The 72,089-nt window shown below is 33.9% G+C and overlaps 2 pseudogenes; both read right to left on the reverse strand.

Moving 5' to 3' along the window:
• Positions 1–2,155, reverse strand: part of LOC106797879 (uncharacterized) — a 2,339-nt pseudogene extending 184 nt beyond the window's left edge.
• A 10,907-nt stretch (positions 2,156–13,062) lies between these two features.
• Positions 13,063–25,057, reverse strand: LOC121174483 (uncharacterized; annotated as a pseudogene).
• Between the last annotated feature and the right edge of the window lie 47,032 nt (positions 25,058–72,089).

A 72,089-nucleotide genomic window follows, 5' to 3' on the forward strand; every position in this document is an offset into this window, starting at 1 on the left:
CTTTCCAATTTTTGTACCTAACACTCGATTTTCTTGTTAACCAAGGCCAAAAAGACCACCTAAATGAGACTTGTCAACCACTTGACAACCTAACCAAACATGCTTAGAATATAATTTTGCTCTTAGGAACTTACAATGTTATTACCTCGGTGAAATTTAGTTGCAATTGGCAATCCTAGTTACGTAATGGATATTCAAGTCTAACTTCTTAAGCTCTAAGATTACCTTCAAAAGTGATATGAAGATTTAAGTTTAAATTAGTCTAACCCATTCATTTTGGACACTACACTTTCCGTTTAGTGAAATTTAGCTGTACGTGTTGGCTTTTTATGAACTCCTATTCTATTGTCTCTGACCTCACATTTTCCCTTTGTACCTAAAGCAGTCTCAACTTACATTAACCTTATATTACTATTGGGACTGATCACTGATTCTCTGTTCTAAATAGATGAAAAGAATATTCTGCAAAGAGAGCTGAGAGCAGCACCGATAATTATATTTAAACTCATGTCATCTCGTTGCCTTGAAGAATGCACCCCAGATATGCACTTGGAACAAATAGTTGCCAAAATGCTGAGGATTGTGATATGCTGGAACAAAAAGAAACTCACCTTGAGGGAAAGAAAGCAAGTGACTTGCCACAAAAACCTTTAAGCAATATAATTTACTTTACTTGTGATATGCTGGAACAAACAGAACATTGAATACAAACCAACAATAGCAGGGGAAGATATAATTTACTTTACTTGTTTGGTGAACAATATATAAAATTTGGTCAGGTGAGACAGCAATATAAATACTAAGTACCAACTAATACAATATCTATGCCTTTTTATATAGCTTTGCATTAAAAAGTAATAGAAAATAATATGTATATATACTAGGAGTATATTTTATTATTATTATTAAATCATAAATTATGATAAATATTAATTTTTTAATTTTAATAATAGATATTTTTAATAGGAAATAATAAATATTTAAAAGCTATATAAAAAGGGATTTTTAATGAATTGACAACTTAAAAAGAAGTGTAGGTTAAATTTATATATGCATTGATTTATCCTCCTCCATGATGTAAATGAAGTTCAATGAAACAATGCAACTATTTGTAATACTATTAATTAACAAATAATATTAAAATAAAAAATAAATATTTTTTATCAAAAAGTTACTTTGGGGTAGATTTAGAGGGGTAGGGTAGGCTTTCCAACTTTATAATATCACACATGTACATCTATTAAAGCTGGAATGCATGGGCCATCCCAACCGTTTCAATGTTGGAATGCAAAGATGATGAAGCTTCACTTTAAAATTTTACTCGGGACCAACATTTTATATTTTGATGCATAAATTCACCCTTATAAAAGTATTCACTCTTGAACAAGAGAATATTAGGAACTACTCACTCTCTTTCATGATAAGCTACATAACTTCTCCTATCTCAAGTATGTCACACTAATTTATTTTTAAGTTTTTTATTTCTCCCTATTGTTTAAATTTAGTCTATCTCAATTTAAATTTGAATTTTGAATTTTAAAATTTGATACATTATATCAATTTGATAGACATACAGATCATATGTATTTGTTTAAATAATTTGTTGACAATGTGGTCATAGCTAAAAAATTGCAGAGCGAAAAACATCTAACTAAATGCTTAGGTGTAACATAAATTGGAAAATCAAAATATGGATACTTACTAGGTATAGTTCAAAATCAGCAGCTGGCCCAATGTTCAGAGCCTCAGCTTTTGCCAGGTCATACTATTTAACACTTGTCAAGAACTCATTGATGCTCTCTCTTGTTTGAACAGAGGCAGCAATGTCAACCAAATAATCATAAACCTGCTAGATATACAGAACATTCATCTACCAATAAAACTTACAAATATTCCCATTTATTAGAAAAATCAAATCTAACCTTGTATTCAGACTGCGCTACTTTGGAAATAACTCTTGTTGGATCCTTTGAAGCTCCTTTAGCTCGTAAGAAATCAAGGACCTCAAAATTTGTGAGTGCACTAGCATTGCCCTCTAAGCTGTGACAAAGCTATTAAACATCAATCATATCCCAATATAAAAGAGAAAGGTTCAATTGAAATTAGTGTATTAATTTTGAAAACAAAGAAAAATGGTAGAAACAAACATTTTCATCTATAAGACACCAGAGTGAGAGAAAAGGCAGTTACAAAACAAGAGTGTCTCCTTTGCTTCTACAATAAAGCCAGCCCAGTACACAAACAGACAATTACAGAATGAAATTCCCAGTTTTCACAAAATATAACAAATCACACTGCTAATACAGCTTAAACACACATAATTGGGTTGGGGTGGACATCAAAAGCAAAAAAAATTGAGTTGGGTGTGTTTTCCCCTACAAAGAAAAATAGCAATGTTAAAAAATTAGAACAATACATTTAATTTGAGCAACCAAACAAGAATAAAATAGTGAAGACAAAAACTAGTTGTGAAGCTTGTGGCGGTTTGAATTGTGGGTCCAAAGAATCTTCTGGTTTAGCCTTGGAAAAACTGGAATCAACAATAGGCTTTGCATTGTTAGGCTGAGTTAATCCAGCCACTGCCTTCATTCATGTGATTATCAATGTTTACTCCTACTGCACTCACTTCCTAACCTTCTGGTTTGTGATTCTTGACATCAAGAAAAATTAAATGCTTGATTACAATCAGCATCCCTATAATTTAAGTGTGAAATAACTACTATCTTCCATTCATTTCCATAAATTATCATGAAATTCATCTCTCTCTATTCCTTTTAATACATGTTAAAATCAAAAGATAAAGACTAAACCAGCCTATAAGATTTAAAAGCTTAATTCACTAGAAATTACCCTTACCTTTCGTTAAGTTATCATGTATTAGTCATGAGAGTGAACACTAAATAAAAACGATTGCAATATAAATATATACATGAAGAGTTGGGTTATTAAAAAAAAGTACCTCCATTGAGCCATAAGAGAACGAGTTTTTGTTCTGGTTTGTGAGTGGCCTCGAAAAACCAATAGAACAGTGTTGTTCCTTGAGTTTCATTGGCAGTGATATAACCACCATATTGTTGAACTTCACCAAAGGCTGCGCAGGTAATCCATGCACTCTATCAGCTTCTTCCTCTGCCAGTATCTCCTGGCTAAGGTAACTAGCTACTGAAGGCTTTGCCACACCTAACGCTTCTATGGTCAAACAAACAAAAAGCAGAAGATGAAGATTAAGAAAAACTGAACACAAAGCCATAACTGATATATATCTCCGGTGTAGGTGTGTTTGTGTAGGTGTGCGATATATATCCACGCATTGAATTGGCTAACGGCCAAACCAAATACGCCAAATACAGTGATTCAAAAAGCATTCAAATGCCTAAGCTGCGCCGCATTTCAGTAAGTTGCAGATGTGATCATTACAATGCAGCAGCATTAATATAGAGTTGCATGCTAAAAGAATCAAAATGAAAATCTGGTATATATTGGCTTAGAAATATTTCTAGCCTTGTAGGAGAATTTGTAGAAGATAGGAATGAGAAAACCCTAAGGTTTATACTGTAATTAATAACACAAGAGTCTCAAGATAGAGAATGAAGCTTCATTGTAAGAACTGTGGAAAGCACCTGTAGCAGATGATGAGAGTCATGAGCAAAATGACGGCGACAGCAACGAAGTCTATTTCGTTGAAGCCTTTGGGAAGAGACGGCACCGTAAGGCGCCATTTGGTGGAGGAGATTCCGATTGTGGTGCCTAGGTACGTCGTCAAGCCTCTGGCGACGGTGACATTGGAAAGCACAGACCAAAGGTGACGTGGAGGTAGCTGAAGGCGCCGTCGGCAACAGGCATGTCGACGACAAACTCAGTGTAGCAGAAAGCGGAGAGGAGGGTGCAGAAGCCGGTAGTGGCAATTAAAATAAGAGTAAACACCAAATTCAAATTAAATACTAATAGTATCTTAAAATTTCATTAATTTATCTACACTATCCATCCATTTGTAAGTAAAAATCTTTTTTATTTTACCTACAATTTAGCTGTAGGGATAAGTTTTTATAAGGTTTTACCTACACTACATAGTTATAGGTAATTTTTTTTTATATTTTTCCAAGATTTACCTATACTAAAAACTGTAAGTATAAGTCGTTGAATTTAACCTACATTAAACAATGGTAGGTAATAAAGTATTTTTAAAGTTTACCTACACTAATTCATGTTTGTAGGTAAAGGTGTTTGTAGGTATAAGGCATTTTTCTTGTAGTGCCTATGGTGGTTCAAGGAATGTGTGCAACACTTTTTTCACTAAATATTTATTATTTATATTGAAATTCGGGTGAGACACTATAGATAAGTGTTTGTTTGAGTATGTATTACATTGTTTCAAACATGGATCAATAATTTTTAACCAAATTTAGGCCATTATTTGGAACCTATGGTTGTGTTTAGGGTCTTATTGGAAAACTGTATTTATTAAAAAAGACAAATATACTTTAAGCATAACATGCTACCAAGTTGACTCATCTTCCAAAAGTAAAGAACACAGTATAAGAAGATTTTTTATTCTTCTACCAAATTAAAAATTTATTTCTTATGTTATCAAAAATTACATTTCCTTCCTTTTTTTTCCTTCCAAGCGTTTACCTTAAACTCAAAAAATTAAAGTAGGATATTTTTCTTAATTATTATATTTATTATCCTTTAGGCACAAAATATAAAGTGATGTCTCTTTTATTGAATTTGTACCTATTTGGGTAAAATTTGTAGCTTTCACCTTGACATGGCAGAGGTTTGAGCAATTAAAGAATCCTAGGAAAAAGAGTGTGCCACATACTAGTAATTCAATGATTAACACTGAAGATCTTTTAACCATATACATATACTTTACTAATTAATAGTCTCAATTGTGATTTTGTTACTATCTGACTTTTCTAGGTATATTTATTAGCCGATTTACTCCAATAAATAGTCGGAAAATTGAAATCCAAGTTGTCGATCACCTCGGAAAAATTGAAGCAAAAGGCGTCTTTTCTTTTTGTTTTTCTTCTCTTGAATAAATGTGATGAGGACATGACCAAGAGCAAGGGCAAGGATCCACTTGAAGGACTTGGAGGACCTATGACAAGGCTAGAGCAAGGAAAGCCAAGGAAGCTCTTCAACAAGTGCTGTCCATACTGTTTGAATACAAGCCCAAGTTTCAAGGAGAAAAGTCCAAGGTTGTGAGTTGTATCATGGCCCAAATGGAGGAGGACTAAATGACACCACTTTGTCTCAATTTTTAGAGTGTTTAGTTTGTCTAAATAATGGCCCAATCCTTGTAAAGTTGGCTGACCAAAAATATGTTTTGGGTTAATCAATTAAAAGGGCTTTAGTTAGGTTTAGTTCAAGTTGTAATAAGGGCCCAATTGGCAACCTAGGCATCAGCCTTTTGGGAGACCAAATGGTGGCTGACTTGTTGGCTGTTGGGGGTGACTTTTGGTTGCCACAATTTCAGTTACACTCAGCCATTAAGTTTTTTTTAATTCCCTAGGTTAATGGCATTAAGTTATTTTAATTCTAGGTTAGTGGGTCATTACTAAAATCTGCTGTAAAGCTTCTATATAAGCTGAACCATTTTATCAATAAAGACAAGTTGAGTTTTATTCAGAAAATTAGAGTTTATCTCTTTTATCTTAGTGAGAGTGATTCTCCTAAATTCTTAAGTGATTCAAGAACACCCTGGCTGTATCAAAGGACTTTCACAACCTTTGTGTGTTGCCCTCGCTGGAAAGAGTGATTCTTTCCTTCCTATCATCTCCACCCTTGTTCTTTCAAACCACAATTCCAGAAAATCCACCTCTGCCCAAAATTATCTCGTGACCATAACTCCCATTTTACACACTCAAATTAAGTGATTCTTGAGCCTAAATTGAATTTCAAAACGAGACCTTTCACCTCGTTTTGGAATCACCTCATTTGGAGCCCTGTAGCTTCCGTTATTGCCATTTCTATATTTCTGTCCAGCCACCACTTAACCTACGTTTTACCATCCCATTCATCCATTTTATGCCAGAAACCACCTTATTAAGACCCACGAAATTAACCACCTTATTTTCCATCCTTTCCTTAATCAATTTCCGCATTTTCCATCAAGGTTTAATCCTAGACGATCCTAAGTCAGCCCTTGTGCCATGAGGGTTCATATCAAAATGGTTGGAAGACAAGTTGAGAAACAAAAAAAGGCTCAGTAAGCAAAACATAGGATTGAAACAATTTTCTCTTCAAAATCAATCCAATCCAATTGATGTGTGAATCTCATAAATGTTGATTAAAATGAAACTGTGTTTAAGTCTGTCTGGAAGAGCAGCTCTCTGAAAAAAGTCTTGTCTTTTTCATGGAAACTTTTACATGACCGTTTGGCAACTAAAAAAAACCATGATTATGAAGGGCCAAGACATTTATAGTAGCCAAGATGAGGTTACTACTTCACCTTCCTCTAGTGAAAGTGAAGAAGCAAAAGGGGAAGAATCTAGTGAGGAAATTGACTCCCAAGAAGAAAGGAACCTTTTAATGGTCAAAAGGCTTCTAGGAGGCCGATCTTGTGACTTGGTAAATTGGATTGATGCTATTAAACATCACTTGTAATGTTGCTCTATTTTTTTTCTTCATCCCTGTTTTTGTGTGCTTTCGCATTCCTTTATAGTCGCATACAACTATTCAAAAAAATTTCCCCATTTCTATTTATAAGCGAATGAACATAGGAATGATATTGAATCATATTTCTGAGTTCGACCTAAGTTAATCCCGTGCTGCGGAATTTCCAAGTTTTACTTACTTTTGAACGATTCGAAAGTCATTTTCAATTATTTTTTTATCGACATCAATCGAGACTATTTTTGATCGGATGTCAGTTGGGGCAATTTTTTGGCAAACGCCGACTTGGACTTTCTTGGACGACATAGGCTGGTGATATTTTTTTGCTTGACATCGGTTAAAAAGTAGCACCTACTAATGTTGATGAGAAAAAGCTTGGCCTACGTCAGTTGAACAAACCCTCAGCTGCCATCAACAAAAAACAAACTTAGCTGATGTCAACATAAAAATAACAATGACTAACATTGACCGAAAACCTAGCCTATTTGAACAAAAAAATATCCATAAAATGGCTTTGGCAAAAACCCTTGCTTGATGTCGACCAAAAAACCAAGCATATGTCAGCTAAAAAATGGCCTTGGCATCGACCAAAAATAGCCTTGACCATTGTCGACCGAAAAACATCATCAACTGATAAGTTCTATCCTATTTTATTGTGTACTTTTTTACTCTTAATGTTTATTGTGCCCAGTCCAACCATTTGAATGATGTGAGAATAGACTGTGATTGGAAAGTCATGATTTTATTTGGAATTGAAATTGGATGGTTGATGTGTTATGACCTAGGATTTGTTTTAATATATTAATTTTATAAGAGGCTTGCTTTATATGTATCAAGATTTTATGATTTATCTTTCTAAGGATATGTGGTAAGTTGTAAAATTCAGAATATTTTTTCCAAGAAATTGGGGACAAGAAGAAATGATGTCTCCTTAACCATGAACTATGAAATTGGGATAGAACACCTCTTTTATTATATGAGATTGATGTTTTGGGTATTTCATGAGTCATAATGGTTTAAATAATATAAATTTTCTCAAACTCTATTTGAATCATATTTAATGAAAAATATAACTTTTTTATTTTTAGAGATTGTTTAATCTAGTCGATAAAAAATCAAGTTTTAATTTCAAATCAATCAAATGAAATTTTGTTCATTTAAATAGTGGATAAATTGAAAGTTCTAGGCATTGAGACAAGTTGTTGTGGTAACGATACTCTACATAGATTTTTAACTATTTGTATAGGTACACTTGCCTAGTGGTCAACTCCAACTTGTTCAAACTCATTCAAACCCATGAACCAAACCCATAGACCCATGGATGTGACATGTCTTTAAAATTACTATTGTTGTTTATATGTTTACATATTTTTTATATTTAAAAGTTCAAATACTGGTGATAACACATTCACTAACTTGTTCAGACTTCAAAGTCTTTCATGAGTTACTAAGTTCCCATTCTCTCTCTCACTCTCTACACTTTGCATCAGATTAAGGTTTCCAATTCTTTCTATTTCCCTCCACACATTGACTATAGGACATCCCCTCCATAACGTATTTCGATTTCTTCGAATGTCATTGTTGACTTATTGAGATTAAGTACTTAATTGTTAAGCAATATCACCATAACACTTTCATGATGCGCCAGCTAAGTGACTAGCTTCAAGGTGATTTTTCATAATTTGTAGTTTGTGCTTATTTAAAACCTCAGTTTTAAAAAGTTTAAAACAAATTTAGATGTTCAGAACCAATTCACTTAATCAAAATCAACTTGTTTGTGACCAAGATGTTTAGGGTTAGGTTTCATAAAAAAGTAACATGAATCCAACCTACCTTCTAAAGGAGGAAGCTACAGGATTGAGCCAGATATATAGGTACAAATTCAATAAAAGGGACAACATTTTTTTTTGTGTGTGTGCGTATGTGAAGGGTAAAAAAATTTGGCCAAATCTATGTTATCTTTTTTAGTTTTAAGTAAAGGTTTCATAGATAAAAAATTGAAGGTAAAGAAATTTTGAATTCCATCATAACTAATGTTTTATTTGGTATAGATAAAAGATCTTCTTATACTATTTACTATTTAATTTTGGATGATGAGTCGATTTGGTAGTAGGTTTCATAAATTAGAAATTGAAGTAAAGGTTTTAAGAGTGATTTGATTTAGGCTTAGCCCTCCAAATGTCAAAAACAGTCAACCAAAGTCAAAGTAAGGAGTTGTAAGTCGACCAATTTATGACAATTTTGTAAAAAGATACAAGTTTAGTCAAAACCTTATAAATTAGAGTTTTGAACACCAAATTAACTAATTAATTAGTGTAGGCCTAATATAATTAATTTAAATAGACAAAGACCTAATATAATTAATGTTTCTAATTATTAATTAGTTAACTAGAATTTAATTAACCTTAATTGTCTTAATTACAGCTAACTAATAATAGATTACTCCCTCCGTCTCGAAACAAGCTAAACAGGTATTTTATTTTCAAGATCCTTGTGATGAAAGATGGTTAGTGGTTCTACATGGAAAAACAATTAACGTTAATTTAGCCTAAAAAGATTAAATTTGTACTTCTGAGTTCGAGGATAGTGGGAAGCGTTTTGAAACTTTGAAAAAGGGGAACGAGAGGTCAACATTGTGTTAAGCATAGAGGTGGGTCTATGTCTTCGGTGGTGCATACAGGATATTTGGAAGGGAGGCAGATTCATGAAGGTGTACCATGGGTGAGGCACTTCTTGTGTCTATTGCCCATCCAATTATTAATATATTTGATCTTTTTTCTAAAAGCATTGAGGTGAGACACAACAAGGTTCTAGGATTCAAAAAACTCATCTTTAATTGATTTAGGTGAGTTTTAACTATTAGAAATTGTAATTTAGTTTATAAATATAGATTGGTGATTTCACAAATCCCATGAAATTATATTTTAAAATTTCTAATAGACACGTTATCACTTAACTAACGATAGGAATCTAGAATAATTTTTTAATATATCAGGAAACTAGAGGTCATCATTAATTCATTTATTGATTTTTTTTTGTTCACCATTAATATTTTAAGAATATAAGTAAAAAAAGTTGATTAATGTTACATTAAAAAGCTAAAATGACAATTATTTTGATTTTTTTTTCTCTTACATTACAATTATAATAGAATGGGAAGGAGTAGAATATAATGAAAGATAGAAGATTAAAGTCTCTTGCAAGATGAATAATGAAACTTTAATTAATCCAAATGAAACAAATTTGGACCCAAAATCCTAATGGGCCAATGGGGCTCGGCCCAAAACCCCAAGATGTAGGGTTACAATACAAGAAATGTAAACACTCTCCCTTGGTCTTCATTCATGCACGGCCACTTCTAGAGTTTTAGGAGAGATAAGAGAGCTTTTATCTCTTGCGTGGTGTTCTCTCTCTAACTTCATGGTCATCCTAGGTCACGTTCTCACCTTTACAACTCAAATCTTGTCCCTTGGACATCAAATTCAAGGAGGAAGCTCTAGCAGACAAGGGTTTTTCATCAATCCATTTTGTTTTGCATTTTCTTGAACTCTAGAAGACTTCAAATCTCTCAAGGTATTGAGAGGTTCTATTTTCTTTAATGTCTATTTTGGTTTGGGAGGTTATCCTCCATGAGTATGGGCTCTTAGATTTGGTTTGGGGGGATTAGATTGAATTTTAAAATGAAATCCAAAATCTGATTTTATTCAAAACAGATGGGTTTATTAAATTTTAATATGTTCGACTTTTGGTTTATTTGATTTTCAGTTTTTTGCTTGATTTATTCTTAAAGTTATATTATAAAATCAGTTTATGAACATTCCTAAGAAAACCGATAAAGTAAAGACATCAAATGTACAATTAAGTCTATTAACTAGTAAAGTACGTTTTTGTTGACAAATCTACAGTGTTAAACATTCATAGATTAATATGTATAGTACATTCTTTTGCCAATGATTCTTTAATGGACATTCTCTCCTACTTAATTTTTTCAGTTTAATGTAAAAGTTTATTTAGAAGGAAAATTAATTTTGAGTTGCATAAAAAATTCCTTGTTGCTTTTGGTAGGGATAAAAGATCTTCATATATTGTGCTATTTACTTTTGAATGATGAGTAGATATGGTTGCACATTATACATAAATTAGGTTAGTCCTTTTTAATGAATTTAATTACTTATATCGATATCTATATTATATTTATTAGGTTAGAGATATGTAGACACAAAATAACATAACACCATGACATAAACTTTTGCAGTTTCCAATTGAAATAACATAACACCAGAGAGAGTATTAATCTTTGATGTATATATATATATATATATATATATATATATATATATATACATCAAAGATTAATACTCTCTCTGGTCTCATATATACGCAAAAATAATTACTTCCCATAAATTAAGAAAGTTAGTTGAAATCATTTAATTTTGCTAATCTCAAGTAGAAAGTAAGGTTATTCTTAAAATGTCCTCCATTCAAACCTGATACTTTGTACACTATATTCCATCCAATATCTACATATATTGTTAGGGATGAGTCGAGCCTAATGGTTAGTGTTTTATATGCATACCTTGGAAAATTGCACTTTTCTTAATTTGGTTTTTGTTCTTTCTTGCAATATCATCACACTCAATTTATCAGGTATTTCTTTATTTTTGAAGTGGCGTCTACATATATTGTTAGGGATGAGTCACCAGATTCTTTGTACACTAAAAATAAAGGAGTCACCAGATTCTTTGTACACTATATTCCATCCAATATCTACATATATTGTTAGGGATGAGTCGAGCCTAATGGTTAGTGTTTTATATGCATACCATGGAAAATTGCACTTTTCTTAATTTGGTTTTTGTTCTTTCTTGCATTATCATCACACTCAATTTAACAGGTATTTCTTTATTTTTGAAGTGGTGTCTCCAATCATCACACCTTGAAAAAGGTATGTATGTCTTCAACACCCCAATCCCAACCAATAGGGAAGATGAGATCATTGCTAAAGCCCGTTAGAAGACAAGTATGATGGTTATATTTGAATGGGACACATCTTAAAAGATACGTGTGTGACACTTTTTTTTAAACTACGTGATGGGAACAAATAAGAAATTTCTTGTCAATTACTTTTATAATTATCGGATGATTGATAGTAGGCCTTTTATGAAACAAGTGCATAAATTGAATGTATGCTTAATATCTACGAACAAACACAATATGGATGTAGATGAAAGTTAATGATTCTATCTTGAATCATTGACAAAGTTCCTTCCTTATGGAATGACTTTAAAAAGTTTGAAACATCTAAAAGATCAAACCGATTTCTCTTGAACAATCGAGGTAGTAAAATGATACCAAAGGTACATATGTTCAACAAATGGTGTGAGTAATGGAGGAAGGTACATTGAAAAAGTTCTCTAAGAGTAGGAAGTGGGATTTTGTTATTCATGTAGTTTCACGTGCAGCCATAGTAAAAATGCATTTACGACTTCATTAAATATTGGATTGAGTTGGAATTTTGTGAGCCAATTCAGGATACATAATTCTTAAATCTAAATCTTTGGTTTGTTTATTGGTTGCTTGTGGTGAGAGATATTTAGTTTGTACTATCAACAATTTTTTATACTTTCATCTTCTTGATTCTCTATTTGTATGTTTGTTGTTGTTTTAGTTGTTTAACCAATACTCACTTTTATCTAAAACCATGTGATTTTCAGAATCATGGGATTTGGTTGTTTTGTTAAAAAAGGTGAGAGATATTTTGTTCATTAAGTTGTATGATTAATTGATGAACGTGATTTGTGCACTAACTTGAGTATGTTTAATCTAAAACCATTTGGTTCATATATATTTTTAAAATGGTGGGTGATTATGTGAAATTTTCAAAATTATTTAAAGATTGTATCATTTCATGAGATTTTGTGTTCACTTATATGAAGTGAAAGTATGAATAGATGCACAACAAACATGAGATGTGACTCTTCACCAAGAGTCATGACATGTGACTCTTACCAAGGCCTTGAATGCAGAAAATCACCGGATTCTTTGTAACCATGCCCCTTCCATTCTTCCCTTATGCACATAGAGAAATAAGGAAACTATCATCGCTAGTTGTTTTCTTTGGTTTTCCTTAACTTTTGTTGAGTCATCACCTCCAATTTCAACTAACATAATAGATAAATTTTGCTCGTGCATGTGTGCACGCATACCATGTCGAAGCATAGGTTGATGTCGTAAGATATTATAAAAATACATACCTTTCATACACAAACAAACATATTGCTAAATCCTACAAGATCATATTGTAGTTTGATTTTGTGAACATTCATGTCATTTAATTATGCTAGTATCAGAAATAAGTAAAACATATTAACAAATGGTAAAGATTTGGTTTATAAGCTAATAATTTGTTCAACAATGACAAAATTTTGTTATATTTAATTTCTAAGTCAATGTATCTAGTCTATTGATTCTCTTTTCAAGATCCAATACTCCTCCAATAAACTGCCTTGATTCATTTATCTCATTTCCATCTTTATAATCTTCCTCCAAAGCCTCCATCAGTGGTTCAACGGTGTCTTGGGAAGGATTTCCAAATAAAATAGATTTCAAAGGAGAAAATTCAGGTGGAAACACCAGCATCATTGCGTAGACTGCTCTTTCACCGAGTAATATTCTTTGCAAAATCACGATGATGATACAGTATTGACTGCTTCCACCATCCTGCATAACGCGTGGTGACATCTCCCTCAAAAAATCCAAACAGGAAAATAGAAATTCCCGTTAGATATGGGTATGTAGTAATTTTTCCATGCAATGCCTTTGGTTCCAAAGAATGTAGCCACACAATCTAAAACTTCTTGATGCATTCTAAATTGCATTGCCACTCTTTATGTGATAGGTACTTTTGCGTAATACATTTGTGTGACAACTAGCATTGAAACTCTCATGCATATAGCAAAAAAAAAAACTATTTTTATGTTGGCTTAAAATATTGGTCGCAAAGCTGATTATCTACATCAAGGAAAGCAAACTTGCTCACCAAGCCATTGGGAGAGAAATCAATCTCTGCCAACCAAGTTGCATGGAATGTTTCATGCTCCATTTCATTCCCATTATCGATGAATATCAACCCTTGCTAATGTATAAACCCCATCCTTTTTATGCCTTGTAGTTTGTTTTCCTATTGTATGTATCAATTTCTTCTCCACATTTATCATTTCATGGCTTCAAAATGGGGTGAAGACGGGATCATGAACTATTGGAAAATTCTCCAACACCATCACATCCTCCAAGGTGTTTTTTTTTCTTACCTTAGGGTAACAAAAAGGTATTTGTCTCAGGACACCACTTCTCAACAACCCCAAAAAACATGTTTTCATTTTTTACTATGAAGCACTTGGGTTGAAAACATGTGTTTTGGGTTGTTGAGAAGTTGTGTCCTTAGACAAATACCTTTTTGTGCTCCTAGGGTGAGAAAAATGTCACCTTGGAGGATGTGATGGTGTTGGAGGGTTTTGCAACTGTTGGTGATCCTGTCTTGACCCCATTTCAAAGCTAGGAAATGATGAAAATGGAGAAGAAATTGATACATAGAACAGGACAACAGCAATCTCCAAGGAGTAAAAAGAGTAGGGACAACAACAATCTCCAAGGAGTAAAAAGAGTGGGGTTTATATAAACATTAGCATGGATGGATTTTTGTCAATAGTGGGAGTGAAATTGAGCATGAAACATCCCTTGCAACTTGCTTGGCGATGATTGGCTTCTCTCCTAGTGGCTTGGTGAGAAAGTTTGTTTTCTTTATTGTTGTTCATCTTGCTGGTGAGAATCAGCTTTGTGACCAACAGTTTTATCCAACATATAAAATGATTTTGGTATATCGAAGAAAACAATAGTTTATTTGACTGGTAATGAAAAATTGGAATTGTAGTTAACTCTTTGGTCACCCTTTTACTACTTGATCCAAACTTGGGTGTGTGAGAGATTAACAAATTAGCAACCATAGCCTAGGCTGATTACCAATGAAGAATCTATGCTATTGAGGTGGAACAAGCTTAATCAATTGAAAATTGACGGTGTGAGATTTTCCCTGGACTCTACTAGGGGCAATTTTCCTTGGCATCCTTAATCATGTTCAAATTGTTGGTAAGTTTAGGTCTTTTAATCCAAAAAAGGAAACTTGGTTACCATGTGAGAGTAATTTGGATAAATGAAAATAGTTTTGGTTGTTATATGCATGAGTATTTCGATGCTTGTTTGCAACAATGTATTATAAAAAAGTACCTACCACATAGAGAGTGGCTATGCAATTTGGAATGCATCAAGAAGTTTCAGATTGTGTGATTGCATTCTCTGACACCAAAGCTATTGCATTGAAAAATAACTGCATACCCAAAACTACTTTAAAAAATTGCAAACAATATTACTTGGCAAAAAAGCATTCTAAAGCTACTTTGCCATCATGGACCTCATGTATCAAAAGCAAGTACAAATGGTAATGATGCTGATATTGCACCTGAATTTTCTCCTTTGAAAACTGTTCAATTTAGAAATCCTTCTCAAGACACTGTTGACCCAAGAGACGGAGGCTTTGGAGGAAGACTATGGAGATGGAAATGGGAAAAATGAATCAAGGCAATTTATTGAGGGGTTAATGGATTTTGAATAAAGAATCAATAGACTGGAGACAGTGACTAAGAAATTATAAAGATAGCAAAATTTGGTCACTATTGAACAAATTATTCTTATAAAGCCTAAAAATAAAATATGACACGATCTTGTAATTTTTAATGCCTTGGGTACATTAATGCCTTGGTTTCACATTTGTTATTTGTTATTTTGCCTTACTAAAAGAAAAATGACCTATACCTACGGACAAAAACTATCACTATAAATAAAAAAATCCGTAGGTAAATGTATGATAGACTTTGTCCTACGGACGTTTCTTCCGTCAACTTTGAGGAGGCGTATAATGACGACTAATTGTCTGTCACTATAGGTTTTAACTACTATGTATAGTGTGTAAGTAAAAGTATTTAACTTTTACTTACATCTCCTAACTTTAGGTAAATGTCTTTAATATGTACCTATCTTCTTCAACTGTAGGTAAATATGTTTAACATGAACACCTCTAATAAGAAGACAATTCTAGGGTGCCAATTTGAGAGCCTAACTAGAAAGGCTATGACCTGTTTGGTAACTAGGGATGCACCTTGGCATTGGAAACAGAGAAACAGAGAAAATCCTAGCTAATGAACACCATAATAAACTTTACTACCAGTCGCACTCTTCTCATAGTTATCATTAAAAGTATTTACATGGCCTCGCATGTAAGCCTTACCGTCACAAGCACATAAACACATTACTCCATTAATGCATCACACGGTACTCTATTTGAAAATGGATCTTTTACTCTGTGCCTACAAGGACTGCTGACCCTTCCACCTGATAGTTCATCACATCTAATAGACAAAATATATCATAAGATATAAGTCTCAAAGTTCATAAATGGGGAGAGTCACACGGTCAAAATAAGCAAACTAACCATGAATGCAGAAACAAATATTCAAATAAATAATACCACTATTATGTGTAGTGGAGCTTTCCAATTTTTGTACCTAACACTCGATTTTCTTGTTAACCAAGGCCAAAAAGACCACCTAAACAAGACTTGTCAACCACTTGAGAGCCTAACCGAACTTGCTTAGATTATAATTTTGCTCTTAGGAACTTACAATGTTATTACCTCGGTGAAATTTAGTTGCAACTGGCAATCCTAGTTACGTAATGGATATTCAACTCTAACTTCTTAAGCTCTAAGATTACCTTCAAAAGTGATATGAAGATTTAAGTTTAAATTAGTCTAACCCATTCATTTTGGACACTACATTTTCCGTTTAGTGAAATTTAGCTGTATGTGTTGGCTTTTTGTGAACTCCTATTCTATTGTCTTTGACCTCACATTTTCCCTTTGTACTTGATGCAGTCTCAATTGACATTAACCTTATATTACTATTGGGACTGATCACTGATTCTCTGTTCTAAACAGATGAAAAGAATATTCTACAAAGAGAACTGAGAGCAGCACCGATAATTATATTTAAACTCATGTCATCTTGTTACCTTGAAGAATGCACCCCAGATTTGCTCTTCCTTGGCAGGTACTGCAGTAATCTTATTCTTTGGATTCTCATAGCATCTCAATCATCCAACTGCTGTAGAGTAGAAACATCCAGTCCAATTTACAAAATAACAATGTCAATAGTGACGGGATACTTACAATCATGGGAGCAAAAAGAAAAAGAACATAGACAACGTCAATGTAAAAATCCTCATATTATGAATTATCATCATCTTGAAGGGCAGGGAGGAAATGATCCAATCTGGGATCACATGGAACAAATAGTTTCCAAAATGCTGAGGATTGTGATATGCAGGAACAAAAATAAACTCACCTCGAGGGAAAGAAGCAAGTGACTTGCCACAAAAACCTTTAAGCAATATAGTTTACTTTATACTTGTGATATGTTGGAACAAATAGAACATTGAATACAAACCAACAATAGCATGGGAAGATATAATTTACTTTACTTGTTTGGTGAACAATATATAAAATTTGGTCAAGTGAGACAACAATATAAATACTAAGTACCAACTAATACAATATCTATGCCTTTTTATATAGCTTTGCATTAAAAAAAAGTAATAGAAAATAATATGTATATGATGGAAGCTTGCTTGTGGGGCTTCTATGGAGGCTGGATCTTTGAGCTTCAATGAGGTCCTTTAATAGTGATTTTCCATCATGGAGATGCAGCAGAAGACAAAGGAGAAGAGGTGAGAGGAGGCGCCATCCACTAGGGAGTAAGCCATGGAAGAAGGAGCTTCACCACCAAGATGAGCCTTGGATAAGAAGCTTGGAAGGATGCTTCAATGGAGGAAAAGAAAGAGGAAGAGAAAGAGAGAGGGGGGAGCACGAAATTGAAGGAATAAAAGAGGGAGAGAAGTGGAACTTTGAATATGTCTCACAAGACTCTCATTCATCAAAGTTACAACAAGTGTTACACATGCTTCTATTTATAGACTAGGTAGCTTCCTTGAGAAGCTTTCTTGAGAAAACTTCCTTGAGAAGCTTCTTTGAGAAAACTTCCTTGAGAAGCTAGAGCTTAGCTACACACACCCCTGTCATAACTAAGCTCACCTCCTTGAGAAGCTTCCTTAAGAAGATTCCTAAAGATGCTTAAGCTTAGCTACACATACCTCTCTAATAGCTAAGCTCACCTCCTTGAGATGAGAAGCTAGAGCTTAGCTACACACTCCCTATAATAGCTAAGCTCACCCCTATGACAAAAAATATGAAAATACAAAAAAAAAGTCCTTACTACAAAGACTACTCAAAATGCCCGAAATACAAGGCTAAAACCCTATACTACTAGAATGGCCAAAATACAAGGCCTACGAAGGAAATACCTATTCTAATATTTGCAAAGATAAGCGGGCTCATACTTAGCCCATGGGCTCGAAATCTACCGTAAGGCTCATGAGAACCCTAGGGCCTTCCCTTGGATCTCTAGCCCAATCTACTTGGAGTTTTCTACCCAATGCCCTTGCGGGGTAGGATTGCATCATTCCCTCCACCTTGGAAAGGATTTGACCTCAAATCCCGAGGTTCTTCATACTCTGGGCTTCTTCCCTCAACACCTGTAAAAAGAACAAAAATATATGTATTAGTGGTGTTTGGTATGTTGAAGGTAAGGTCTGAAAACCCATTTCCTAGGCATCTTCCATAAAAGAACATGGTTTCTCACCAACTCAATGAGTGGTGCTACAAGTATAGAAAAATATGGGACAAACCTTTTGTAAAAGTTTGTTAAGTCATGGAAGCCCCAAATTTTTCTTATACTTGGTGGAGTGGGCCACTCAGGAATGACCTATATTCTCTTAGGGTTCATGGGAACCCCTTGATCACTATTTGAAAAATTAAGAAAAGTAACGCAATAAAACATACCTTTTTCTGTATTTTCATATTGATTATTCCTACCAAAAAGTATGACAAACCTAAGGTGTCCCATATGAGTACCTAAGTTTGTATTGAAACTAAAAATAAGAACAAACCTACCTAATGGGTCCCTATGTACACAAATCATGAAGATGTTGGGTGCATGAGTGATTTTACAAAAGAGTGTTGCACCACTCAAAACATTCATCATACCACCTATTTTAGGGACTTGGTGCCTATTAATACCTATTTTAGGCACCAACAAAGAACAAGGATTTAAGCTCTTGCGAACCAAACCCTCATCCAACAACTTCTTTACTTGAGGAATAAACTCAAGCCCAAGAGGTGTGGCAATGCTAGCAAGTGCCTTTTTACAAAAGAGAAAATGTGGAGGTTGTCTAAGAGGGAAAGTTTCTTTAATGTTTGTCTTTATTGTAAAATGAGTTTCCTTCTTAGCTAAACTCTTGGAGGAGACACTTACCTCCTTACACTTCTCTTTAACCACTAATGGTTGTCCTTCTTCTTGGGGGTAGATTTCTTCACTAGATTCTTCCCCTTTTGCTTTTTCACTTTCACTAGAGGAAGGTGAAGTAGTAGCCTCATCTTGGCTTCTATAAATGTCTTGGCCCCTCATAATCATGGTTTTTGTGGTGGGGCATTGAGAAGTAATGTGTACTCTTCCAAGACATTTAAAGCACTTTATAGAGCTAGGTTTCTCTTGCATACTAGCCTTAGGGGCTTGCTTTTCTATTGTCTTCCCCTTATCATCTTTGGGCTTAGAAGGTGTCACCCCTAAGATGCCTTGACCTTGGTCTTTCTTTGGATAAGAGTCAGAGCTATAAGATTTTGAAGTAGACTTGTTTTTAAGTTGTTGCTCTACCCTTATTTCCCAATCTAAGTTAGCCTCTACATTGTCCTTCCCATGGAAGTATGAGAGGTTAATGTTAGCCTCTTGAGGCTTTCTTTCCTTTTCTCTTCTATGGGAGTGAGGTCTAAGATGTGAGCTATGCCTTCCTTCGTAATAGTCACAAAGTTCTTCACTTAGGCTCTTGCAAGAGTTATGACTACTATAGGAGGCATGTTTTTCTCTTTTCATTTCTTTTATTATTTTTCTTCTTTCTTCTTCTCTTATTTTCTTTCTTTCATCTTGACTTATTTCTTCCACTCTTTTTTTTTCCTTTTTCTTTTCTCTCTTGTTTTTCTTTCCATAGCTTAAGGGAACTCAACTCATCTAAGATTCTAGATAAAGGGTCTTTATGACTAGTACCCTCGTCATTAACACTAGATGAATGATGACTCATGTTGGTTCCTAAGTTGTGGTTCTTTCTTGTTGGAGGTTTGAAAACAAAAAGGTAAAAGAAACTATGGTTGAAACTAGCCAAAATAAACACTAAAAGAGGTGTGAAAGATAAGGTAAAAAAAAACTAATTGGTAAAAGGAAAGCTATCTAGGTGGTTTGACAATGGAAGGTAAAGGATATGAGCTATGAAAGTAAGCAAGAAATGTAAACTAGGCGAATCCTAAGAGTGTTTGGATGACCACATTCAAGGTTCCCAACAAAACACTCACTATCCTAAGGAAAAATTGCCTAAAATTATTACACACAAATGGAAGTTTGGTAACCTATTGGAGGCTCCCAACACACTTCCAATGAAAGGCCTTTTTGTTACAAAACTTGAAAGCAATGAAAGTAAGTAAATTGCAAATTACAAAATTACAAAACGGTCCTCAATTTTGGTGGTTGTTCTCTCTTTGGTGATTCACTCAATTTGGAGTGCTTCTTAGTCCAATAGCTCTTAAGGTGGTTGGTGTTGGACCTTGTGGCCTCAATAATCTTAAGAGGGATAGGCTTAGAATACAGAAGAAACAACAACAATCAATTTAACAATGTTCTTTAAACATGCAAGACACAATTGATTGCAACAAAATAAATAAGATAAGGGAAGAGAGAATGCAAACACAGTTTTATACTGGTTCGGCCACAACCCGTGCCTACGTCCAGTACTCAAGCAACCCACTTGAGATTTTCACTATCTTTGTAAAATCCTTTACAAAGTCTGAACCACACAGGGACAACCCATCCCTTGTGTTCAGATGCTTTACAACAAGAGACTCACAGTCTCTTAACCAATCTCATTGAATAAGAAGAATGAAAGAAGAATTCTCTCTTCAAGAGAAGAATATTACAATGAAGATCATGTAAGAATCCTTATAGATTTTGCAAGTGTTTGATCAAGGATTTCTTGAGAGAGCATTTGACAATGAAGTTCTTTTGGAATCTCTCTCATTGTCTTTTGAGAGGATAAGACATTTTTGGACCAAAAATACTCTCTGTCTAAAATTCGTGCCCAAGTCACCTATTTATAGGCCTTTGATGACCATTCACAAATCTAATGAAAAGATGTGACTGTTGGCAGATTTTCTGAAAACTTTCCACTGGTAATCGATTACAATGTTTGTGTAATCGATTACACAGTTATAATTTGAAGGGTTATGACTTTTGAATTTGAATTTCCAAAGTTTCGTTGCTGGTAATCGATTACAGACATATGGTAATCGATTACATGTTGAAAATTCAAATTCAAAACCTTTTTCAACAGCTATTTCTCAACCCTGTCTTCTGGTAATCGATTACACTTCCTGGTAATCGATTACCAGAGCCTTGCATGTCTTGAAAGCACTTTGTTTTAAGGCAAGGCTTGGTCTTTAGTGAATCTTGAAACAAGGCTTTGTTTGTTGAAGCAATCTTGAATTATTCTTGAAGCAAATGCTTATCATTTGAAGCAGCCTTGTTAGATTCTTCTTTGACATCATCAAAATCATGTATACATGCATTCACAGTTGGCACCTTTCTTCTTGACTCAAATTCTTCAAGGATGGCACCAATCCTCCTTCCAATTCCCTATATGGCAACCCACAAACAAGGAAACAAAGAGACAAGCAATAACCAAAGAAAAAAAAAATGAAATGAAAGCTAAACCAATGGATTTTTAACAAGACAATTTTTCAAGGATTATTCAACAATTAAAGCAATGAAAAGGACATAGAAGCAAGCTAGGACTCAAAGAGAAACTTAGAATGGCTCTAGAGTAGAGTAAAAAAAACTAAAAAAAAAAACTCAAAAAACCTTTAGCTTTGGCACTTGTCTTCACACTAATTTTCAATTGAAATTTTGGAACTAAGATTGGTATAACATAGGCACCAATTATAGAATAAATTTTGAGCCAAAACAACAAGCACACTTCTCTTTCATTTTTTTTTCCTGGATACTGATTTTCCTGCCAACTTATGTGATTTTTCGTATTTTTTTCCTTTTATCCAAATCACTTGGTTCTTTTTTTATAACTTTTTTCCATATGTTTAGCAAATTCAGTAAAAATTTCAGCTCAAAATTCGAAGTAACCAATTCTCAGTAATTTTTACAAGTTTGTATGTCCAAGCTGCCAGCACCAGTGATTTTTTTAAGCATGGTATATTGATTGCCTTGGGCTTGCTTTCAGCCTTCCTATGTATGTTGAACTCACTAGGATTTTTTAACACAGTTTTAGGAGTTCAATATTCACTTAGGATCAACATTTCAGCCAGCAATTCAATCACCAAAACTCAAATTCACAATAGACACAATCATAAGGAAACCTAAAAGTTCAAGAAAAGGTTCACAATCAAAGACTCTCTAAGAATTTTGCATGAACATGTTAAGGACTAATTAACATGAAAGATTTTACTCAAATCAAATAATAGGCTAAAGAATTTCATACACTCATGAACAAATCAGTTAGACAAAGAAACAAGAAAATAAAATTCAGCACAACATAAGAAATCTTATGTGACAAGTTTCATGACTAGACATGACTTCTATGACAAAACTACAATAGGTGAACAAGTCACTCTAGATTTTTGAGGTTTTCTTCTACTTTAATATTTTTGTAAGAATTTTATGGTTTAGGTTTCAGCCACAAAAAATAACAAGACAAAACTCAAAGGAACCCAAACTCAACACAATTCATGGTTCAAGAACAAGAACAAGAAATTTGAAGCATAGAAAATCAAATCTAGCTTCTATAGCAAGTTTAATCGGTGGAAACTCTAAAGAATCATGTTTAAAACATTTATCACAAGACATGTGAGGAGATACATGGAGAAAAAAATGAAGAAACAACAATGGAAGAGAAGGTAAAGCAAAAAAATTAATGGAGGTTTAAAGAGCACCTACTTGAAGCTCTTGTGCTCTGATACCACTTGATGGAAGCTTGCTTGTGGGGCTTCTATGGAGGCTGGATCTGTGAGCTTCAATGAGGTCCTTTAATGGTGATTTTCCACCATGGAGATGCAGCAGAAGACAAAGGAGAAGAGGTGAGAGGAGGCGTCATCCACTAGGGAGTAAGCCATGGAAGAAGGAGTTTCACCACCAAGATGAGCCTTGGATAAGAAGCTTGGAAGGATGCTTCAATGGAGGAAAAGAAAGAGGAAGAGAAAGAGAGAGGGGGGGAGTACGAAATTGAAGGAATAAAAGAGGGAGAGAAGTGGAACTTTGAAGTATGTCTCACAAGACTCTCATTCATCAAAGTTACAACAAGTGTTACACATGCTTCTATTTATAGACTAGGTAGCTTCCTTGAGAACTTTCTTGAGAAAACTTCCTTGAGAAGCTTCTTTGAGAAAACTTCCTTGAGAAGCTAGAGCTTAGCTACACACACCCCTGTCATAACTAAGCTCACCTCCTTGAGAAGCTTCCTTAAGAAGATTCCTAAAGATGCTTGAGCTTAGCTACACATACCTCTCTAATAGCTAAGCTCACCTCCTTGAGATGAGAAGCCAGAGCTTAGCTACACACCCCCTATAATAGCTAAGCTCACCCCTATGACAAAAAACATGAAAATACAAAAAAAAGTCCTTACTACAAAGACTACTCAAAATGCCCCGAAATACATGGCTAAAACCCTATACTACTAGAATGGCCAAAATACAAGGCCTACGAAGGAAATACCTATTCTAATATTTGCAAAGATAAGCGGGCTCATACTTAGCCCATGGGCTCGAAATCTACCCTAAGGCTCATGAGAACCCTAGGGCCTTCCCTTGGATCTCTAGCCCAATCTACTTGGAGTTTTGTACCCAATGCCCTTGCGGGGTAGGATTGCATCAGTATATATACTGGGAGTATATTTTATTATTATTATTAAATCATAAATTATGATACATATTAATTTTTTAATTTTAATAATAGATATTTTTAATAGGAAATAATAAATATTTTAGAAGCAATATAAAAAGGAATTTTTAATTAATTGACAACTTAAAAAGAAGTGTAGGTTAAATTTATATATCCATTGCTTTTATCCTCCTCCATGATGTAAATCAAGTTCAATGAAACAATGCAACTATTGGTAATACTATTAATTAACAAATGATATTAAAATAAAAAATAAATATTTTTATTAAAGAGTTACTTTGGGGTAGATTTAGAGGGTAGTGTAGGCTTTCCAACTTTATAATATCATACATGTACATCTATTAAAGTTGGAATGCATGGGCCAGCCCAACCGTTTCAATGTTGGAATGCAAAGATGATGAAGCTTCACTTTAAAATTTTATTCGGGACCAACATGTTATATTTTGATGCATAAATTCACCCTTATAAAAGTATTCACTCTTGAACAAGAGAATATTAGGAACTACTCACTCTCTTTCATGATAAGCTATATAACTTCTCCTGTATCAAGTATGTCACACTAATTTATTTTTAAGTTTTTTATTTCTCCCTATTGTTTAAATTTAGTCTATCTCAATTTAAATTTGAATTTTGAATTTTAAAATTTGATACATTATATCAATTTGATAGACATACGGATCACATGTATTTATTTAAATAATTTGTTCACAATGTGGTCATAGCTAAAAAATTGCAGAGCTAAAAACTTCTAACTAAATGCTTAGGTGTAACATAAATTGGAAAATCAAAATATTGATACTTACTGGGTATAGTTCAAAATCAGTAGCTGACCCAATGTTTAATATGTTCAGAGCCTCAGCTTTTGCCAGGTCGTACTATTTAACACTTGTTAAGAACTCATTGATGCTCTCTCTTGTTTGAACAGAGGTAGCAGTGTCAACCAAATAATCATAAACCTGCTAGATATACAGAACATTCATCTACCAATAAAACTTACAAGTATTCCCATTTATTAGAAAAATCAAATCTAACCTTGTATTCAGACTGCGCTACTTTGGCAATAACTCTTGTTGGATCCTTTGAAGCTCCTTTAGCTCGTAAGAAATCAAGGACCTCAAAATTTGTCAGTTCACCAGCATTGCCCTCTAAGCTGTGACAAAGCTATTAAACATCAATGATATCCCAATATAAAAGAGAAAGGTTCAATTGAAATTGGTGTATTAATTTTGAAAACAAACAAAAATGGTAGAAACATACATTTTCATCTGTAAGACACCAGAGTGAGAGAAAAGGCCATTACAAAACAAGAGAGTGTCTCCTTTGCTTCTGCAATAAAGCAAGCCCAGTACACAAACAGACAATTACAGAATGAAATTCCCAGTTTTCACAAAATATAACAAATCACACTGCTAATACAGCTTAAACACACATAATTGGGTTGGGGTGGACATCAAAAGCAAAAAAAGTTGAGTTGGGTGTGTTTTCCCCTACAAAGAAAAATAGCAATGTTAAAAAATTAGATCAATACATTTAATTTGAGCAACCAAACATGAATAAAATAGTGAAGACAAAAACAAGTTGTGAAGCTTCTGGCGGTTTGAATTGAGAGTCCAAAGAATCTTCTGGTTTAGCCTTGGAAAAACTGGAATCAGCAATAGGCTTTGCATTGTTAGGCTGAGTTAATCCAGCCACTGCCTTCATTCATGTGATTATGAATGTTTACTCCTGCTGCACTCACTTCCTGACCTTCTGGTTTGTGATTCTTGACATCAAGAAAAATTAAATGCTTGACTTTAATCAGCATCCCTATCTTCCATTTATTTCCATAAATTATCAAGAAATTCATCTCTCTCTATTCCTTTTAATACATGTTAAAATCAAAAGATAAAGACTAAACTAGCCCATAAGATTTAAAAGCTAAATTCACTAGAAATTACCCTTACCTTTCGTTAAGTTATCATGTATTAGTCATGAGAGTGAACACTAAAGAAAAACGATTGCAATATAAATCTATACATGAAGAGCTGGGTTATTAAAAAAAAGTACCTCCATTGAGCCATAAGAGAACGGGTTTTTGTTCTGGTTTGTGAGTGGCCTCGAAAAACCAATAGAGCAGTGCTCTTCCTTGAGTTTCATAGACAGTGATATAACCACCATATTGTGGAACTTGACCGGAGGCTGCGCAGGTAATCTATGCACTCTATCAGCTTTTTGCTCTGCTAGTATCTCCTGGCTAAGGTAACTAGCTACTGAAGGCTTTGCCACACCTAATGCTTCTATGGTCAAACAAACAAAAAGCAGAAGATGAAGATTGAGAAAAACTGAACACAAAGCCATAACTGATATATATCTCCGGTGTAGGTGTTTTTGTGTAGGTGTGCGATATATATCCATGCATTGAATTTGCTAACGGCCAAACCAAATATGTGACACCCTCTACCCCTCACATATATATTAATAAAGGAATAAAAATTCAAATATTAATTAAAAGTATTTTTAAAACATTTTTAAATACAAGCTTTTCAAATGGGTAAAAGGCTCACATTCACTTTCTTCTACATCATATTCAAACTTGTCCAAATAAATAATAAAGTCATCTCGACTCAAAGAAAGTCATATAAGTCTCATACAATTAATATAGAACCTATATCCTAATGTCACATCCTATCAGAGCGTGGTGTTCCCGTGTCCTCTAGCATGAGGTTCTTCATAGTCATCCACCTATTCATCTGCTCCCCGAACACAAAGTTCAAGATCATCACAGGATCCAAACACAAACAGCAAACCGGGAGTGAGTTATCACATTGCTAACTACTAGAGAGAAACAACACAACATATAGTAGCCAAATACAATTTACTTAGCATATCTCACATTATTTCATCACTTTGTCATTCATCAATCACATCTTTCAATCATCAATTATTATACACAGGAATCACACACTCCGATCAAGACATAATAACACATCAATTTCATAATAAACAATTAGCAAGCGTATGCGACAGTTATGCTAAGACTCAAGCCTATATGCAATGTGGTACCATGTCAGTGAAAAACCACCCTGGGACGCTTAGGAGTACATAACAAGACACACCACACAAGGGGTTTGTCAGGTCACTCTCACTAAGTAAGATCATAGGGAGACCAGTCAGGGTCACGATGTTTTGCGAGAATGCTCCAACCATATGAGATCAGCATAGGCTTAAAGGAGCACTCAAACCCGATGACCCCCAAGGCCTACACTCCGAAGAGTCCGTCAGGGCTTCTCCCTCTTGATTCAGGTGCAACCCCTAAAATAATTTTTTTTTTGCATGCAGACACTGCTCATGAATTATACAATACCCACGACCTTACACTCGTGTTTTAAACACGTTCAACACAATTGCGCTACGATTTAACATTGGTTCCTAAATAGGAAACCTACATTTTCTCTTTAACACTGCGCATCAACGCTTTTCTCAAGATAACACTGGTCGGGTTATTGTACAATTCATAGCTTACAACACAAGTAATTTCACATCAAGTGTTAAATACACACTTATCCACAACTAAAACTCATTCACAATTTCACATCTCATAGTGTCACAATCCACCATCACATGTTTACACGTATCTCACAAATTAACACATGTTCAACTTTACACTTATACTCAATCTCAATAACAATATTATAATCTCAAAGCAACATGTTATTCCACAATTCATCACATACTCACAATTTGAATCATCATTTCATATCCTCAATATAACAATTTATACAAAAGACTATCACAACATGAGGACTAAAACCCCTCAAATAATATTACACAATTATATCAAAATCATAGGTCGAAATATACAAATATCAAGAGCATAATTTATCAAGCAATTTTCATTAGGACATCAATATTTTATTTATAATCATAAAGGAAAAATTGAAATTTAATAAACATCCCAAAATAAAACCCAAATTTAGTTCTCTAAGGATCCCTACACATGTTCATTCTAACCCCCAATTGCGATAAACTCATCCCTTACCTCTGAGCGGACTCACGTGTCTTCAGCAGCGATAGTAACATCTCTAACGGTTCCCTGAGATTCCTTCAGTTATTCTTCCGACTGCTCCGATAGAGTTCCCAAACGTCAGAGAGACGGAGAAGGGATTGAAAACCTCCACTTGTACTGTCTTCATGCGATTCATTTTTCTCCCTCCAAGAATATTATCTCCAAAATCCCAACGGTGGAAGTGTGCACAATTGAATTTTGAACAGCATATCCAAATTTCATGAAAATCCAACGGTTAACGAAACCGAGATCGTAGTTTTACCGAGACAGTTTTGGGTTTCTGCGGGAAATTAAAATGCTACAATGCGAAGGGTTTTCCTCTACGCTCAGATATGATTTTGAAATTCCCAACGGTGAGAGTGTTCGGCATTTGGTTGCGAACGTGGTACTCAAATTTCACGACGATCCAACGGTGAACGAGTCCGAGATCGTCATTTTTCTGAGACAGATTTGGTGGGCTGCGGAAAAAAGAAAGGGTTTTGAGAGGAGAAGAGGAAAAACGGAAATGAGGTAAAAAAGAAGCACCTGACTTAACATAACTATTTATACCTAGGGACTCAGCCTATTATTTGCTCTATATTTATTTATTTATTTATTTTATAAAAACAAACTCTATTTTATTTTCTATCAAACAAATAAATGAAATACCCTTTTTATTTTCTCTCAAATCATTATTTTAATTAATAATTATATCTCCTTATTTATTTATTTATAAAATCTCATCATTTTTCTAAAACTTTATTTATTTATAAATAACAATCCTTTTTAATCTAGATTACAAAAATTGGGATGTTACAAAATACGCCAAATACAGTGATTCAAAAAGCATTCAAATGCCTAAGCTGCGCCGCATTTCAGTAAGTTGCAGATGTGATCATTACAATGCAGCAGCATTAATATAGAGTTGCATGCTAAAAGAATCAAAATCAAAATCTGGTATATATTTGCTCAGAAAAATTTCTAGCCTTGTAGGAGAATTTGTAGAAGATAGGAATGAGAAATCCCTAAGGTTTATACTGTAATTAATAACACAAGAGTCTCAAGATAGAGAATGAAGCTTCATTGTAAGAACTATGGAAAGCACCTGTAGCAGATGACGAGAGTGATGAGCGAAATGACGGCGACAATGACGAAGTCTATTTCGTTGAAGCCTTTGGGAAGACACGGCACCGTGAGGCGCCATTTGGTGGAGGAGATTCCGATTGTGGTGCCTAGGTACGCCGTCAAGCCTCTGGCGACGGTGACATTGGAAAGCATGGACCAAAGGTGACGCGGAGGTAGCTGAAGGCGCCGCCGGCGACGGGCATGTTGACGACAAACTCAGTGTAGTAGAAGGCGGAGAGGAGGGTGCAAAAGCCGACAATGGCAATTAAAATAAGAGTAAACACCAAATTCAAATTAAACACTAATAGTATCTTAAAATTTCATTAATTTATCCACACTATCCATCCATTTGTAAGTAAAAATCTTTTTTATTTTACGTACAATTTAGCAGTAGGAATAAGTTTTTATAAGGTTTTACCTACACTACATAGTTATAGGTAAAAAAAAATTTATATATTTTTTCCAAGATTTACCTATACTAAAAACTGTAAGTATAAGTCTTTGAATTTAACCTACATTAAACAATGGTAGGTAATAAAGTATTTTTAAAGTTTACCTACACTAATTCATGTTTATAGGTAAAGGTGTTTGTAGGTATAAGGCATTTTTCTTGTAGTGCCTATGGTGGTTCAAGGAATGTGTGCAACACTTTTTTCGCTAACTATCACTACTAAAAAAAAGGCTTTCTACATCGCCCTATTAACATTGGTTAACGAAAGCGCGGTGGCATTTTTGTAATTAAATGGAGTTACTTAACATCGATTATAGCAAAACCGATGTTAACTACTTGATGTTAACATCGGTTATTTAAAAAACCGATGTTAACATGATGGTTAGATGAATATGGTAACATCGGTTTGTTAAAAAACCGATGTAATGTATTTGATGTTAACATCGGTTTTTACAAAATCGATGTTAACTATATTCAGTTAACATCGGTTATCCATAAAAAACCGATGTTGTTATGTTTATAAGTTAAAAATTGGGATTTCACAAGCCGCGCGCGCTCGAAAACCTTGCCCTGCCTCTTCTCTTTGTCACCGTGAAATCACTCTTCTCTTTCTCCTCCCGCCTGAAAACTGCCGGAAACCGCTCCCTCGACAACCACATTGTCCTTGCTCAAACCCACAAAACCCCTACACTGCCGGAAAACCCACATTCTCCTCGCTTGAACCCACAGAACCCCCTACACTGTTCTTGGAAGTCTGGCTCAAAGAAAACCCAACATACACTGTTGCTACTAGGGTGCTGAAACAGTCGTGGGTGCTCAAAGCTCAAAGCTTTCTCCGCGAGGTACGTAGGTCAACTTCGTCTATGCTAAGTTTCCATGGGTGTTCATGTTTTATTTATGATAATAATAATAATAATACGTCTTTAGTTGCAGTATTGCTGATTGAGGTACGAGGAAAGCTTAAAGTTTAATGTCATTTTGTTAGATCTCACTGCCATTGTCACTATTAGGGTTCGAGGTAAGCTTGATCTCTTTTTCATTTGTAGTTTACTTAGGAAACATGTTGAAGTTTGTCTCTGTTAAATCTATAGACTGCTTGGAGCACCAATAGAGATTACTAGTGATAAATCTTTAGGGAAATTTGTAACATAGAATCAATTATATGTAGGACTAGGGTCAGATATAGTCATAAACAAATTGTCTTTTGGTTCTTTGGTAGTAGATCACTGCTTTTGGAATGTTTTTTTTTTTGTCAGCAAAAATAATATATATTGATATATGAGGGAGTACCAGAGGTACCATAAATGCAAGAGTATGTAAGTAAGGCTGGTAAATCCTCATATCAGGCTGAATACAAACTGATAGGAGCTTACTAGCCTACTAAAAAGTGGCAAAAATTACAAAAACCACAGCTGGTGTTACCCTAGTTTACAAAAAACCAGCTGGTAGATTGCTAGACCAATAGTTGAAATGCATTGTAAAATTTTTCTCCATTGTTCTGAACCATGTCCATGCCAAAAACAGTGCATCTTCCAGCAAGTTACTGCCATTGAATGGAGCATTCGTGAAAATAATCTTATTTCTATGCTGCCAAATAGACCAATTTAGAGCTACCCACCAACACTTCCACCTATTGTATTTCTTCCCACCTTTCATCCCATTGTTGTGCTGCAGAAAATGGAGCCTTGGATTTATAGGATAGGCCCCCGAGGTGCCTATCCATGATAGGGATTCCCACCAAAATGTTGTGTTTTGCTGCAGTCAAAGAAAAGATGAGATGCAGTTTCCTCCTTAATACTGCAGAAAGGACACAGGCTGTCATTTATATCAATTTGCCTTTTTCGCATATTAGACTTAGTCGGTAATCTATCTCTAATTAACCTCCCAGCAAAAATTGATGCTTTAGCTGGGATCTTTAGCTTCCATAAGTCCTTGAATATATCATCCATGTTTCCCTCCTCTGAGTTCTCTTGCAGCAGAATGTAGGCACTCCTAGAAGAATAGTATCCATTGGATTCAGGTTTCCATACCCAGCTGTCTGCTGCATGTTGTTGGAGTGCAGTGTGAGATATATCTTCCAAAAAACCTACAGTCGAGGCTACCTCATTGTCAAATAGGGGCCTTCTCCAAGAAAGGTTCCATTCCCATGCTGAATCTGTGAAGCTCCCCATTTGCAGAATTAATTTTTGTTGCTGGCGGGATATCTGAAATAGCCTAGGGTATTTCTGCATTAGTGGTTGACCAATTCCAGTCCATTAATCCTCCCAGAAATGAATTTTATCCCCACAGCCCACCCTCCATACTGTTCACTGTTGAAGTACATTATTGAATTGTTGGTCATGGGTCACCGCCATCAAATCCTGCCACCACACTGACTCATTGTTGACCCTTTTAGCATCCACCAGTGATCTCACCCACCATACTTAGAAGCCAATATTCTGGCCCACAGCTCCTTGCTTTGGTGAAACAAATCCCATCTCCACTTCTCGAGAAGAACTTTGTTGAAGGTCCTTATGTCTTTTATACCCAGGCCCCCTTTTTGTTTTGGGAGGTAGATAGTTTCCCATTTGGTCCACGCTATTTTCCTTTGCTCTGACCCTCCTCCCCATAAAAAGCTGCGCTGGATTCCAATGAGATTATCTGCTACTTTTCTGGGCAACCTGAAAAAAGATAGAAAATAAATGGGGATCAATGATAGGGTGGACTGAATAAGGGTCACTCTCCCCCAAAGGATAAATGGTGTTGTTTCCATCTAGCTAGCTTCCTCTCCCCCCAAAGGATAAACTGCTTTTGGAATGCATTTGGTTTCTTTGCTTGTGCAAGCATTTCAACCACTTCCCTGATGGTTGGTCTCTCCACACTTTGCTCCTGAACACATAGCATGGCCACAAAGTATATCTGCTTTGCTTCATCTAAGGGAATGTGACATAGCCTCTCATCAAATGATACAAAATTAATTTTAATTAACTTTGAAGAAACATAAAAGAAAAAAGTTAAATAATTTAGTTGAGCCAGTTCAAGAGCCCATGATCAGAGTATGAGTATGCTCAAATTCAACTTTGCCAGCCAAACATTCAAGTTCGAATTCAATAGAATTGATCTTTGAATTAAGCCAAGCTAAGTTAGTGAGTTTTCACTAAGGCAAGCAAAGCCATATTGTCAATGGTATTGTTTCCCAACCCTTCTTGCTTGCTACTTCAGATAATAAAATATAAGTTGATACTGCAGACACATATTTGCTAACTACTAGAAATAGAAAAAAAAAACAATAATTTCAGTTAACATCTTATAAAAGACTCTAAAACATTTAAATCTGAAACTCACACCATAATTTGGCGACATCCAGTGTCACATCACAGAATTTACCAGATAACTAAACTAAAAAACTTTTAAGAAATGCTCAGAGAAATCTATCCTTCTCTTTTAAAAGTTCAGAAGTTTCCTTGTTGCCATTGATATTAGGTAATGGAAAAGAATAGGAACCAACACTAACTTGCTCTTGAAGAGTTGAATAAATATCCAAGATCGTGTCTAGAAGAAATTTATCAGGAACAAATAATTTAAAAGCCTATATATGTAAGTCAAAATATCAGAACAATTAATAAATATTTAGAGAAGAAAAATATTTACCTCTGAACCTAAAGGATATCAAATTACCTGACAACATCTAGATACACTAGCAATGCTCGATAATGCAAATGTTCTATCATGGAACTCTAAGGAAAAACCTTTCTTTGTATTAAGCTTTAGTTGATTGCCTGCTATGGTAGGAATAACAAGTATTCCATCATCCTGTGGGACAATTAAAACCAGGAGATAATAGGGTGGTATTGAAGCATACAGTGGACTTGCCAAAATAAATTATTTTAGCCACTTTCATTATAAGAATCAGTGTACATTGTTACACCAGACTAATTGCTTATCTATTTTCCAGTCTTCCAATAATCTAATCTAATTTCTAACAACGTTCATTGACTTAAAATAACCTATATATGAAACAAGAGTAAGAACAGACTAATACCTTTAATAGACTATGCAAAAAAAAAAAATTCAAAACAAGTATATTGCTCATTATGTAGAGGAGTCTATTTTAAGCAAAGGACACACGTTATTACAATATAAATGTAACACCACCTTATGGCACCTGAACAATTTCTTTCTCATTAGTGGATGACGAAATCTAAGGATATTTATGAACCTCAGCCATCCAATACAAATGCATGAAACTCTTGAGCATTTTATAGAATTGAAAATTAGCTTTTGCTTTGTAGTTACCATCAGTTGCAGATTTTTCACAGCTAGTTGCCACGGTTATTAAACACACATTTGGTTTATGCTTATCCAACATAAATTTCCATGTGTTTAGTTTATAACTTTTTTTGGAGTACTCCAGTTATTGATACCCAGATTGGTATTATTATGTTTTTTTTTTTATTTTTAATTCATTTACAGAACCGCCAATCCTTACTCATACGACTTCATTCTCTTTCATAATAAATTTTTAATAGAAAAGCTTGCAGAGCAAGGTAATATATTATAATAAATGAAATGATAAAAAGTTTGAAAAGAATACCCTTGTAATGAAAGCATAACTGAAGAAAGAGTTTTCAATATAGATGTTTCATTTTGTTGGTGGGTTGATTGCTGATGAAGCCTTAGACTGGGCGCCCTAGAGTCAATATACTGACAAAGATTCAAATGCTTTGGAGCCTGATCTGCAAAACCAAAATGACTAAAACACTTCATAATTTACCCAAATTTTCTCCTCTTTTGGTGATTCAGTCGAGAGATCAACTTTTTCTTATGGAAAACTAGTATCTACTAAATCTGAAGACTGGCTTGATGAGCTTGAACACATTGTTATTATGTTGAACTTAGTTCATATATGCAACCAATTTTAGATATGTTGATAAGGTAGTTCTATCAATGCAATTGACATATTTTACACAACCAAAACAACTCCTAGATTGCCCTTGCGGCTATGAGAAGTGATAACTAATGATGCATCTTTCTAAGTAGAAGAATGGAGAAAGCTTTCCCTTCTCAACCTGGTTTCTCTTGCCCCTAAACTTCTTATGTTCAGTGTCACTGAAGATTAGTTTATTGTTGAAGATTGATTCATGCTTGCTGAAATCAATTTCTTACACTGAGAATGCTTTAAGAAATAGTTTCCTCAATCCTGTGCCAATTGCCAATAGCTTTGAGCTCCTCATAATTAGATTTAGTGTTGTTCACGGTAGCTCCTTTGATGTAAATAGAATTTAGAACACACACAGAGCTAGAATTAGCTCCTGCCCTCTGAAATAATCTTTAAACTTAGACATGTTTGTTTTGACTAATGCACTTGATAAGAAAAATCAGGATTAGATAAAAATACTACTCAAGTAGATTAGTTGGGCTATACGCATTTCATATCCATTGTTTGTTAAATAGCAGCCATGGTGCTATAGCATAGTGGGTTTCCCGCTAAACACCATTTTATGGCTATGACTTTTTTATTTTCTGATGGCATCTAGTTTTTTTTTTTTTTTTGCACAGCAAAAATCTGGTCCAGTTCCTGTACCCACTGATGAGGTTTCCTTAGTGGGGCAGACACTTCACACCTTCCTTTCTTGGCTGACACATCTGGTCAAGTCTTTATCACAGCAGGTACTTATTGTCCTTACTATATGTTTCTTCTTTTTAAATTAATTCATTAAGCGTGCCTCAAATTAGGCTATTTAACTTTGTTTCATGAACAGGTAGTTGTGTCTCCTGCAAAACCACCTCCAAAGCTCGATGATCCGCTTTATCTGATGACATTGACCATCCCAGAGCTTTTCTCGAGGCCTTATCAGGTTAGATGGGATGCCACTGTGTTCGGGGTCTTTAATCCAGATTTCCCCCTCTACATAAAGCACGAAGACCTCTCCGAAATCGCACACGGTGGTCAATGTCTCAGCATATCAGTGTTACAGTTGTGGATTTTGTAAGTCATTTTATATTACTTTTAATTACCTAAGTTATTGCTTTCAATTCATAAATATTTAACTTTGACTTAACATAAAACAGGCATCTCACTGAAACATGTATGCGAGCGGGGAATTCTGATATCTATGGATTCCTCGAGCCACAGTCCATTTAGAGGTCTGGGCAATCGCAGTTTGAGTCTGAAAGTTACATAAAGACATGGATGCAGAGTTCAAAACGCGATGTCTATCTTGGAGCCTACCTAAATGGGTAAGTCACAAAATAACTGAATTTAATTAATGTTTACTAATGTACTAACCCATATTAGTCTCCACTGCAGCAGACACTGGCAGATGGTGGTAATCCTGCCCAAGGAACACCTAGTTGTCTGGTTTTGTTCATTACATAATAGGCCATACAACTACCTTAAGGGGATTATTAATAGGTTAGTGTTCTTTTAAATACATTTGCATTGAAATACCTCAACGTACAACACCAGTTTTTAATTGTTACTCATCTGGAACAGTGCTTTAAAAGGTCTTGATGATGCTCCACAGCCTAAATCAAAGGCTCCTGCTAGGTGGATTGTCGTCAAGGTACGTCATTTACATAAAACTTCCACTTATATATATTTCTTTATGTGTTTGTACACTAGTTGTTTAATTAATATCCAAATTTCATTATGTATTTAGTGTAATAGACAAAAAGGAAGTACTGAGTGCAGCTACTATGTGATGCACTGGATGTCCATCATCATTTTAGGAACTTTTAGGAATAATTGGGAAGCGGTAAGTTTATTTCAAACAAAATCGATTTATTTATAATTTGTATTACATTATTAACTTATTATGATTTATTTCATCATGCAGTATTTTAACGATCCTAGACCATTGGAGCCAGAGAGATTAAAGGCATTGCGGATCCAGTGGGCACAGTTTTATCTCCGAGTTAGAGATCAGGCCTAGGATTTAGGGACATTATCTTTAGCTTAGTTCACTTTGGTTTAACATTTTTGACATTTTCTATGTAATATGAACATTGAATTCATTTGATGATTGTTCTTTATGATAAATCAATTATTTGATGTTTATTATCATTAAAACTGCTTGAAAGCATAATAAAATGTTTATTTGCTGTGAATTGGGCTTGAAATTGCATTTGACAGGTACAACTTTGAGTTTACTGTAAAAACAGAAAGTATATATATAAAAAATACTTGAAAACAACATCTGTTATTAACAAAAACCGATGTTAATATGGTAAGCAACATCGGTTATTTACAAAAACCGATGTCGACATGAACCTTAACATCAGTCATACACAAAACTGATGTTAACTTTTGTACATTAACATCGGTTATTCATACATAACCGATGTTACCGTTTCTATATTAACATCGGTTATTTATACATAACCGATGTAAATGTACATAAGTTAACATCGGCTATCTATGAATAACCGATGTTAATGTACAAATGTTAACATCGGTTATCTATAAATAACTTATGTTAAAGTTGTACACTAACATCGGTTTTCTATGAATAGCCGATGTTATATACAAAGACGTACAACAAATAAGTATATGCATCATCAATGTTGACATCGGTTTTCTACTGAAACCGATGTTAATATATGACATTAACATCGGTTCTTCTAGAGAACCGATGTTAATATATAACATTAACATCGGTTTTACTACAAAACCGATGTCAACTTTCGTCATGCATACACTTTTTTTGTTGTAGTTCTTTGTGTTTAACATCTGTTATTTAGAAAACTAATGTTATCATATTTATGTTAACATTGGTTTTTGAAAACCGATGTTAACGATGATACATTCAACATCGTCACTTTCAACATCGGTTTTAGAGCTGATGTAGAATGCCCTAAATAACCGATGTTGAAAGTGTAATTTCTAATAGTGTATTTATTATTTATATTGAAATTCGGCTGAGACACTATATATAAGTGTTTGTTTGAGTATGCATTACATTGTTTCAAACATGGATCAATAATTTTTAACCAAATTTAGGCCATTATTTGGAACCTATGGTTGTGTTTAGGGTCTTATTGGAAAACTGTATTTATTAAAGAACCTATGGTTGTGTTTAGGGTCTTATTGGGAAACTGTATTTATTAAAGAAGACAAATATACTTTAAGTATAACATGATACCAAGTTGACTCATCTTCCAAAAGTAAATAACACAGTATAAGAAGATTTTTTATTCTTCTACCAAATTAAAAAATTTATTTCTTATGTTATCGAAAATTACATTTCCTTCCTTTTTTTCCTTCCAAACGTTTACCTTAAACTCAAAAAAATTAAAGTAGGAGATTTTTCTTAATTATTATATTTATTATCCTTTATGCACAAAATATAAAGTGATGTCTCTTTTATTGAATTTGTACCTATTTGGCTAAAATTTGTAGCTTTCACCTTGACATGGCAGAGGTTTGAGCAACTAAAGAATCCTAGGAAAAAGAGTGAGCAACATACTAGTAATTCAATGATTAACAATGAAGATCTTTTAACCATATACATATACTTTACTAATTAATAGTCTCAATTGTGATTTCTTTACTACCTGAATTTTTCTCGGTATATTTATAAGCCGATTTACTCCAATAAATAGTCAGAAAAATTGAAATCCAAGTTGTCGATCACCTCGGAAAAATTGAAGCAAAAGGAGTCTTTTCTTTTTCTTTTTCTTCTCTTGAATAAATGGTTGGAAGACAAGTTGAGAAACAAAAAAAAAGGCTCAATAAGCAAAACATAGGATTGAAACAATTTTGTCTTCAAAATCAATCCAATCCAATTGATGTACACCTTTAAATTTTGTGAATTTCATCGATTCATCACTTTTTTCTATAATTTAATTCCCACTATTTAAATGTACAATTTTTATCACATAAAAATTTAACATCAAAATGCTCATTTTGGATATGATATGGTCATGAGGAAAAGGATTTTTTATTTTTCATAACATGGTATACATATATATTTACAAAATGTTGGCTTTTTCTTTTGGAAGATGCACTATTAGAACAGTTGAGGCAAAGGTTGTTGTTAGTTCAATTAGACAGAGAAAAGTGTGCTTTCTCAAGTGTTTACTGTAGCATATATAATTGTCAAGTATTTTTTGTAGCCTCAGCCTATCATATTAGAACTAGTGTGAATCTCATAAATGTTGATTAAAATGAAACTGTGTTTAAGTTTGTTTGGAAGAGCAGCTCTCCGAATAAAGTCTTGGCTTTTTCATGAAATCTTTTACATGACCGTTTGGCAACTAAAGAAAACCATGATTATGAAGGGCCAAGACATTTATAGTAGCCAAGATGAAGTTACTACTTCACCTTCCTCTAGTGAAAGTGAAGAAGCAAAAGGGGAAGAATCTAGTGAAGAAATTGACTCCCAAGAAGAAAGGGACCTTTTAATGGTCAGAAGGCTTCTAGGAGGCCAATCTTGTGACTTGGTAAATTGGATTGATGCTATTAAGCTTCACTTGTATTGTTGCTCTATTTTTATTTTCTTCATCCCTGTTTTTGTGTGTTTTCGCATTCCTTTATAGTCGCATACAAACTATTCAAAAAAATTTCCCCATTTCTTTTTTTTGGGAAAAATGTAAATTATATTAAACCCAAAATGATACAACAATAAACGGGGCATACCCCGTAGCTAGAGAAAATCAAAAGTCTCCCTAATGCAAGAAGGCCTATATCAAGATGCTAAAAAAAATGCAACAGGTGCGCTTGTCTATACATAAGAAACTTAATCTTGCTAATAATCTCTATTACAGAAAATTGATAATCTTCAAAAATCAGCTTGTTCCTAGACAGCCAGATGTAGTAGACTGTAATTGCTATAGCCAAACAACGTAATTTTCCTTGAACACCTGATTTGGATCTGCCCCTAATTAAAGAGTCAGTAATGCACTGTAAAGAAGTGAAACGCCTACGGAAAAGAGCCAAATCACGAATGTGAGCCCAAACTTGGAGAGATTTCCTGCTAGAAAAGAACAAATGAGCATTTGACTCAGCCTCATTTGAACATAAAGGGCAGAGGGAACCCTTGTTCAAAAAAACAACTTTGTCAAAAGTAAGCAGCCAGTTCCTTTAAGCAAGCCACAGAATGAAAGACATCTTAGGGGGATTGCTGAGTTCCATATAACAGAACACCAACTAACAGTAGGCTTGACACCTCTAATGTATTCATAGGCTTTGCCAACAAGCAATTGTTCATTGGTGCTCCAAGATTGAATCCTTTTGTTGGCCTCTTCCGTACTTAGCTCTTTGGAGATAATAAAGTCCCTTATTTGAATGATTTTCTTTATCAAAACTGAATCCGATGAAGAAGTATTGTAATTCCACACATCAGGTGCTGCGGAAAGAACATAGGAATGATATTGAATCATATTTCTGAGTTCGACCAAAGTTAATCTTGTGCTGTGGAATTTCCAAGTTTTACTTGCTTTTGAATGATTCGAAAGTCATTTTCCATTAATTTTTTTTATCAACATCAATCGAGACTATTTTTTATCAGATGTCAGTTGGGGCAATTTTTTGGCAAACGTCGGCTTGGACTTTTTTCGATGACATAGGCTGGTGATATTTTTTGCTTGACGTCGGTTAAAAACCTAGCATATGTTAGCCAAAAAATGGCCTTGGCATCGACCAAAAATAGCCTTGACCATTGTCGACCGAAAAGCATCATCAACTGATAAGTTCTATCCTATTTTATTGTGTCCTTTTTACTCTTAATGTTTTTTTGTGGCCATTCCAACCATTTGAATGATGTGAGAATAGACTGTGATTGGAAAGTCATGATTTTATTTGGAATTGAAATTGGATGGTTGATGTGTTTTGACCTAGGGATTTTTTTTAATATATTAATTTTGTAAGAGGCTTGCTTTATATGTATCAAGATTTTATGATTTATCTTTCTATGGATATGTGGTAAGTTGTAAAATTCAGAATATTTTTTTCCAACAAATTGGGGACAAGAAGAAATGGTGTCTCCTTAACCATGAACTATGAAATTGGGATAGAACACCTCTTTTGTTATATGAGATTGATGTTTTGGGTATTTCATGAGTCATAATGGTTTAAATAATATAAATGTTCTCAAACTCTATTTGAATCATATTTAATGAAAAATATTACTTTTTTTATTTTCATAGATTGTTTATTCTAGTCGATAAAAAATCAAGTTTTAAATTCAAATCAATCAAATGAAATTTTCTTCATTTAAATAGTGGATAAAATTTAAAGTTCTAGTCATTGAGACAAGTTGTTGTGGTAACGATACTCTACATACATTTTTAATTATTTGTATAGGTACACTTGCCTAGAGGTCAACTCCAACTAGTTCAAACTCATTCAAGTATGGGTTGGGTCATGGGTGTTAACTTTTAAACCCATGAACCAAACTCATAGACCCATTGATGTGACATGTCTTTAAAATTACTATTGTTGTTTATATGTTTACATATTTTTTATATTTAAAAGTTCAAATATTAGTGATAACACATTCACTAACTTGTTCACACTCCAAAGTCTTTCATGAGTTACTAAGTTCCCATTCTCTCTCTCACTCTCTACACTTAGCATCAGATTAAGGTTTCCAATTTTTTCTATTGCCCTCCACACATTGACTATAGGACATCCCCTCCATAGCGTATTTCGATTTCTTTGAATGTCATTGTTGACTGATTGAGATTAAGTACTTAATTGTTAAGCAATATCACCATAAGACTTTCATGATGCGCCAGCTAAGTGACTAGGTTCATGGTGATTTTTCATAATTTGTATTTTGTGCTTATTTAAAACCTCAGTTTTAAAAAGTTTAAAACAAATTTAGATGTTCAAAACCAATTCACTTAATCAAAATCAACTTGTTTGTGACCAAGTTGTTTAGGGTTGGGATTCATAAAAATGTAACATGAATCCAACCTACCTTCTCAAGGAGGAAGCTACAGGATTGAGCCAGATATATAGGTACAAATTCAATAAAAGGGACAACATTTTTTTTTGTGTGTGTGCATATGTGAAGGGTAAAAAAAGTTGGCCAAATCTATGCTATCTTTTTTAGTTTTAAGTAAAGGTTTCATAGATAAAAAATTGAAGTTAAAGAAATTTTGAATTCCATCAGAACTAATTTTTTATTTGGTATAGATAAAAGATCTTCCTATACTATGTACTATTTAATTTTGGATGATGAGTCGATTTGGTAGTAGGTCTCATAAATTAGAAATTGAAGTAAAGGCTTTAAGAGTGATTTGATTTAGGCTTAGCCCTCCAAATGTCTAAAACAGTCAACCAAAGTCAAAGTAAGGAGTTGTAAGTCGACCAATTTATGACAATTTTGTAAAAAGAAACAAGTTTAGTCAAAACCTTAGAAATTAGAGTTTTGAACACCAAATTAACTAATTAATTAGTGTAGGCCTAATATAAATAATTTAAATAGACAAAGACCTAATATAATTAATGTTTCTAATTATTAATTAGTTAACTTGAATTTAATTAACCTTAATTGTCTTAATTAAAGATAACTAATAATAGATTACTCCCTCCGTCTCAAAACAAGCTAAACAGGTATTTTATTTTCAAGATCCTTGTGATGAAAGATGGTTAGTGGTTCTACATGGAAAAACAATTAATGTTAATTTAGCCTAAAATGATTAAATTTGTACTTCTGAGTTCAAGGATAGTGGGAAGCATTTTGAAACTTTGAAAAAGGTGAACGAGAGGTCAACATTGTGTTAAGCATAGAGGTGGGTCTATGTCTTCGGTGGTGCATACAGGATATTAGGAAGGGAGGCAGATTCATGAAGGTGTACCATGGGTGAGTAACTTTGTGGATTTATTTTACTTTTGCATTTGTTTGAACTCACTAAGGCTTGGTGCTATGGCACAACTTTTGTCTATTGCCCATCCAATTATTAATATATTCGATCTTTTTTCTAAAAGCATTGAGGTGAGACACGACAAGGTTCTAGGATTCAAAAAACTCATCTTTAATTGATTTAGGTGAGTTTTAACTATTAGAAATTGTAATTTAGTTTTTAAATATAGATTGGTGATTTCACAAATCCCATGAAATTATATTTTAAAATTTCTAATAGACACGTTATCACTTAACTAACGATAGGAATCTAGAATAATTTTTTAATATATCAGGAAACTAGAGGTCATCATTAATTCATTTATTGATTTTTTTTTTGTCTACCATGAATATTTTAAGAATATAAGTAAAAAAGTTGATTAATGTTACATTAAAAAGATAAAATGACAATTATTTTGAATTTTTTCTTTCTTACATGACAATTGTGATGGAATGTGGAGGAGTAGAATATAATGAAAGATAGAAGATTAAAGTCTCTTGCAAGATGAATAATGAAACTTTAATTAATCCTAATGAAACAAATTTGGACCCAAAAACCTAATGGGCCAATGGGGCTCGGCCCAAAACTCCAAGATGTAGGGTTACAATACAAGAAATGTAAACACTCTCCCTTGGTCCTCATTCATGCGCAGCCACTTCTAGAGTTTTAGGAGAGATAAGAGAGCTTTTATCTCTTGCCTTGTGTTCTCTCTCTAACTTCATGGTCATCCTACGTCAAGTTCTCACCTTTACAACCCAAATCTTGTCCCTTGGACATCAAATTCAAGGAGGGAGCTCTAGCAGACAGGGGTTTTTCATCAATCCATTTTGTTTTGCATTTTCTTGAACTCTAGAAGACTTCAAATCTCTCAAGGTATTGAGAGTTTCAATTTTCTTTAATGTCAATTTTGGTTTGGGAGGTTATCCTCCATGAGTATGGGCTCTTAGAGTCATTTCTATATTATTTGGTGTTGAAAGTTTGTGCACACATGCTGTTTTACAAATTTCAGCTTTGACATACTTCACACAGTTTTTTTACTTTGTTTGATTCACATACCGTTTGATGAAAATAAAATTATATTTGAAAAGTAGACTCTTGAGGAATATGAATATATATATAATACGTTATGTTTGGATTAGAATTGAATTGCTATATGAACTTTACAAATTGACTCTTCTGCTAAGTGTTGCAGTTTGGAATTCGTGCATTGTTTTCATAACTATTATTGTAGTAGAGATGCTACTGAAATTTGGGGGATAACGTTGCAAAATAGGCTTCATAAATACTCTATAGAAGGAAAAAAAAATGTTAACTTGAGTATTAATATAAATTTTTAATCAGATAAATATATTTATGTATAAATTTTTAATTTGTTCGACTTTTGGTTTATTTGATTTTAAGTTTTTTGCTTGATTTATTCATAAAGTTATTTGATAAAATCAGTTTATGAACATTCCTAAGAAAACTGATAAAGTAAAGACATCAAATGTACAATCAAGTCTATTAACTAGTAAAGTACGCTTTTGTTGACAAATCTACAATGTTAAACATTCATAGATTAATATGTATAGTACATTCTTTTGCCTATGATTCTTTAATGGACATTCTCTCCTACTTAATTTTTTCAGTTTAAGGTAAAAGTTTATTTAGAAGGAAAATTAATTTTGAGTTGCATAAAAAATTCCTTGTTGCTTTTGGTAGGGATAAAATATCTTCATATATTGTGCTATTTACTTTTGAATGATGAGTAGATATGGTTGCACATTATACATAAATTAGGTTAGTCTTTTTTAATGAATTTAATTACTTATATCGATACCTATATTATATTTATTAGGTTAGAAATATGTAGACACAAAATAACATAACACCATGACATAAACTTTTGCAGTTTCCAATTGAAATTCACATAATTGGAAGGAATTATAGAATATATATATATATATATATATATATATATATATATTAATACTATAGCTGGTCTCATATATAAGCTAAAATAATTACTTCCCATAAATTAAGAAAGTTAGTTGAAATAATTTAATTTTACTAATCTCAAGTAGAAAGTAAGGTTATTCTTAAAATGTCCTCCATTCAAACCTGATTCTTTGTACACTATATTCCATCCAATATCTACATATATTGTTAGGGATGAGTCGAGCCTAATGGTTAGTGTTTTATATGCATACCTTGGAAAATTGCACTTTTCTTAATTTGGCTTTTGTTCTTTCTTGCAATATCCTCACACTCAATTTTTCAGGTATTTCTTTATTTTTGAAGTGGCGTCTCCAATCATCACACCTTGAAAAAGGTATGTATGTCTTCAACACCCCAATCCCAACCAATAGGGAAGATGAGATCATTGCTAAAGCCCGTTAGAAAACAAGTATGATGGTTATATTTGAATGGGACACATCTTAAAAGGTACGTGTGAGACACTTTTTTTAAACTACGTGATGGAAACAAATAAGAAATTTCTTGTCAATTATTTTTATAATTATCAGATGATTGATAGTACGCCTTATATGAAACAAGTGCATAAATTGAATGTATGCTTAATTTCTACGAACAAACACAATATGGATGTAGATGAAAGTTAATTATTCTATCTTGAATCATTGACAAAGTTCCTTCCTTATGGAATGACTTTAAAAAGTTTGAATCATCTAAAAGATCAAACCGATTTCTATTGAACAACCGAGGTAATAAAATGATACCAAAGGTACATATGTTCAACAAATGGTGTGAGTAATGGAGGAAGGTACATTGAACACGTTCTCTAAGGGTAGGAAGTGGGATTTTGTTATTCCTGTAGTTTCACGTGCAGCCATAGTAAAATTGCATTTACTACTTCATTAAATATTGGATTGAGTTGGAATTTTGTGAGCCAATTCAGGATACATAATTCTTAAATCTAAATCTTTGGTTTGTTTATTGGTTGCTTGTGGTGAGAGATATTTAGTTTGTACTATCAACAATTTTTTTATACTTTCATCTTCTTGATTCTCTATTTGTATGTTTGTTGTTGTTTTAGTTGTTTAACCAATACTCACTTTTATCTAAAACCATGTGATTTTCAGAATCATGGGATTCGGCTGTTTTCTTAAAAAAGGTGAGAGATATTTTGTTCATTAAGTTGTATGATTAATTGATGAACGTGATTTGTGCACAAACTTGAGTATGTTTAATCTAAAACCATTTGGTTCATATATATTTTAAAATGGTGGGTGATTATGTGAAATTTTCAAAATTATTTAAGATTGTATCCTTTCATGAGATTTTGTGTCCACTCATATGAAGTCAAAGTATGAATAGATGTGCAACAAACATGAGATGTGACTCTTTACCAAGAGTCATGACATGTGACTCTTACCAAGGGCCTTGAATGCAGAAAATCGCCAGATTCTTTGTAACCGTGCCCCTTCCTTTCTTCCCTTATGCACATAGAGAAATAAGGAAACTATCATCGCTAGTTGTTTTCTTTGGTATTCCTTAACTTTTGTTGAGTCATCACCTCTAATTTCAACTAACATGATAGATAAATTTTGCTCGTGCATGTGTGCACGCATACCATGTCGAAGCATAGGTTGATGTCGATAGATATTATAAAAATACATACCTTTCATACACAAACAAACATATTGCTAAATCCTACAAGATCATATTGTAGTTTGATTTTTGAACATTCATGTCATTTAATTATGCTAGTATCAGAAATAAGTAAAACATATTAACAAATGGTAAAGATTTGGTTTATAAGCTAATAATTTGTTCAACAATGACAAAATTTTGTTATATTTAATTTCTAAGTCAATGTACCTAGTCTATTGATTCTCTTTTCAAGATCCAATACTCCTCCAATAAACTGCCTTGATTCATTTATCTCATTTCCATCTTTATAATCTTCCTCCAAAGCCTCCATCAGTGGTTCAACGGTGTCTTGGGAAGGATTTCCAAATAAAATAGTTTTCAAAGGAGAAAATTCAGGTGGAAACACCAGCATCATTGCATAGACTGCTCTTTCACCGAGTAATATTCTTTGCAAAATCATGATGATGATACAATATTGACTGCTTCCACCATCCTGCATAACATGTGGTGACATCTCCCTCAAAAAAGGCAAGCAGGTAAATAGAAATTCCCGTTAGATATGGGTTTGTAGTAATTTTTCCATGCAATGCCTTTGGTTCCAAAGAATGTAGCCACACAATCTAAAACTTCTTGATGCATTCTAAATTGCATAGCCACTCTTTATGTGATAGGTACTTTTGTGTAATACATTTGTGTGACAACTAGCATTGAAACTCTCATGCACATAGCCAATAAAAAAAAACTAATTTTATTTATTGAACATATTGAACATAAGGGTGCTAAAGAATGTAGTCCCTAGCTGAATCCAGGGCAAATCTCCTACCCTCAATTTTCAAGGGATTAAGCTTGTGCCACCCACATAGCATAGGTTTTTCATGGTTGATCAACCTAGGTTGTGGTTACAAATTTGAGAATCTCTCCCATAACCAAATATGAACCAAGTAGTAAAAGGGTGACCAAAGAGTTACCTTTTATCATCAGCCAAACTAACTATTGTTTTCTTCTACAGACCTAAATCATTTTATATGTTGGCTTAAAATATTGGTCGCAAAGCTGATTATCTACATCAAGGAAAACAAACTTGCTCACCAAGCCATTGGGAGAGAAATCAATCTCTGCCAACCAAGTTGCAAGGAATGTTTCATGCTCCATTTCATTCCCACTATCGACGAATATCCACCCTTGCTAATGTATAAACCCCATCCTTTTTATTCCTTGTAGTTTGTTTTCCTATTGTATGTATCAATTTCTTCTCCACTTTTATCATTTCCTAGCTTTGAGATGGGGTGAAGACGGGATCATGAACTATTGGAAAATTCTCCAACACCATCACATCCTCCAAAGTGTTTTTTTTCTCACCTTAGGGTAACAAAAGGTATTTGTCTCAGGACATGCACCACTTCTCAACAGCCCCAAAACACATGTTTTCATTTTTTGCTATGAAGCACTTGGGTTGAAAACATGTGTTTTGGGTTGTTGAGAAGTTGTGTCCTTAGACAAATACCTTTTTGTGCTCCTAGGGTGAGAAAAATGTCACCTTGGAGGATGTGATGGTGTTGGAGGGTTTTGCAACTGTTGGTGATCCTATCTTGACCCCATTTCAAAGCTAGGAAATGATGAAGGTGGAGAAGAAATTGATACATAGAACAGGACAACAACAATCTCCAAGGAGTAAAAAGAGTGGGGTTTATATAAACATTAGCATGGATGGATTTTTGTCAATAGTGGGAGTGAAATTGAGCATGAAACATCCCTTGCAACTTGCTTGGCAATGATTGGCTTCTCTCTTAGTGGCTTGGTGAGAAAGTTTGTTTTCCTTATTGTTGTTCATCGTGCTGGAGAGAATCAGCTTTGTGACCAACAGTTTTATCCAACATATAAAATGATTTTGGTTTATCGAAGAAAACAATAGTTTATTTGACTGGTAATGAAGAATTGGAATTGTTGTTAACTCTTTGGTCACAGTTTTACAACTTGGTCCAAACTTGGGTGTGGGAGAGATTAACAAATTAGCAACCATAGCCTAGGCTGATTACCAATGAAGAACCTATGCTATTTAGGTGGAACAAGCTTAATCAATTGAAAATTGACGGTGTGAGATTTTCCCTGGACTTTACTAGGGGCAATTTTCCTTGGCACCCTTAATCATGTTCAATTTGTTGGTAAGTTTAGGTCTTTTAATCCAAAAAAGGAAACTTGGTTACCATGTGAGAGTAATTTGGATAAATGAAAATAGTTTTGGTTGTTATATGCATGAGTATATCGATGCTTGTTTGCAACAATGTATTATAAAAAAGTGCCTACCACATAGAGAGTGGCTATGCAATTTGGAATGCATCAAGAAGTTTCAGATTGCGTGATTGCATTCTCTGGCACCAAAGCTATTGCATTAAAAAATTACTGCATACCCCAAATTACTTTAAAAAATTGCAAACAATATTACTTGGCAAAAAAGCAGTCTAAAGCTACTCTGTCATCATGGACCTCATGTATCAAAAGCAAATACAAATGGTAATGATGTTGATGTTGCACGTGAATTTTCTCCTTTGAAAACTGTTCAATTTGGAAATCCTTCTCAAGACACTGTTGACCCAAGAGATGGAGGCTTTGGAGGAAGACTATGGAGATGGAAATGGGAAAAATGAATCAAGGCAATATATTGAGGGGTTAATGGATCTTGAATAAAGAATCAATAGACTGGAGACAGTGACTAAGAAATTATAAAGATAGCAAAATTTGGTCACTATTGAACAAATTATTCTTATAAACCAAATCTTTAGCATTTGTTAATATGATTTACTTATTTCTTATACTAGCAAAATTACATGTATGAATGTTCAGCCTAAAAAGAAAATATGACATGATCTTGTAATTTTTAATGCCTTGGGTACATTAAATAAAGACCAGAAGGGATACTAACTCACTTCTCATTATCTTAAATATAAATAAAAAATGAAAATTTGAAGCAAAATGTCAGCCTTGAATTCAAACTTAGAATGGGATTGTTATCAAAGATGGATGAGAGATAATATAGACAAAGGTAAAGTTTAGAAAAAATAAAATTCGCAGACCCACCCAAACCAAACGTCCTTGCACAATTGATACAGCAACACCATCTTCCAAACCTTAAAAAGTGGTGATCTAAAGGACATACATGCAAAGGAAACAAACTTCCATGGTAAAGCATAAGTTGCATTGATTGTTTAATTGGTATCCCATCCATTCATATATAAATCATACTGTGAATTACTTAGTACCACAATGAAATAACTTATTAAGGAAAGTACTATAGCCTCCAACTCTGTTTTTGCATGAAAATATGTAGATGTTGCAATAAACATGCCTTTCAATTATGCCAACGAATTAAATTAACAAGCAAACACAAGGCACTCACTATGTGCAAGTGATGTAAATTTCCTTTAATTTTGAGTCTCAACTTCTTGATCCAGTTGCTGCTTCCAGGAGGCTAGTAGAGCCTCATCCTATACCAGGAAATATATTATGAATAGCCTCATCTTATACAAGGAAATATACTATGAATACAGTATAAGGAGAGGAAAATACCCTACAAATATTCCCCTGTATATACCTGTGGCATGTGAATTGTAATTTTATTTGGGAAAAGCTTAGTCAAAGTTCTATTTTGTTTTCGGGCTTCCTTCCCCCCTGTCATGCAATCGTCCAAAACTATGCTAAAAAGATTGAAGAGGGATAACATTTATTTCACTTAGATAGCTTGAAAGAAATAATATTAGGTTGAATGTAAGAAGCATATTGTAGATATACCATCCAAGAAGCTCAAATGACTACATATGCAAAAAAAAAGCCTCAGAACTATATATGTAATGTTTTATAATATAATTAAAATGGAATAATGTGAGCATATGCATATATACTTTGGTGAAATGGAATCATATGCCCATAGACATATGTAATTGCAGCCAAAAGACTGCACCAGAAATTGGATAAAATCAGTTCTAGCGGCTACAAAGAGAGAAAAGACACTTTCCATGGGGTGCATGGTGCTTGATGCTAATGCTTTTGCATCATGATCATGAGATAGAAGAGAATATGATTGGTGTCCCTAGTAAAATCAGCTCGCTACAAGCACGCGCACTGACAGCAATGTGTGACGTCATGCAGGTTATGCCCAGAGGTAAAAGCAATGTGTGATTTTTTTATCACTTCTATTTTACAGCCTTACAAGAAGACTTCAAATAATTTTTTTAATGAAAGAATGTTAGAAACAGAATGCAGAAAGTGTCACTATCAAATGGATATAATTTGGTTGATTAAGTGGAGCTTATGAGTTATTATAAAAATTTTGATACTTTTTATTTTATTTTTTATGCATAAAAAGTGTAGCTAACATTTTTCACATTGTAATATTTTTTTTACTTTAAAAAAAAAAAGAAAAATCTGTTTGCACACTATGTCATTGGGTTGGGTTATACAACCATGTAAAAAAACTCAATCAGATAAGTAAATATTTATTGCTTATTGCATCTTCCAAAAGCCATGAATGAACACCCAATGGAGAAATTTGAGAAATTCTGCAGAGAGAAAAAACACACAGCAGAGAGAGATAGAAAATGAAGTACCTGAACAACAAATTGTTCAGTTCCTCCTGCCGCAGCAGTAAATCTTTTTCTTGAGTGTTCCTGCGCCTCTCCTCATTAAGCTTCGTGATGGTTACCTCAGCCTGCAGAAATTATAACTATATTGATTGCTTCCAACAACAAAGTTTTCTTTAAAGAAAAAATATTCCTCTCTAACGTCACCTTTAACGTCAATGATACTGAAGAGGATAGAGTTTGACAATATTCCTCTTTTTTTGGCTCTATGAGAACTAAAACAAAATGATATTACCGTGGCCTTATTTCTTAAAATTAGTAACATGCTCAGTTAATCAAATATTAGATACCTTTAAAACAAACATTATAATTATTTTCTCCATCAATTCCCATTTAAAATAGTTGAGTAATGACTTTCAGATATTTTGGCAGCAAAGTATAATCTAAATAACAAAGTTGAATTAGCATCTAAAGTAAATATAATATTATGTTATAATTTTTATATTATAAATATTTAAACACACTATCCTAAAAATGTAAAAACAGAGACATTCCATTTCTCTATTTTTGAAAGACTAGTATGTATCATGTATTTTATAAGTGAAGTAGCATGTGACCAATAGGCGTATATATTTAATTATCTTTAATAAAAATTTTAATTTAAATTTTGAGGATAAAAAAACATAAATGAAAGAAAAAAAAACACATTAAAATAATCAGTTAAATTTTTCAATCAAAATTAATTAGCAACAAAATTAATCAATACTCCATATCAATAACATAATAAATAAATAAATAATACCATAGTGTAGGTACCGAAAATAGGAACATGTGAAAGTTGAAATTTGGTGTCTTAACGTTTAGACAATACCAAATAAACTACTTTAATTATTACTACGTTATTTAATAACTACTTATTAAATAATTTTATTGTAAAAGCTACAATTTGATTATATATAATCAAAATTATTATATTATTCTAAACAAACTAGTTGTAAGCTTGTATAGTGTGCAGAAAGATATAGATAAAGGTAAATCATACCTTTAATGCTAAATAGTATGATGAAATGGTACCACGTACATTTCCTGTAACAGCTGTTAAAGTATCCTTGGTACTATGTGTGCCACGAATCAATAACAAAAGGCATTTCATCTCATGATCAGCTATTATTGTGAAAGCTGGTTTCAAAATCTGTAAAAGAAGTTAAGTAAGTGTAATCAAATAAAATTAAAAAGTATCCATTTAAAAGAAGAAATGAGTATATATATATTGTTAATTAAAAAGTATCCATTTTAAATATAAAATGTTTAAAATATTTAGACTAATTAATCTTTTTGGCTAAGAAGTATCCATTTTATATATACTGCGTCCCATATATGAAGTACTGAAGTAGTTAACTTCATTGAACTTGAACGCCTCGGTTTTGAGTATAAATATTTTACTGCTATTATCAGCCCAATGCATGAAATAATTTATAATTAGGCAGTTTATTTAATATCACCCGTGATATATAGCTGATTAATAATTTTACTGCTACCAGTGATTTCTTTACTAGAAGACTATTAAGCTTCATAGATTAATAAAGGTTTTGAATGAAAAATAAAAGGCCATAAGCTGAATTAATCTGTTCATTCATAGAAAACAAAAAAAGGTACATGAACCTTACAATTCCACCATTTGTGTTTCTTCCCCCTTCCAATCCTACATTGGGTCTCATGACAACCTTGAGACATCTTACATGGCATTCGCACCATGTTTCAGAATATAATGCTTCAGCTGTATTCAAATTTCAAAAGCATAACTTGTGGATTACCTCTTTGTAAACATCAATTGGAAGAGGCAATCTAAGATATGCAATCCATTCTTTAGTAAATTTTAGCTTCATCTTTTTGGCAACTTTGGCTGCTGACAATACCTATATATGTAAAATGAAAATTAAGTAGACAGTAAAAAAAGAAAAACTACACAAACAATTACAAGAGTTTTTAAATGAGAAGGGCCTTCAATATATAAATTCATTAAATTGAAGATAAGAAAACTACTAGGGAATTGGAGGGCAAGAGTTCCTTAATAATGAAAAAACAAAAATGGAGACTTGGGAGGTTCCTCCTGTTCTCTTCCTATTGTTTTACCCAGTTCATCTTTATTCCTGCCGACATCAACATCATCGTCAATTACCCCTTTCTCACCAGTATCCTCTGGTTGGTTCTGAAACACCTCGCCATGTTATCTACTTTAGCATCAACATGTGAAGCGTCACTGCGATCAACTAAGCCTTTCTCCAAAGAACTTTCTGATTTACCAGAATCTCCTCCAAGTTCAACCTTCCCCTCATCCGACAAGCTACCACTCACATAACCTTTATGCTTCGCTGCAAATTAAAAGCAAATGGAAACTAAAATTAGAAACTAAAGCAATGCAACTAGATCAAGAGAAGAAAAGAGGGTACCTCGAAGAACGGCACCACAGCCACCACATGGATAGACAGAGCAATCAACGAGTTCGAGAAGAAGATTTTGACACTTTGGGCAACGCACCAATCACAACTTGTTGGCTGAGTCCGACATGAAGAAACATTCGTTTGAAGGGAAAGGAGAGGGAGCGGTGGAGGCGGAGGCGAAGGAGGAAGGGAGCTTGGGGGGAGAGGGAGGAAGAAGGAGAGGAGTGACGAAGGGAAGAAGGGGAAACGAAGGTGAAGGTGAGGAGAAGAGGCAGATTGTTGATATGCGAGGTGGAAGAGAGAAGTTGAGGTGCGGCATCAAGCTAGGGTTAGTATTATAAAAGAAAGAATAGGAAGGCGGTTCTGTTTTGAAACTCGTCGTCATTCAAATTTTAAATGATTACAAAAATGCCATCCTATCACATTCTAAGACGGTTTTTCATAACCGCTTTAAAATATACGTCATATAAACAAAATATAATGATTTTAATTACAAAAATGCCACCGCATCACATTCTAAGACGGTTTTCTTATAACCGCCTTAGAATGTGCGTGGAGGCAGCAGTGTCAACCAAATAATCATAAACCTGCTAGATATACAGCACATTCATCTACCAATAAAACTTACAAGTATTCCCATTTATTAGAAAAATCAAATCTAACCTTGTATTCAGACTGTGCTACTTTGGCAATAACTCTTGTTGGATCCTTTGAAGCTCCTTTTGCTCATAAGAAATCAAGGACCTCAAAATTTGTGAGTGCACCAGCATTGCCCTCTAAGCTGTGACAAAGCTATTAAACATCAATCATATCCCAATATAAAAGAGAAAGGTTCAATTGAAATTAGTGTATTAATTTTGAAAACAAACAAAAATGGTAGAAACATACATTTTCATCTGTAAGACACCAAAGTGAGAGAAAAGGAAGTAACAAAACAAGAGAGTGTCTCCTTTGCTTCTGCAATAAAGCCAGCCCAGTACACAAACAGACAATTACAGAATTAAATTCCCAGTTTTCACAAAATATAACAAATCACATTGCTAATACAGCTTAAACACACATAATTGGGTTGGGGTGGACATCAAAAGCATAAAAAATTGAGTTGGGTGTGTTTTCCCCTTCAAAGAAAAATAGCAATGTCAAAAAATTAGAACAATGCATTTAATTTGAGCAACCAAACAAGAATAAAATAGTGAAGATAGAAACTAGTTGTGAAGCTTCTGGCGGTTTGAATTGTGAGTTCAAAGAATCTTCTGGTTTAGCCTTGGAAAAACTGGAATCAGCAATAGGCTTTGCATTGTTATGCTGAGTTAATCCAGCCACTGCCTTCATTCATGTGATTATCAATGTTTACTCCTGCTGCACTCACTTCCTGACCTTCTGGTTTGTGATTCTTGACATCAAGAAAAATTAAATGCTTGATTACAATCAGCATCCCTATAATTTAAGCGTGAAATAACTACTATCTTCCATTCAATTCCATAAATTATCACGAAATTCATCTCTCTCTATTCCTTTTAATACATGTTAAAATCAAATGATAAAGATTAAACCAGCCTAGAAGATTTAAAAGATAAATTCACTAGAAATTACCCTTACTTTCGGTAAGTTATCATGTATTAGTCATGAGAGTGAACACTAAATAAAAACGATTGCAATATAAATATATACATGAAGAGCTGGGTTAGTACAAAAAAAAGTACCTCCATTGAGCCATAAGAGAATGGGTTTTTGTTCTGGTTTGTGAGTGGCCTCGAAAAACCAATAGAACAGTGCTCTTCCTTGAGTTTCATTGACAGTGATATAACCACCATATTGTTGAACTTCACCGGATGCTGCGCAGGTAATCCATGCACTCTATCAACTTCTTGCTCTGCCAGTATCTCCTGGCTAAGGTAACTAGCTAGAGAATGAAGCTTCATTGTAAGAACTGTGGAAAGCACCTGTAGCAGATGATGAGAGTGATGAGCAAAATGACGGCGACAGCGACGAAGTCTATTTCATTGAAGCCCTTAGGAAGAGACAGGACCGTGAGGCGCCATTTGGCGGAGGAGATTCCGATTATGGTGCCTAGGTACGCCATCAAGCCTCTAGCGACAATGGCATTGGAAAGTACAGACCAAAGGTGACGCGGAGGTAACTAAAGTCGCCGCCAGCGACGGGCATGTCGACTACAAACTTGGTGTAGCAGAAGGCGGAGTGGAGGGCGCAAAAGCCGGCAATGGGAATTAAAATAAGAGTAAACACCAAATTCAAATTAAATACTAGTAGTATCTTAAAATTTCATTAATTTATCTACACTATCCATCCATTTGTAAGTAAAAATCTTTTTTATTTTACGTACAATTTAGCTGTAGGTATAAGTTTTTATAAGGTTTTACCTACACTACATAGTTATAGGTAATTTTTTATATATATTTTTCCAAGATTTACCTATACTAAAAACTATAATTATAAGTCTTTGACTTTAACCTACATTAAACAATGGTAGGTAATAAAGTATTTTTAAAGTTTACCTACACTAATTCATGTTTGTAGATAAAGGTGTATGTAGGTATAAGGCATTTTTCTTGTAGTGCCTATGGTGGTATTTTTTGGACTTTTTTGGACGACATAGGCAGGTGATATTTTTTGGACTTTTTTGGACGCCAACTTGGACTTTTTTGGATGACATAGGCAGGTGATATTTTTTTGCTTGACATCGGTTAAAAAGTAGCACCTACTAATGTTGATGAGAAAAAGCTTGGCCTACGTCAGTTGAACAAACCCTCAGCTGCCATCAACAGAAAACAAACTTAGCCGATGTCAGCATAAAAATAACAATGACTAACGTTGACCGAAAACCTAGCCTATTTGAACAAAAAAATATCCATAAAATGACTTTGGCAAAAACCCTAGCTTGATGTCGACCAAAAAACCTAGCATATGTCAGCCATAAAATGGCATTGGCATCGACCAAAAATAGCCTTGACCATTGTCGACCGAAAAACATCATCAACTGATAAGTTCTATCCTATTTTATTGTGTACTTTTTTACTCTTAATGTTTTTTGTGGCCAGTCCAACCATTTGAATGATGTGAGAACAGACCGTGATTGGAAAGTCATGATTTTATTTGGAATTGAAATTGGATGGTTGATGTGTTATGACCTAGGGATTTGTTTTAATATATTAATTTTATAAGAGGCTTGCTTTATATGTATCAAGATTTTATGATTTATCTTTCTATGGATATGTGGTAAGTTGTAAAATTCAGAATATTTTTTCCAACAAATTGGGGACAAGAAGAAATGATGTCTCCAACTTGCCTAGAGGTCAACTCCAACTTGTTCAAACTCATTCAAGTATGGGTTGGGTCACGAGTGTTAATTTTTAAACCCATGAACCAAACACATAGACCCATTGATGTGACATGTCTTTAAAATTACTATTGTTGTTTATATGTTTACATATTTTTTATATTTAAAAGTTCAAATATTAGTGATAACACATTCACTAACTTGTTCAGACTTCAAAGTCTTTCATGAGTTACTAAGTTCTCATTCTCTCTCTCACTCTCTACACTTAGCATCACATTAAGGTTTCCAATTCTTTCTATTGCCCTCCACACATTGACTATAGGACATCCCCTCCACAACGTATTTTGATTTCTTCGAATGTCATTGTTGACTTATTGAGATTAAGTACTTAATTGTTAAGCAATATCATCATAACACTTTCATGATGCACCAGCTTAGTGACTAGCTTCAAGGTGATTTTTCATAATTTGTATTTTGTCCTTATTTAAAACTTCAGTTTTAAAAATTTTAAAAGAAATTTAGATGTTCAGAACAGATTCACTAAATCACAATCAACTTGTTTGTGACCAAGTTGTTTAGGGTTGGGTTTCATAAAAAAGTAACATGAATCCAACCTACCTTCTCAAGGAGGAAGCTATAGGATTGAGCTAGATATATAGGTACAAATTCAATAAAAGGGACAATATTTTTTTTTTTGAGTGTGTGCGCATGTGAAGGGTAAAAAAAGTTGGCCAAATCTATGTTATCTTTTTTAGTTTTAAGTAAAGGTTTCAAAGATAAAAAAATGAAGGTAAAGAAATTTTGAATTCCATCAGAACTAATTTTTTATTTGGTATACATAAAAGATCTTCCTATACTATGTACTATTTAATTTTGGATGATGAGTGAATTGATAAATTAGAAATTGAAGTAAAGGTTTTAAGAGTGATTTGATTTAGGCTTAGCCCACCTAATGTCCAAAACAATCAACCAAAGTCAAAGTAAGGAGTTGTAAGTCGACCAATTTATGACAATTTTGTAGAAAGAAACAAGTTTAGTCAAAACCTTAGAAATTAGAGTTTTGAACACCAAATTAACTAATTAATTAGTGTAGGCCTAATATAAATAATTTAAATAGACAAAGACCTAATATAATTAATGTTTCTAATTATTAATTAGTTAACTAGAATTAAATTAACCTTAATTGTCTTAATTAAAGCTAACTAATAATAGATTACTCCCGCCGTCTCAAAACAAGCTAAGCAGGTATTTTATTTTCAAGATCCTTGTAATGAAAGATGGTTAGTGGTTCTACATGGAAAAACAATTAACGTTAATTTAGCCTAAAAAGATTAAATTTGTACTTCTGATTTCGAGGATAGTGGGAACGAGAGGTCAACATTGTGTTAAGCATAAAGGTGGGTCTATGTCTTCGGTGGTGCATACAGGATATTAGGAAGGGAGGCAGATTCATGAAGGTGTACCATGGGTGAGTAACTTTGTGGATTTATTTACTCTTCCATTTGTATGAACTCACTAAGGCTTGGTGCTATGGCACTTCTTCTGTCTATTGTCCATCCAATTATTAATATATTTGATCTTTTTCCTAAAAGCATTGAGGTGAGACATGGCAAGGTTCTAGGATTCAAAAAACTCATCTTTAATTGATTTAGGTGAGTTTTAACTATTAGAAATTGTAATTTAGGTTTTAAATAAAGATTGGTGATTTCACAAATCCCATGAAATTATATTTTAAATTTTCTAATAGATATGTTATCACTTAACTAACGATAGGAATCTAGAATAAATTTTTTAATATATCAGGAAACTAGACGTCATCATTAATTCATTTATTGACTTTTTTTTCTATCATTAATATTTTAAGAATATAAGTAAAAAAAAGTAGATTAATGTTACATTAAAAAGCTAAAATGACAATTATTTTGAATTTTTTTTCTCTTACATGACAATTATAATGGAATGGGGAGGAGTAGAATATAATGAAACGTAGAAGATTATAGTCTCTTGCAAGATGAATAATGAAACTTTAATTAATCCTAATGAAACAAATTTGGACCCAAAAACCTAATGGGCCAATGGGACCCGGCCCAAAACTCCATGATGTAGGGTTACAATACAAGAAATGTAAACACTCTCCCTTGGTCCTCAGTCATGCGCAGCCACTTCTAGAGTTTTAGGAGAGATAAGAGAGATTTTATCTCTTGCCTTGTATTCTCTCTCTAACATCATGATCATCCCACGTCAAGTTCTCACCTTTACAACTCAAATCTTGTCCCTTGGACATCAAATTCAAGGAGGGAGCTCTAGCAGACAAGGGTTTTTCATCAATCCATTTTGTTTTGCATTTTCTTGAACTCTAGAAGACTTCAAATCTCTCAAGGTATTGAGAGTTTCTATTTTCTTTAATGTCAATTTTGGTTTGGGAGGCTATCCTCCATGAGTATGGGCTCTTAGAGTCATTTCTATATTATTTGGTGTTGAAAGTTTGTGCACACATGCTGTTTTACAAATTTCAGCTTTGACATACTTCACACAGTTTTTTACTTTGTTTGATTCACATACCGTTTGATGAAAATAAAATTATATTTTAAAAGTAGACTCTTCGGGAATATGAATATATATAAAATAGGTTATATTTCGATTAGAATTGAATTGCTATATGAACTTTACAAATTGACCCTTCTGCTTAGTGTTGCATTTTAGAATTCATGCATTATTTTCATAACTGGTATTGTAGTAGAGATGCTACTGAAATTTGGGGGATAACATTGCAAAATAGGCTTCATAAGCTTTAAAAGTTGGGGTCACTTATAATTTAACTCATTGATTTGCCGAGAAAACTAATGTAAATACGAGAGTGTGTAATGATTTTGTTTTTTGTCTAGTATGAACATCCTTTGGTAAAATGAATATTTCTCTCTATATGATTAACTTTGGATTATGAGTCATACCTTATCCAAAACTAGACATACATGACTTTTTATACTGGTAAAGTTTATAAAATTTTGTTATATGATAAGTATAAGTTATGCAATAGTTTTATAAATACTCTATAGAAGAAAAAAATGTAAACTTGAGTTTTAATATAAATTTTTAATCAGATAAATATATTTATGTATATATTTGGTTTGGGTTGAATTAGATTGAATTTTAAAATGAAATCCAAAATCTGATTTTATCCAAAACAAATGGGTTTATTAAATTTTAATTTGTTCGACTTTTGGTTTATTTGATTTTAAGTTTTTTGCTTGATTTATTCATAAAGTTATTTGATAAAATCAGTTTATGAACATTCCTAAGAAAACCGATAAAGTAAAGACATCAAATGTACAATTAAGTCTCTTAACTAGTAAAGTACGCCTTTGTTGACAAATCTACAGTGTTAAACATTCATAGATTAATATGTATAGTACATTCTTTTGCCTATGATTATTTAATGGACATTCTCTCCTACTTAATTTTTTCAGTTTAAGGTAAAAGTTTATTTAGAAGGAAAATTAATTTTGAGTTGCATCAAAATTTCCTTGTTGCTTTTGGTAGGGTTAAAAGATCTTCATATATTGTGCTATTTACTTTTGAATGATGAGTAGATATGGTTGCACATTATACATAAATTAGGTTAGTCTTTTTTAATGAATTTAATTACTTATATCGATACCTATATTATATTTATTAAGTTAGAAGTATGTAGACACAAAATAACATAACACCATGACATAAACTTTAGCAATTTCCAATTGAAATTCACCGAATTGGAAGGAATTATAGTATGTATGTATATATATATATATATATATATATATATATATATATACACGTCAAAGATTTATACTCTCTCTGGTCTCATATATAAGCAAAAATAATTACTTCCCATAGATTAAGAAAGTTAGTTGAAATCATTTAATTTTACTAATCTCAAGTAGAAAGTAAGGTTATTCTTAAAATGTCCTCCACTCAAATCTGATACCTTAAATAAAAATGACTCTATAAAAATTGAATTACAATTAAATGAAAATTGTTTTAGGAATGACATCAATAAATAGGGGTGAAATTAGTTATGTTTTCTTAATTTGAGTCCAAGAAAAGGGGACTTTTTTGCTTATATATGAGTATAGAGGGAGTATAATATGTGAAAGATGTCATAAATTAATGAAAGGTTTATGAAAATATATGTCTATTCATATAAAGTGTATGTATGAATAGATGCAAATCATAATAAAGAGACATGAGAAGTGACTTTTCATCGAAAGCCATGAGAAGTGACTCTTAACTAAGGGTCATGAGATGTGAGTCTTGTACACTATATTCCATCCAATATCTACATATATTGTTAGGGATGAGTTGAGCCTAATGGTTAGTGTTTTATATGCATACCTTGGAAAATTGTACTTTTCTTAATTTGGTTTTTGTTCTTTCTTGCAATATCATCACACTCGGTATTTCTTTATTTTTGAAGTGGCGTCTCCAATCATCACACCTTGAAAAAGGTATGTATGTCTTCAACATCCCAATCCCAACCAATAGGGAAGATGAGATCATTGCTAAACCCCGTTAGAAAACAAGTATGATGGCTATATTTGAATGGGACAAATCTGAAAAGGTACGTGTGTGACACTTTTTTAAACTACATGATGGGAAAAAATAAGAAATTTCTTGTCAATTATTTTTATAATTATCGGATGATTGATAGTACGCCTTTTATGAAACAAGTGCATAAATTGAATGTATGCTTAATTTCTACGAACAAACACAATATGGATGTAGATGAAAGTTAATTATTCTATCTTGAATCATTGACAAAGTTCCTTCCTTATGGAATGACTTTAAAAAGTTTGAAACATAGGTTGATGTCAAAAGATATTCTAAAAATACATATCTTTCATACACAAACAAACATATTGCTAAATCCTACAAGATCATATTGTAGTTTGATTTTTTGAACATTCATGTCATTTAATTATGCTAGTATCGGAAATATGTAAAACATATTAACAAATGGTAAAGATTTGGTTTATAAGCTAATAATTTGTTCAACAATGACAAAATTTTGTTATATTTAATTTCTAAGTCAATGTATCTAGTCTATTGATTCTCTTTTCAAGATCCAATACTCCTTCAATAAACTGCCTTGATTCATTTATCTCATTTCCATCTTTATAATCTTCCTCCAAAGCCTCCATCAGTGGTTCAACGGTGTCTTGGGAAGGATTTCCAAATAAAATAGATTTCAAAGGAGAAAATTCAGGTGGAAACACCAGCATCATTGCGTAGACTGCTCTTTCACCGAGTAATATTCTTTGCAAAATCACGATGATGATACAGTATTGACTGCTTCCACCATCCTGCATAACGCGTGGTGACATCTCCCTCAAAAAATCCAAGCAGGAAAATAGAAATTCCCGTTAGATATGGGTATGTAGTAATTTTTCCATGCAATGCCTTTGGTTCCAAAGAATGTAGCCACACAATCTAAAACTTCTTGATGCATTCTAAATTGCATAGCCACTCTTTATGTGATAGGTACTTTTGCGTAATACATTTGTGTGACAACTAGCATTGAAACTCTCATGCATATAGCAAAAAAAAAAACTATTTTTATGTTGGCTTAAAATATTGGTCGCAAAGCTGATTATCTACATCAAGGAAAACAAACTTGCTCACCAAGCCATTGGGAGAGAAATCAATCTCTGCCAACCAAGTTGCATGGAATGTTTCATGCTCCATTTCATTCCCATTATCGATGAATATCAACCCTTGCTAATGTATAAACCCCTTCCTTTTTATGCCTTGTAGTTCGTTTTCCTATTGTATGTATCAATTTCTTCTCCACATTTATCATTTCATGGCTTCGAAATGGGGTGAAGACGGGATCATGAACTATTGGAAAATTCTCCAACACCATCACACCCTCCAAGGTGTTTTTTTTTCTTACCTTAGGGTAACAAAAAGGTATTTGTCTCAGGACACCACTTCTCAACAACCCCAAAAAACATGTTTTCATTTTTTACTATGAAGCACTTGGGTTGAAAACATGTGTTTTGGGTTGTTGAGAAGTTGTGTCCTTAGACAAATACCTTTTTGTGCTCCTAGGGTGAGAAAAATGTCACCTTGGAGGATGTGATGGTGTTGGAGGGTTTTGCAACTGTTGGTGATCCTGTCTTGACCCCATTTCAAAGCTAGGAAATGATGAAAGTGGAGAAGAAATTGATACATATAACAGGACAACAGCAATCTCCAAGGAGTAAAAAGAGTAGGGACAACAACAATCTCCAAGGAGTAAAAAGAGTGGGGTTTATATAAACATTAGCATGGATGGATTTTTGTCAATAGTGGGAGTGAAATTGAGCATGAAACATCCCTTGCAACTTGCTTGGCAATGATTGGCTTCTCTCCTAGTGGCTTGGTGAGAAAGTTGTTTTCTTTATTGTTGTTCATCTTGCTGGTGAGAATCAGCTTTGTGACCAACAGTTTTATCCAACATATAAAATGATTTTGGTCTATCGAAGAAAACAATAGTTTATTTGACTGGTAATGAAAAATTGGAATTGTAGTTAACTCTTTGGTCACCCTTTTACTACTTGATCCAAACTTGGGTGTGTGAGAGATTAACAAATTAGCAACCATAGCCTAGGCTGAATACCAATGAAGAACCTATGCTATTGAGGTGGAACAAGCTTAATCAATTGAAAATTGACGGTGTGAGATTTTCCCTGGACTCTACTAGGGCAATTTTCCTTGGCATCCTTAATCATGTTCAAATTGTTGGTAAGTTTAGGTCTTTTAATCCAAAAAAGGAAACTTGGTTACCATGTGAGAGTAATTTGGATAAATGAAAATAGTTTTGGTTGTTATATGCATGAGTATTTCGATGCTTCTTTGCAACAATGTATTATAAAAAAGTACCTACCAGATAGAGAGTGGCTATGCAATTTGGAATGCATCAAGAAGTTTCAGATTGTGTGATTGCATTCTCTTACACCAAAGCTATTGCATTGAAAAATAACTGCATACCCAAAACTACTTTAAAAAATTGCAAACAATATTACTTGGCAAAAAAGCATTCTAAAGCTACTCTGCCATCATGGACCTCATGTATCAAAAGCAAATACAAATGGTAATGATGCTGATGTTGCACCTGAATTTTCTCCTTTGAAAACTGTTCAATTTGGAAATCCTTCTCAAGACACTGTTGACCCAAGAGACGGAGGCTTTGGAGGAAGACTATGGAGATGGAAATGGGAAAAATGAATCAAGGCAATTTATTGAGGGGTTAATGGATCTTGAATAGAGAATCAATAGACTGGAGACAGTGACTAAGAAATTATAAAGATAGCAAAATTTGGTCACTATTGAACAAATTATTCTTATAATGCCTAAAAATAAAATATGACACGATCTTGTAATTTTTAATGCCTTGGGTACATTAATGCCTTGGTTTCACATTTGTTATTTGTTATTTTGCCTTACTAAAAGAAAAATGACCTATACCTACGGACAAAAACTATCACTATAAATAAAAAAATCCGTAGGTAAATGTATGATAGACTTTGCCCTACGGACGTTTCTTCCGTCAACTTTGAGGAGGCGTATAATGACGACTAATTGTCTGTCACTATAGGTTTTAACTACTATGTATAATGTGTAAGTAAAAGTCATTAACTTTTACTTACATCTCCTAACTTTAGGTAAATGTCTTTAATATGTACCTATCTTCTTCAACTGTAGGTAAATATGTTTAACATGAACACCTCTAATAAGAAGACAATTCTAGGGTGCCAATTTGAGAGCCTAACTAGAAAGGCTATGACCTGTTTGGTAACTAGGGATGCACCTTGGCATTGGAATCTGCCCTCCTCAACCTTGCCTTGCTATAACATGAGTGTCCAAGTACTATTTTTCCTTAAATTATTACTAGCTGGAAGCTTACCAATCATCATATACGGACACACTTTGCATAGAATCAATATTAGAGAATCTCAAGCCAGAAGCATATCTTTTACTACATTAGAAAGCACAACTGTACAAGAGAAACAGAGAAAATCCTAGCTAATGAACACCATAATAAACTTTACTACCAGTCGCACTCTTCTCATAGTTATCATTAAAAGTATTTACATGGCCTCGCATGTAAGCCTTACCGTCACAAGCACATAAACACATTACTCCATTAATGCATCACACGGTACTCTATTTGAAAATGTATCTTTTACTCTGTGCCTACAAGGACTGCTGACCCTTCCACCTGATAGTTCATCGCATCTAATAGACAAAATATATCATAAGATATAAGTCTCAAAGTTCATAAATGGGGAGACTCACACGGTCAAAATAAGCAAACTAACCATGAATGCAGAAACAAATATTCAAATAAATAATACCACTATTATGTGTAGTGGAGCTTTCCAATTTTTGTACCTAACACTCGATTTTCTTGTTAACCAAGGCCAAAAAGACCACCTAAACAAGACTTGTCAACCACTCGAGAGCCTAACCAAACTTGCTTAGATTATAATTTTGCTCTTAAGAACTTACAATGTTATTACCTCGGTGAAATTTAGTTGCAACTGGCAATCCTAGTTACGTAATGGATATTCAACTCTAACTTCTTAAGCTCTAAGATTACCTTCAAAAGTGATATGAAGATTTAAGTTTAAATTAGTCTAACCCATTCATTTTGGACACTACATTTTCCGTTTAGTGAAATTTAGCTGTATGTGTTGGCTTTTTGTGAACTCCTATTCTATTGTCTTTGACCTCACATTTTCCCTTTGTACCTGATGCAGTCTCAACTGACATTAACCTTATATTACTATTGGGACTGATCACTGATTCTCTGTTCCAAACAGATGAAAAGAATATTCTGCAAAGAGAACTAAGAGCAGCACCGGTAATTATATTTAAACTCATGTCATCTTGTTACCTTGAAGAATGCACCCCAGATTTGCTCTTCCTTGGCAGGTACTGCAGTAATCTTATTCTTTGGATTCTCATAGCATCTCAATCCTCCAACTGCTGTAGAGTAGAAACATCCTGTCCAATTTACAAAATAACAATGTCAATAGTGACGGGATACTTACAATCATGGGGAGCAAAAAGAAAAAGAACATAGACAACGTCAATGTAAAAATCCTCATATTATGAATTATCATCATCTTGAAGAGCAGGGAGGAAATGATCCAATCTGGGATCACTTGGAACAAATAGTTTCCAAAATGCTGAGGATTGTGATATGCAGGAACAAAAATAAACTCACCTCGAGGGAAAGAAGCAAGTGACTTGCCACAAAAACCTTTAAGCAATATAGTTTACTTTATACTTGTGATATGTTGGAACAAATAGAACATTGAATACAAACCAACAATAGCATGGGAAGATATAATTTACTTTACTTCTTTGGTGAACAATATATAAAATTTGGTCAAGTGAGACAACAATATAAATACTAAGTACCAACTAATACAATATCTATGCCTTTTTATATAGCTTTGCATTAAAAAAAAGTAATAGAAAATAATATGTATATGATGGAAGCTTGCTTGTGGGGCTTCTATGGAGGCTGGATCTTTGAGCTTCAATGAGGTCCTTTAATGGTGATTTTCCACCATGGAGATGCAGCAGAAGACAAAGGAGAAGAGGTGAGAGGAGGCGCCATCCACTAGGGAGTAAGCCATGGAAGAAGGAGCTTCACCACCAAGATGAGCCTTGGATAAGAAGCTTGGAAGGATGCTTCAATGGAGGAAAAGAAAGAGGAAGAGAAAGAGAGAGGGGGGAGCACGAAATTGAAGGAATAAAAGAGGGAGAGAAGTGGAACTTTGAATATGTCTCACAAGACTCTCATTCATCAAAGTTACAACAAGTGTTACACATGCTTCTATTTATAGACTAGGTAGCTTCCTTGAGAAGCTTTCTTGAGAAAACTTCCTTGAGAAGCTTCTTTGAGAAAACTTCCTTGAGAAGCTAGAGCTTAGCTACACACACCCCTCTCATAACTAAGCTCACCTCCTTGAGAAGCTTCCTTAAGAAGATTCCTAAAGATGCTTAAGCTTAGCTACACATACCTCTCTAATAGATAAGCTCACCTCCTTGAGATGAGAAGCTAGAGCTTAGCTACACACTCCCTATAATAGCTAAGCTCACCCCTATGACGAAAAATATGAAAATACAAAAAAAAAGTCCTTACTACAAAGACTACTCAAAATGCCCCGAAATACAAGGCTAAAACCCTATACTACTAGAATGGCCAAAATACAAGGCCTACGAAGGAAATACCTATTCTAATATTTACAAAGATAAGCGGGCTCATACTTAGCCCATGGGCTCGAAATCTACCGTAAGGCTCATGAGAACCCTAGGGCCTTCCCTTGGATCTCTAGCCCAATCTACTTGAAGTTTTCTACTCAATGCCCTTGCGGGGTAGGATTGCATCATTCCCTCCACCTTGGAAAGGATTTGACCTCAAATCCCGAGGTTCTTCATACTCTGGGCTTCTTCCCTCAACACCTGTAAAAAGAACAAAAACATATGTATTAGTGGTGTTTGGTATGTTGAAGGTAAGGTCTGAAAACCCATTTCCTGGGCATCTTCCCATGAAAGAACATGGTTTCTCACCAACTCAATGAGTGGTGCTACAAGTATAGAAAAATATGGGACAAACCTTTTGTAAAAGTTTGTTAAGTCATGGAAGCCCCAAATTTTTCTTATACTTGGTGGAGTGGGCCACTCAGGAATGACCTATTTTCTCTTAGGGTTCATGGGAACCCCTTGATCACTATTTGAAAAATTAATAAAAGTAACGCAATAAAACATACCTTTTTCTGTATTTTCATATTGATTATTCCTACCAAAAAGTATGACAAACCTAAGGTGTCCCATATGAGTACCTAAGTTTGTATTGAAACTAAAAATAAGAACAAACCTACCTAATGGGTCCCTATGTACACAAATCATGAAGATGTTGGGTGCATGAGTGATTTTACAAAAGAGTGTTGCACCACTCAAAACATTCATCATACCACCTATTTTAGGGACTTGGTGCCTATTAATACCTATTTTAGGCACCAACAAAGCACAAGGATTTAAGCTCTTGCGAACCAAACCCTCATCCAACAACTTCTTTACTTGAGGAATAAACTCAAGCCCAAGAGGTGTGGCAATGCTAGCAAGTGCCTTTTTACAAAAGAGAAAATGTGGAGGTTGTCTAAGAGGGAAAGTTTCTTTAATGTTTGTCTTTATTGTAAAATGAGTTTCCTTCTTAGCTAAACTCTTGGAGGAGACACTTACCTCCTTACACTTCTCTTTAACCACTAATGGTTGTCCTTCTTCTTGGGGGTAGATTTCTTCACTAGATTCTTCCCCTTTTGCTTTTTCACTTTCACTAGAGGAAGGTGAAGTAGTAGCCTCATCTTGGCTTCTATAAATGTCTTGGCCCCTCATAATCATGATTTTTGTGGTGGGGCATTGAGAAGTAATGTGTACTCTTCCAAGACATTTAAAGCACTTTATAGAGCTAGGTTTCTCTTGCATACTAGCCTTAGGGGCTTGCTTTTCTATTGTCTTCCCCTTATCATCTTTGGGTTTAGAAGGTGTCACCCCTAAGATGCCTTGACCTTGGTCTTTCTTTGGATAAGAGTCAGAGCTATAAGATTTTGAAGTAGACTTGTTTTTAAGTTGTTGCTCTACCCTTATTTCCCAATCTAAGTTAGCCTCTACATTGTCCTTCCCATGGAAGTATGAGAGGTTAATGTTAGCCTCTTGAGGCTTTCTTTCCTTTTCTCTTCTATGGGAGTGAGGTCTAAGATGTGACCTATGCCTTCCTTCGTAATAGTCACAAAGTTCTTCACTTAGGCTCTTGCAAGAGTTATGACTACTATAGGAGGCATGTTTTTCTCTTTTCATTTCTTTTATTATTTTTCTTCTTTCTTCTTCTCTTATTTTCTTTCTTTCATCTTGACTTATTTCTTCCACTCTTTTTTTTTCCTTTTTCTTTTCTCTCTTGTTTTTCTTTCCATAGCTTAAGGGAACTCAACTCATCTAAGATTCTAGATAAAGGGTCTTTATGACTAGTACCCTCGTCATTAACACTAGATGAATGATGACTCATGTTGGTTCCTAAGTTGTGGTTCTTTCTTGTTGGAGGTTTGAAAACAAAAAGGTAAAAGAAACTATGGTTGAAACTAGCCAAAATAAACACTAAAAGAGGTGTGAAAGATAAGGTAAAAAAAAACTAATTGGTAAAAGGAAAGCTATCTAGGTGGTTTGACAATGGAAGGTAAAGGATATAAGCTATGAAAGTAAGCAAGAAATGTAAACTAGGTGAATCCTCAGAGTGTTTGGATGACCACATTCAAGGTTCCCAACAAAACACTCACTATCCTAAGGAAAAATTGCCTAAAATTATTACACACAAATGGAAGTTTGGTAACCTATTGGAGGCTCCCAACACACTTCCAATGAAAGGACTTTTTGTTACAAAACTTGAAAGCAATGAAAGTAAGTAAATTGCAAATTACAAAATTACAAAACGGTCCTCAATTTTGGTGGTTGTTCTCTCTTTGGTGATTCACTCAATTTGGAGTGCTTCTTAGTCCAATAGCTCTTAAGGTGGTTGGCACCTTTCTTCTTGACTCAAATTCTTCAAGGGATGGCACCAATCCTCCTTCCAATTCCCTATATGGCAACCCACAAACAAGGAAACAAAGAGACAAGCAATAACCAAAGACAAAAAAAAATGAAATGAAAGCTAAACCAATGGATTTTTAACAAGACAATTTTTCAAGGATTATTCAACAATTAAAGCAATGAAAAGGACATCGAAGCAAGCTAGGACTCAAAGAGAAACTTAGAATGGCTCTAGAGTAGAGTAAAAAAAACTAAAAAAAAAAAACTCAAAAAACCTTTAGCTTTGGCACTTGTCTTCACACTAATTTTCAACTGAAATTTTGGAACTAAGATTGGTATAACATAGGCACCAATTATAGAATAAATTTTGAGCCAAAACAACAAGCACACTTCTCTTTCATTTTTTTTTTCCTGGATACTGATTTTCCTGCCAACTTATGTGATTTTTCGTATTTTTTTTCATTTTATCCAAATCACTTGGTTCTTTTTTTATAACATTTTTCCATATGTTAGCAATCCAGTAAAAATTTCAGCTCAAAATTCGAAGTAACCAATTCTCAGTAATTTTTACAAGTTTGTATGTCCAAGCTGCCAGCACCAGCGATTTTTTTAAGCATGGTATATTGATTGCCTTGGGCTTGCTTTCAGCCTTCCTATGTATGTTGAACTCACTAGGATTGTTTAACACAGTTTTAGGAGTTCAATATTCACTTAGGATCAACATTTCAGCCAGCAATTCAATCACCAAAACTCAAATTCACAATAGACACAATCATAAGGAAACCTAAAAGTTCAAGAAAAGGTTCACAATCAAAGACTCTCTAAGAATTTTGCATGAACATGTTAAGGACTAATTAACATGAAAGATTTTACTCAAATCAAATAATAGGCTAAAAGAATTTCATACACTCATGAACAAATCAGTTAGACAAAGAAACAAGAAAATAAAATTCAGCACAACATAAGAAATCTTATGTGACAAGTTTCATGACTAGACATGACTTCTATGACAAAACTACAATAGGTGAACAAGTCACTCTAGATTTTTGAGGTTTTCTTCTACTTTAATATTTTTGTAAGAATTTTATGGTTTAGGTTTCAGCCACAAAAAATAACAAGACAAAACTCAAAGGAACCCAAACTCAACACAATTCATGGTTCAAGAACAAGAACAAGAAATTTGAAGCATAGAAAATCAAATCTAGCTTCTATAGCAAGTTTAATCGGTGGAAACTCTAAAGAATCATGTTTAAAACATTTATCACAAGACATGTGAGGAGATACATGGAGAAAAAAATGAAGAAACAACAATGGAAGAGAAGGTAAAGCAAAAAAATTAATGGAGGTTTAAGGAGCACCTACTTGAAGCTCTTGTGCTCTGATACCACTTGATGGAAGCTTGCTTGTGGGGCTTCTATGGAGGCTGGATCTTTGAGCTTCAATGAGGTCCTTTAATGGTGATTTTCCACCATGGAGATGCAGCAGAAGACAAAGGAGAAGAGGTGAGAGGAGGCGTCATCCACTAGGGAGTAAGCCATGGAAGAAGGAGCTTCACCACCAAGATGAGCCTTGGATAAGAAGCTTGGAAGGATGCTTCAATGGAGGAAAAGAAAGAGGAAGAGAAAGAGAGAGGGGGGAGTACGAAATTGAAGGAATAAAAGAGGGAGAGAAGTGGAACTTTGAAGTATGTCTCACAAGACTCTCATTCATCAAAGTTACAACAAGTGTTACACATGCTTCTATTTATAGACTAGGTAGCTTCCTTGAGAACTTTCTTGAGAAAACTTCCTTGAGAAGCTTCTTTGAGAAAACTTCCTTGAGAAGCTAGAGCTTAGCTACACACACCCCTCTCATAACTAAGCTCACCTCCTTGAGAAGCTTCCTTAAGAAGATTCCTAAAGATGCTTGAGCTTAGCTACACATACCTCTCTAATAGCTAAGCTCACCTCCTTGAGATGAGAAGCCAGAGCTTAGCTACACACCCCCTATAATAACTAAGCTCACCCCTATGACAAAAAACATGAAAATACAAAAAAAAGTCCTTACTACAAAGACTACTCAAAATGCCCCGAAATACAAGGCTAAAACCCTATACTACTAGAATGGCCAAAATACAAGGCCTACGAAGGAAATACCTATTCTAATATTTACAAAGATAAGCGGGCTCATACTTAGCCCATGGGCTCGAAATCTACCCTAAGGCTCATGAGAACTCTAGGGCCTTCCCTTGGATCTCTAGCCCAATCTACTTGGAGTTTTGTACCCAATGCCCTTGCGGGGTAGGATTGCATCAGTATATATACTGGGAGTATATTTTATTATTATTATTAAATCATAAATTATGATAAATATTAATTTTTTAATTTTAATAATAGATATTTTTAACAGGAAATAATAAATATTTTAAAAGCTATATAAAAAGGGATTTATAATTAATTGACAACTTAAAAAGAAGTGTAGGTTAAATTTATATATCCATTGCTTTTATCCTCCTCCATGATGTAAATCAAGTTCAATGAAACAATGCAACTATTTGTAATACTATTAATTAACAAATGATATTAAAATAAAAAATAAATATTTTTATTAAAGAGTTACTTTAGAGGGGTAGTGTAGGCTTTCCAACTTTATAATATCAGACATGTACATCTATTAAAGATGGAATGCATGGGCCAGCCCAACCGTTTCAATGTTGGAATACAAAGATGATGAAGCTTCACTTTAAAAGCGCTACTTTGGCAATAACTCTTGTTGGATCCTTTGAAGCCCCTTTAGCTCGTAAGAAATCAAGGACCTCAAAATTTGTGAGTTCACCAGCATTGCCCTCTAAGCTGTGACAAAGCTATTAAACATCAATCATATCCCAATATAAAAGAGAAAGTTCAATTGAAATTAGTGTATTAATTTTGAAAACAAACAAAAATGGTAGAAACATACATTTTCATCTGTAAGACACCAGAGTGAGAGAAAAGGCCATTACAAAACAAGAGAGTGTCTCCTTTGCTTCTGCAATAAAACAAGCCCAGTACACAAACAGACAATTACAGAATGAAATTCCCAGTTTTCACAAAATATAACAAATAACACTGCTAATACAGCTTAAACACACATAATTGGGTTGGGGCAATTTTTTGGCAAACGTCGGCTTGGACTTTTTTGGACGACATAGGCTTGTGATATTTTTTTTGCTTGACGTCAGTTAAAAAGTAGCACCTACTAATGTTGATGAGAAAAAGCTTGGCCTACGTCAATTGAACAAACCCTCGGCTGCCATCAACAGAAAACAAAACTTAGCTGATGTCAGCATAAAAATAGCAATGACTAACATTGACCGAAAACCTAGC

The sequence above is a fragment of the Glycine max genome, unplaced genomic scaffold, assembly GCF_000004515.6.
Source record: "Glycine max cultivar Williams 82 unplaced genomic scaffold, Glycine_max_v4.0 scaffold_22, whole genome shotgun sequence".
NCBI classification, from domain to species: Eukaryota; Viridiplantae; Streptophyta; class Magnoliopsida; order Fabales; family Fabaceae; genus Glycine; species Glycine max.